Genomic DNA, 71228 nt, shown 5'->3' on the forward strand with positions numbered 1-71228 from the left:
ACAGAATTAACCATATATAATAACATATTAATTACATATATTAATAAATGACATATATTAAGAGCAGTATAATAACGATGGAGCGGGCGTGAACTAGATCCCCAAAGAAAAGCACGGCACATGCTGCTGTTGTGTTCAAGGGCCGTTGTGTTCAAGCTAGTTCCCTCTACCTGTTGCAGCTGCTAAATACTCAAGTAGTCTGCAGTCAAGCAACTAAATACTAATGAAGTAATGAACTAATTACTAAAGCAAGCAGGAAGCAAGGCAAGCAGCGGCACTGGCGCACTGCGGCAGCCGGTCGGGTCGGTGGCTCGGTGCCTTACTGGCTTACTGCCTCGGCGGACGGCGAGCCGGGACAAGCAGCGGCACTGCGACAGGCCGGCAACGGAGTGCAGGACTGCAGTCTGCAGGAGCAGCCGAGCAGGTCGGCTGGGCGGGCGAGCAGCGGAGCGCCGGTCGCCAGAGCGGGAATGTCGTCTACCGAGCAGCCGAGCAGAGCGCTGCGCCGCCGCCAGAGATGAGGAGCAGGCGAGCAGCCCGCTGCCAAGTGGTCAGCAGCCAGTGGATGCACCAATGCGGCCTGCGGGCTAGACACGTGAATTTGGCTTGTCAAATACGCGGGCCGTCATCGGGCCGACCCATTTATCGTGCCGGGCCGGGCCAAAGCACGCGGGCCGCTGTATCTGCCCATACCCGGCCCGCTAAACGGGTCGTGCCGGCCCAGGCCCGTAACCGACCGTGCCGGGCCGTGTTTGGACCGGGCTAAATTCGTGCCGTGCCACGGGCCAAACGGGCTGCCCGCACTGTTTGGACATCTATAGCTGCGCCCAGCGAGATCGACACGCCTGATTTGAGATGGGACGGAAAGCCAGCGAACCAAATTAAAACCAACGAACGCACCTGGAGGCGAGAGACGATGGACGGACGCGACGGCGGGCGACACAAAGAGGCCGGCACCAGCTAGGCAAGGCCTGCGCGTACAGGTGCAGCGACGTACGCAGGGCGAGCGCAGGCTTTGCGCGTACGTGCACGGGATGCCATGCCAGCGTCCAGACGTGAGACGTCCACTCTACAGTATATATTGGTGTGGCAGCTGTCGACCCACCACCACCACTGCTCCGCCGCCTCTCGAGTCGATCGCCGGCAGAGGGCTAAAATATCATACGGGGGGCTAGCTGTTCCCTGGGGACCCCTGCGCTGCGACCTGTTGTGATCGATCGTCAGCCACAAGCCGATCAGCTAGCTACGTGACGACTGACACCGGACCAGAGCGGGAGAGTACGTGTGCGGTGTCGACACGGCCTGCCGGCTGGGCGCTCACCCCCTCCTCATCATCTGCTGCGCGCCGATGCATGCTACAGCTACAAGAGATGCGCTGTGACTTGTCAAGCAAAGCAAGCGCATGCATGCACCGGCGCACCGCGCTGCCCGCCTAGAGGCCAGGCCACACGCCACAGGCAGGACTGCAGGACCACTCAGCACAGCAGCAAACAGCCAGAGCACACGCATGGCGATGGCGATGGCGCCGCGCGCGGCCTCTGCATGCATCATGCTACTCCACGGACTGCGCCTCGTGCGCTCGACTGTCCGATTCCCAGCTCGTGCATTGACCAATTCCCGTGATGGGCCGCGGGTAGGTTGGGCTTGGAATCTCGGGCCATCCCTTTCGAGTTTCGCCTTCGTTGGAAAGAAAAGCCCATGTCCGCCTTAGTTATAAAAAAAATAAAATTGTGGTTGGATTTGTCTGAATTTTATTTAAATCATGTTGCACAATTAAATGACAATATATTCACAAATAATTTGATGCCTAGAATCACATAAACTATACTTACGCAAATAAAAACCCGCAATTTGAGTGCAACGCAAAGCAATAGAAGGTTACAACCACACATACAATGATACAAGTACATATAAAATTTTATATAACACAATTCTTCGCACAAAGTATATATGTATGGACCATATATTCAATCGGAGTCATAGTATTCAGGCATGTTTGAACCTTCCGGGTATGAGATAATTTCATATTCACGACCCTATACGAAGTTATAAAATAACATTATCTAGATGATATGAATGGAAAACAAGTAGTCCATAATAAAGATTGCTTTGATGGTGTAAAATTATAAATTTGAACTATCCATGCATTTTTCATAAACTTATATGTCCATCACATAAATTTCACGCTAAATACATGTAGGTTGGTATGAAAATAGAAGCTTAAACTCTAAAAATATAATATGAAGTCCATACATGTCCATTATAAAAGTCTACACATTACACATAAATATGTATAGATCCACATAAAATAGAAACTCCAACACTCGACAAGTCCATATCTTGTAATTATATTGTTATGTTATGTATGAACTTGGATGTGTCTGTTTAGAGTTTGGATTCATATTCATATGAAGTTATATAAATTTGACGAGTAATTTATGTGAGGGATATATGTTATATGAAAATTACATGGACAATCCTTATTAATTTATGTATACTTGTGTATCTTAGATTTTACAATATCATATATATACAATACATCGAATTGTACTAAAACTTTAGTTTTTACATGGATAAATGATCATTTCAGCGAAAAAGCACCAAAATTCGTTTTATGATTTTTTTGAATAGTGAACCGAAATTTTCGATATTTACACCAAAAACCAATAATATATTCATATAAGTCCCAAAAAGAGAAAACACCAAAATTCGGCTCGCTCAATGCAACGAAGGCGACGAAACGCATGGATTGTGACATCCGTGGTGCGTATTTCACATTCCCGACCGAATTTCGGTGTTTCTTACTGAGAAACGTATTTTAGTTATAAAAAATAAAATTTTGGTTAGATTTGTCTGTATTTTGTTCAAATCATGTTGCACAATGAATGATAATATATTCAAAAATAATTTGATGTCTAAAATCACATAAACTATACTTACACATATAGAACCCCCCCCCCCAATTTGACTGCAACTCAAAGCAATAGAAGGTTACAATCATATCATACAATGTAGAGATAAAGTTTTCCATAACACAATTCTTCACACAAAGTATATATGTATGAACCATATATTCAATCGGAGTCATAGTATTCAAGCATGTTTGAACCTTCCGAATATGAGCTAATTTCATATTCACGACCATATACAAAGTTATAAAATAACATGAGCTAGATAATATGAATGGAAAACAAGTAGTCCATAATAAAGATTGCTTTGATCGTGTAAAAATACATATTTAAACTATTCATGCATTTTTCATGAACTTATATGTCCATCACATAAATTGCACACTAAATATATGTAGATCGGTATGAAAATAGAAGTTTAAACTCTAAAAAAATCATATGAAGTACATGCATGCCAATTATAAAAGTCTACACATTACACACAAATATGTATAGATCCACATGAAATAGAAGTTCAAACACTCGACAAGTCCATATCTTGTAATTGTATTGTTTGGTTCAGCTTTTTTCTGACCAGCTTTTCTGAGAATCTGACTGTGGGGAGAATCTGGCTGTGTAGAGAATTTAAGTATCATTAGGATTACGTGCGGAGGAATATAAAGATGTTCATAGGACTCATGATCTAGAAAGTGACGGATTCCTACTATTGCAACGACTCAACCGATTATGTGTTTATGTTGATTTTGAATGGTTTTTACCCAAACGAATTTTATAGAAGCTGACTGAAAAGCTGAGCGTTTGACAGTTCGCAGCAGCTTTTGGTGGCCAGAAGCTCCAAAAAGCTGAAACAAACAGGGGCTATGTCATGTATGAACTTGGACTTGTATTGTTTATAGTTTGGATTTATATTCATATGAAGTTATATATATTTGATGAGTAGTTTATGCGAGGGATATATGTTATATGAAAATTGCATGGACAATCCTTATTAATTTATGTATACTTGTGTATCTTAGATCGTGTAAAAATACATCGAAATTGTACTAAAAGTTTAATTTTTACATGGCCAAATGATCCTTTTAGTGAAAAAGCACCAAATTCGTTTTTATGAATTTTTGAAAAAAATTGAATAGTGAATCGAAATTTTCGATATTTACACGAAAACCAATTATATTCTCATATAAGGCCCAAAAGAAGAAAAACACCAAAAATCGCCCGATTTTCGGTCGAGATTTTTAACCTGCTCTAGCTCCCCTGCGCCTCATTGTGCATGGGAGGAGGAAGGAAGAAGATGAAGATAAAAAAGAGGAACAACATGAAAGAAAAAAAAAAGAAAACCAGCCCCCAGCACCTTTCAACGAATCCCGGATCCGCCAAAACAAACAATTTACACATTTTCTGCCTGCTGCTCATACTCACAGTCCAATGCCATGTTACCGTGTCGACTCGAAGCACCAAATGATCATATTCTGTATGTACCACACGTCCAGAACCATTAGCCATTGGCCCATTTCTCCTACTCTATATATACGCTTCTCCTTCAGCACAACACTTCAGCAAATCACTACACACACCTTGTCTCTAATCAGATATCAAAGAAGTAGCCATTAAGTTAACGATGGCTTCCGCCGACCTCGCAGAGGCCATCGAGCCCAGCAGGAAGAAGAAGAGCAACGTCAAGTATGCCTCCATCTGCGCCATCCTCGCCTCCATGGCCTCCGTCATCCTTGGCTACGGTACACAACCCATCCTTTCGTTGCTGTCGAAATGTTTCTCGTTTTACTCTTTCCAAGAGTTTGTAGGTGAAGTTTGTGTGTACCGTCAACCAACCAATCAATCTCTGTAGACATTGGGGTGATGAGCGGAGCGGCCATGTACATCAAGAAGGACCTGAAGATCACGGACGTGCAGCTGGAGATCCTGATAGGGATCCTCAGCCTCTACTCGCTCATCGGGTCCTTCGCGGGCGCGCGGACGTCCGACAGGATCGGCCGCCGCCTGACCGTCGTCTTCGCCGCCGTCATCTTCTTCGCGGGCGCGCTGCTCATGGGTTTCGCCGTCAACTACTCCATGCTCATGGTGGGCCGCTTCGTGGCCGGAGTTGGCGTGGGCTACGGGGGCATGATCGCGCCCGTGTACACGGCCGAGATCTCGCCGGCGGCGTCCCGCGGCTTCCTCACGTCCTTCCCGGAAGTGTTCATCAACGTCGGCATCCTGCTCGGCTACCTGTCGAACTTTGCGTTTGCGCGCCTCCCGCTCCGCCTCGGCTGGCGCGTCATGCTCGGCATCGGCGCGGCGCCGGCCGGCCTGCTCGCGCTCATGGTGCTCTGGATGCCCGAGTCGCCTCGGTGGCTTGTCATGAAGGGCCGCCTCGCCGACGCCAGGGCCGTGCTGGAGAAGACCTCGGCCTCGCCGGAGGAGGCCGCCGAGCGGCTGGCTGACATTAAGGTTGCCGCGGGGATTCCGAAGGGCCTCGACGGAGACGTGGTCGCCGTACCCAAGGAGCGAAGCGGCGGCGAGATGCAGGTGTGGAGGGAGCTCATCTTATCCCCAACACCGGCGATCCGACGCATACTGCTGTCGGCCGTCGGCCTGCACTTCTTCCAGCAGGCCTCTGGCAGCGATTCCGTCGTCCTGTACAGCCCGACCGTGTTCAAGAGCGCGGGAATCACCGACGACAACAAGCTCCTGGGCGTCACCTGCGCGGTGGGCGTCGCCAAGACGCTCTTCATCCTGGTGGCCACGTTCCTGCTGGACCGCGCCGGGCGTCGGCCTCTGCTGCTGACCAGCACGGGTGGAATGATTGTCTCGCTCGTCGGTCTCGGGACGGGCCTCACCGTCGTGGGGCACCACCCGGACGCCAAGATCCCGTCGGCCGTCGCGCTGTGCATCGCGTCCACCCTGGCCTACGTCGCCTTCTTCTCCATCGGCCTCGGCCCCGTCACGGGTGTGTACAACTCGGAGATATTCCCGCTGCAGGTGCGCGCGCTGGGATTCGCGGTCGGCGTGGCGTGCAACCGCGTTACCAGCGCCGTTATCTCCATGACCTTCCTGTCCCTGTCCAAGGGTATCACCATCGGCGGCAGCTTCTTCCTCTACTCGGGCATCGCCGCGGTCGGGTGGGTTTTCTTCTTCACGTGCCTTCCGGAGACCCGCGGTCGTACGCTGGAGGAGATGGGCAAGCTGTTCGGCATGCCAGACACGGACATGGCTGAAGCACACAACGCCGCTGCCAAGGAGAAGGCGGTGGAAATGCCGGCAGTGCTCGGCAATGATTGATGCAGCGTCTTACCAGAGCAGCGTGGCAAGATTGGCCTCTGTCCCTTGACTCTGAGGGGTCGCGGTACTGCAGGACAGTGACCGCGTGGTCCAACCAGAGACTCTTCTGCCGGACAGCTGTGCCTTATTGCTGTCGGCGTGGCGTGTGCTTCGCAAGTTGTGAAGCTGTTTGGCTTGTTCTACATACCAGATAGTGAACCCAAAATGCAAAGAAGTATCCAGTAGCAACTGGCAAGGGACACGTGGTTCCGTACTATTTTAAACAAATAGGAAAAATATATCACACTCTTGATTCATTTTTAGATCCCCCAAATTTACCTCGAAAGAAAATCGACACGTCTTGTACCGTGATCTCGTGGGAGGTTCTATGTCCCAATTGATATCATAAGATTATACTATGTTACAAACAAGCAATATACAATCTTCTTTGTTAACTTAATTTATGTTATAAAGCCTCTATCATTTTTTTATCCATCTATTTTATGCAATGTCAGTTCATTTAATATAGTAAAATGGTTATTGAGATTAGCCTCGCCTTAATAATATTTATGGCAGATAAGAGAGGGCCTCTTGTTTTTTAGCCTTAGGGCTGGTTTGGCAGTAACATGGGAAAAGTCCTAGGGGCTAATTTGGCAGCCCAAAACCCAGCCGGTTTCCCGGCCTTTCTACCTGAGAGAAAGTCCACACGGAGATTGTCCCTAGATTATCCATCTGGATCCTTTGGCAGTCCACTATCGTACAGAGATTCGTCCCATTTTCCGGTAGGAAACAACCCTGGCCTCCTAAGGCCAGACAATTCTCCCGACGATTCTCCCGTCCTCATCTCGTCTCTGTCATGCCGCAGCTAGCGCCATCCCCATGCACGCCTCCTCCGACACCATCCTCGCGACCTTCATCTTTGCGCGCCTCCTCTGATGTCGTCCCCGTGAGCTTCTTCGTCGTCGCTCCACCGTCTTCTCCGACGCCACTCCCTTCCCCTCGTTCTGCGACGCCACTCCCTTCCCCTCGGCAAGGTCAGTTCCTGTAGGTCTTGATCCCGCTCTGCATCCCACCTTGCTGCGCCCCTTCCCACCTGTGTACCTCTAGATCCCGCTCTCGATCCCTAGGTCACTCTAGATTAAGCTGTCTGTATGTTGTAAACGGGAGTCCTGCTAATTTCTCTCCCCCCATACGACCCTTATTGACAACGCCTATATTTATCTCCATCCAACCAATTGCTTTGCAGATTCATCCATCGAAGTTAGGGGATGCTACACATATGTTATTTGTGCATCCTGTTCTTATGCTTTATTGGATTGTTGTATTGCTCATCTTTTGCAAAACCGCGTTTATTGTTGGCAAGGTCTGAATTTGCTGGTTCATACATATAGTAACTTCTTTGGAATTGGACTAATCCAATCAAGTTTACGTAATTAGGTAATGTCTCAACTTGCTGGTTCATACAAACTGTTCTTTGGATTTTTTTGGCAAGGTCTGAACTAGCCTAGAGCGATCCGCAATCCTGATAGGTTAGCAGACTGGCCAATGTGACAAGAGCCATGATGTTTGTTTGATGAAATGATATGCTTGTAGTATCATTTTTTTTCAGTTACTACTAGTGCTTATAGTAACTTCTTTGGATCAACCAGCATGATGTTTAAGCACTGGATTGACGCTCGACGTTTCATTACCTTTCTTGAAAACGTAGCAGTTAATGTTAGCAGGATCCTAGATATATACTTAAAAAATATTATACTATCTCTTAAGCTTATATTGTTCACTAGGTGTGTGCCCGTGCGTTGCAACGGGAACGGGAGTACGCTGGGATAAGCACGATACATATCTGATCGGATCTTATATTTCTTTGTGGGTTTGGAGAAAGTTTGCTCGGAAGCCCATCTAGTTAGGTGTTCGTGCGTTGCAACGCAATACAAAATATTGGACAAAATGTCTGGTTATCTATGTGTTCAATAGTATATCCGAAAGAGAAGTATAAAAAAGCAGATAAGTGAGAGAGTGAAATAGAGACAGATGCAAGTGCACCGTACAAAAAAGCATACATGTGTACAATGGCCATGATACAAATAATAGCTTGCAAGTTTATAAAAAATAGAATACAACAGAATTGGACATTAGCATACACCGTTTTAATAGTTGCACATAAAAATACAATCTTCCAGCGAATTTAAGTTGAGTTGCTAGTGTTATATATATATATATATATATATATATATATATATATATATATATATATATATATATATATATATATATATATATATATATATATATATATAAGGAGCTAACGGAGGACTATATAGCACACACAAGCTGTCAGCTAGCGCCTCCAGCCCATCCATCGGACCAGATGAAGGTGGACCAGCCGCTCCCCGCTGCGGCCGCACACGGCCCCGCGGACGCCAATGTGAGCGGGTTTCCCCCCTTTTCCGCCGCTGGCGTGTGGCTCCGGCGTCCCGGAGCGGTCGCGCAGGCCTACCGGATCTCTCCGCTCCGGCCCCAGCGTCGTGCTTGGTGGTTCACTGGTTCCCTCGATTGACCGTCCGTAGATCTGCGGCGTGCGAGGCGAGGCTAGGTCTAGCTACGTGCCCCTGCTGCGCGATTTTCTCGTGGGAGAAGGAGTGTTGCTTACCGGGGAGGAGACGCATTGCCTTCCTGGTCCTTGCGTGCACGCTATGCAAACTTGTCGCCGCCCCATGCTTTCTCCATACCAGGTCGTGCGCGTGGAGCGAAATCGCGGCGGGGGTGGCGGGCGTGCGCGTGATCCGCGGGCGTGGAGCGGAATCGCGGTCGGGGGTGGCAGGCGTGCGCGTGGTCCGCGAACGGGAGGAAAATAGGGGCGGGGGCAGTCTACACTCTACTCTTAATAGTTAGTAGAGAAGTAGTATAGATTTTGCAGGTTACATGGTAGATGTATTAAGATCGAACACAATAATCAGTTCAAATAAAGCACAAATTATTGTAAAAGTTTGCAACATATTTGAACAACTATTCAATTTAAACAATATTATCTAATGAAGCGGGAGAACAGTGAAGAAAAGAAGGGATTAGATGAAGAATGAGCCAAAGGTGAATAAACTAACTGCAAAAAGTAACTGGTGCCGCCGTCCGTGGGGATCGAATGAACCCACGGCCACGTGGTTAAAAGCCACACGCTCTACCACTGAGCTAGGACGACATTACGTGTTTGATAAAAAAATATCTTCTTTTTATTTCTTTAAACGCCACAATTAACTGCGCATCAAAACTACGGGTTTTCCATTGAGCAATTTAAAACGGCTATCAAGCTCCAATTGTAAACATAGAACGCTCAACGAAGCAGTTTACATAGGCAAGGAAACTCAAAACCAGTAAACGAAAAGAACTTGTTCATATCTACAGACAAACAAACATAGAGAATGGTCTTGTAAATCTGGATACTACATTTTTGCCCCCGAGTGTAACAGAAAACTGAAGTGTCTAGGTGTTACACTTCCACTTGGATGTTGGCACACAGTTCAGGTAGTGGCACCAATGGCAGCCATCGTTCCCGTTCTTCCCTTTGAAAAGCATCACCATTGAAATCACAAACCTGTGGCCCAAGAGTTAGTTTGATCAGGTCTCAAAGAATCAATAGAATCGTTGGTTGTTGAAGACTCCCCTGAAAGTACGATCTATATGTCACCCTGATGTGGAAGCTGGTTTGCCAGGACGCCAGAAACTCTTTGTAGCCACAAGAAATTGATGTTTCACGATGACAGTTTCATAGTGTCTGGACTTCAGGATTGGGCGTATCTTCTTTATCATCTCTAACGTGTCTTTCAACACAAACCATCTTCCAGGTCTCAGTATTCTGTCGATTTCAACCACCACGTCGATGAGGTCACACCTGAATAAAAGATACAAATATCACCTCAAGTTTCTGATAGAATGGGCGCACAAACTTATAAAGGTGTGAGAATGCACCTGTTTGTAAGATTTCCAATGAGATTACTCATGTGGAGAAGATCATAGGTACGAGGGTAGGTGCTGAAAGATCTGCACCAGTCATGAGAGCTCCAATCAAACCTCTGTTGAAAATAAGTGGCAAGGTATCTGGTTGACCAATTGGCACAGCATTCATAACCCATAAAGGTTGATCAATGAGTGTTGCGGCAAACCTGGTTCAACAAAAGAAGCTTGATTAGCATTCCCATCATGAAATGAAGTCGCCAATTAGTTTAATACAAAGTGATTGTTAACCAGATTGGCATAAACAAAAATCAGTGAGGTCTTTGGTACAAGTGTAACAGTGAGTTTCTGGGGTCTCTGCCTTACTGACTTTGCAGTAAGCCAGAAAGTAATAGGATCAAAAATGGAGTAACCACTTAGGGCATTGCTGAAACAACTATAATTATATTCAAGGCTTCAGGCTATGATTCAGTATAAGTTATCCTAATTTCACTAAGAAAAAAAATCAGACTGAAAGGCAGCACCCTGCTTTATCAACATATGCTCGGCAGAGCTGCCAACCATTAAAAAAAGGAGACTGGAGTACAAAAAATCCATGTTAAATCATTCATTTATAACCCCTTGTGCCCCAGATGTATCAGAAACAATTGAAAGATATGGCGAGGTGCTCTACAAGCATTAATATTCATGTCATACAAATTGACTTTAACTATATAAGAGAAGAAGCATTAGAAATTTGCCTTAACTTACCCTCCAAACCCAGCATTCATGTCCATTACATTGCGAATGCTTGACCAATTAAATGGGAAGTCACTGAAATATACTTCTGAAAAATGAGCTGTTTCCAATACTTTGTATCAGCTTCAAACTTCTCTTTGTTAGAAGCAGAATCATCAGGTACACTAACATCAAGTCTTTCAGGCCATGGAACAGGCCAATTATATCCTTCATCTGAAGTGGTAATGGCAGTTGTGAAAAGACAACTATCAAGAGGAGCATACCTGCAAAAGAAAAAAAACAAGGGCAATGGTATACATGACATTAGATAGAAAGATTGAATAGCACACATCATGTTAACACTATTTATCAGTGAACCAGTAAAGTTATAATTAGAAATACGCATTTGGAGGTGACAAGACAAGTTTAATAAGTTGTGACCTACCAAGGAAAGTGTGATCCATCTCTCTCGGAGCATAGAGGGGGCTCATTGGTCTTTCTTTCAGCATAGCAAGAATTCGATACTGGCTTTTGATATATAACAACTCCAATTCCATTGACATCTTGAGACTTTACCACTGTTCTCCAGCAGATTGATTTAATCAGAGTAACCATTGCTGCACAAGCAGAAACGAACATTTCAATTAGCATGGAAAAATATTCACCAAATGACAAAATTCAGATAAAATCTCTAGGATGTTGAATATTCTCGATAGAATATATGACAACCCACGAACCATTCCAGTCATCTTGGTCTCTTTGCTCTTGACGGTAGACAGGGGTTGCAGACCAAATGAAATATCCTCCAGGCCTCAGTACTCTATTAAGCTCCAACAATGGTTTTCCACCTGCCATTCAAAGTGGAAGATTAATTAAACAAAAAAAAATCAAGGAAAATAAGGATGCACTTTTCAAAACAGGACACGACTCGAAATCAACAGGGAAGCCCAAGGAACCCATGGAACCTATCGAACGTGATGTGCGCCACATACTGCACGTCCATGGGCAACCCAATCTCCATCTCATAGCTGTCGTCTTCGCCTTCACCACTGCCCACCGGCCTGCACCCAAGCAACGAATTTCGCCTGAATATGTGAGTCGAGCACGGCGTCGAGGGCCGGAACGTGACGCGCGGCCTTCGGCTCGATGGGGCTTCTTTCGTGCATGAGCGGCAAGAGCGAGGCCGCTGCTTCTGATCCTGGGCATCGCGGCGAGGGGGGCGGACCTATGCGGGGTCGGTTGCAGTGTGTGGGGGGAAGGGGTGCAGTCGCGGACCTGTGGTGCGGGTGGCACGCGAACGCGTCGGGCTGGACGTCGAGTGGCGCCCCAGCTTCAGCGGCGCCTACAGCAAAACAGCCATTCACCAGCTCTGCGTCGGGCGTCGCTGCCTCATCTTCCAGCTTCTCCACGCCGACTACGTCCCCAACACGCTGGATGAGTTCCTCATCGACCCGGACTACACATTCGTCGGCGTGGGCTCGAGAACGACTACGACCTGGATGTGGCGAACGCGGAGGACCTGGCCGAACTCGCGGCGAAGGAGATGGGGCGCCCGGACCTCCGCAACGCGGGCCTGCAGGGCATCGCGAGAGCCGTCATGGACGCCCACGTCGAGAAGCCGCAGCGGGTGAGGACGGGCCCCTCGGACGCGTCATCCCTCTCCGACGAGCAGATCGAGTAGGGTTCGCGCAGGGGTGAGGTGTGGACGCCCTCCTCAGCTTCTTGCGCAGGCGGCGGCGGCGGGTTTCGCGAGGATTCTTGCGCAGGCGGCAGCGGCGGGGTTCGCGAGGGTTCTTGCGTAGGCGGTGGCGGGGTTCGCGAGGGCTGGCTTGCGGGCGTGAGATCGGTTCGGTAGTGGAGGTTTCGCGGCGTGCGGGCTTGAGGGCGTCCGAGATTCGCGGCGGATGCGGAGGACAGGCGGGCGTGCGGAGGTTTCGCGCGGGGCTGGCGTGCGGTAGGCGTTGGGTAGGGCGGGGGCAGTCTACAATGCCTTCTTAATAGTTGTAGAGATAAGTATCTGTTTTTTCTAATGAATAGATGTGCTCAGTTCACAGCAATACGATTGATCATGTACATAGTGCAGTATTTGTTTTTTCATAGTGTAGTATCGGTTTTCTGTATCGGTTTCCAAATGGCAGACATGGTATTTTCCTCCCAAGGATATTTGTCTCCCCCGAAAAAACTGCGTCAAGTGAATCAAAGGTAGGAATTTTCCTCCAACGGATATTTGACTATTGTTGCCAAACTAGTCCTTGGTAAGATATCCATCAATGAGATTTTAAATGTCACTTAATTTTCTGGAAGAATTTTTTCTCTTGGGTATATTTTCCCGTCACTCTTTGGGAACTAATGGGGAGAGCTCTTGAGGCTAGCATTACTGTCGCGGGAGCCGGTCGAAAGAATCACCTGGCCTCGGGAGGCCACGGAAAAAAGTTTCTCCTGAGCAAATATCAGCTGGATGATGAACTTCCAAACAATCGATGGACAAACCCAAAAAAATAACCCGTGTGAGCTTTTTTTCCAAAGAAAAGACCAGAAAACCAGTGGGGTTTTGAGCTGCCAAAGCAGCCCTTAGAACATCGGACGCGGACGCGAACGACCTCTTCTCCGTCGATGAATCCGTACGACGTCTCGTGAATGCTTCGCGCGATGGAACATCGGACGTTTGTGTAAGGGGCCGGTATGCATGCCCTGGGTTAGTATCACCTCGCCTAGCCAAGGGACCGTGTTGCACTTATAAGGGCGGGCCTCCCTCTTCTCTCAGCCTAGGTTTTGGGAGCGAGGTGCCCGTCTGAATAGGCTGCACGCGAGCGCATGAACGTCCGACGCTGGCGATGGTGGGCTTTGGCGGACTGACCCAGTGGGTGCGTTACAAATGATATCGGAGCCCACATTGCTGCTGCTGCCTGGGAGAGCTTTGGGCCTCTTTATGCATGCCCTGGGTTAGTACCACCTCGCCTAGCCAAGGGGGCCGTGTTGCACTTATAAGGGCGGGCCTCCCTCCTCTCTCAGCCTAGGTTTTGAGAGCGAGGTGCCCGTCTGAATAGGCTGCGCGCGAGCGCATGAACGTCCGACGCTGGCGATGGTGGGCTTTGGCGGACTGACCCAGTGGGTGCGTTACAGTTTGCTCATGTGCCTGTGCAGGGATGTCGTGGCGGAGCTCTATAAAATTAACGTTTCGGGGTTGCCCGTGCGTTGCGACGGTTTACAACAATACCCACGTAAACTATCTATCAAAAAAATTTCAAGATTTTTTATTGATTGTCTCCGCTCTCTGTATAATATATTTTTTGATTTGGCTAACTGATGTTATTGTTTACTCCATGTAAATATGTCTTGGTACAACACGGCCAATGAAGTGAGTGATTAGAAGAGAGTTCACGACGATTGACTGAATGAACAGAGATTATAAAATGACATAATTCCATCATACACAGACCAAATAAGAGAAAGTTTGTGAGATCAAGTTTATAAAATAAGTCTCACGAAGTCAAACTAATAAAAAAGATAGATCAAAATATGGAGTGATTGCTAAAGTCAGGCATCAATAAAAACTAAATGCGCTCCATATAAATTACGCTACTTCGTAGCAATTACTAACGTTTAAAACCAACAAATAACCTTTCATTTTGCTGTTAGTGTGACAAAACATTGCTGCTCCATCCAATTCAGCAACCTCAAACACCATGTAGTCCATTGCGCCAATGTGGTCTCAGAAACGACCTAATGCTTGCAAGAGCAAAGAACGTTGTGCCGTGCTTGGGCTGTAGCCTCGGCCCGTAGTGCTGGCCCGACCCAACACGATTATTTTTTTATTTTACAAAAAAACGTATATACCTATATACAATTTATATTCAATATTAAAAACATCTTAGCATAATGTTCTACTGGTTAGACAGTTTCACCCAGTGTCTCTCGCCCTTCTTCCATCAGGGCATGGGTTCGAACCCTACCTCCTGCATCGTTTTTTAACATTTTATGCTAATTTATTTAAATGGATCGATAGGCTAACGGGCTGGCCCGACACAGTTAGCAGGCCGTCATGACTTGCCTGTGCCATAGTCGTGGCCCGTGTCGGACGTCGTTACGCTGATTTAATTAAATGGATCGACGGGCTAACGGGCTGGCCCGACACAGTTAGCAGACCGACATGACGTGCCTGTGCCATAGTTGTGGCCCGCGTGCATCTAGCCCGTGTCGGGCGTCGTTACGTTGATTTAATTAAATGGATCGACGGACTAACGGGCTAACCTGACACAGTTAGCAGGCCGGCATGACGTGCCTGTGCCATAGTTGTGGCCCGCGTGCATCTAGCCCGTGTCGGGCGTCGTTTGACATCTATAGACGTGCAGCAGATTAATTTGAAATAGCTGTGAGGGGTTATTTGTAAAAAAATGACGCATGACGACCGTTGAAACTGATGCTTTAAGTATAGTATAGATAGTACTCCCTCCGTTTCGTTTTACAAGTTGTTTCCAATATCTTCGTACAGATTAAGGAATCTATGGATTGACGATTTTGCCCTCCCACAAGCCTCGGCTTAGGTCTTGGCATTTCGTCCAACCTTAGCGGGTAAACACCTGCTGCAAGGGCAAAAATGGTAGTTTACTTTTTATTTGAACTAGAACGACAACTATTATGACTCGTTTTGTTTTACACTAGCGGCGACAAATAAAACGAAACGAATGGAGTATTTACTTCAATTCAGTATCTAAAAATACAATAAATTTGATAAAAAGATATAAAAGTATCTAATTAGAGATGATTTAGTCTTTCCCTGCCTCTAGTAAACTTGATGAAAAGATATAAAAATACAATAGCTTGTTGTTCACTAGAAATAGAACCACTCTTACATACTGCTGGGTGCTGGCGCTGGGCCGAGACGGCGAGACGCAGGGGCCAGGGGCTAGCGGCGCTTCCTGCGCGGCTGCAGCAGGCAGCACGGCACGCGGCCAGGGGCTCCGGCACGCAGCAGGCAGCAGTGCAGCACGGCACGGGGCACGCCGCACGCGGCCACGCGCGGCTGACGCCTGGCAGCCAGAGGCGCAGAGCACAGGCTGACGGACGCACGGCAAGACGGAGTGACGGACACAGGATTGCAGGAAGCAAGCAAGACGGCACGGCAAAACGGTTCTGCTCTCGTTCCTGGCGGCTGCGGCTCGGACGGACGCTGGACGCAGGAAGTAGAACGGCAGAAGGCTGTTAGGGTTTTTTTAGCCAAAATATCTACTATATATATAAATTATTTTTGGGCTACGACTAGGTCCAATATCCGCCCCTCATAGGGTGGACCATTGGAGGTCCCGTGTAGGATTAGACTACCTTCAGCATACTCTTTATCTTACTCTCTATCTCACCCATTATTTTAAACTTGACTTTACAAACTCTTTAGCAGATTCTTTATCCCACTTTCTATTGTAGTCCCTATTTCAAACTCTACTCTATAAACAGTATGATCTATAATGCAAAATAGTAATTTGCACATTCCATGCATGAGTTTTTTTACGGGTGGGTCTTCGGTGGAGACAACCTAATTTAGGCAATATATGGGGCATAGCGAGCACATTATCCGTTTGAAAAAGAAAGCGAGACACACCTAGGCCTGGGAATGGGTCATAATCCGATCCTAACCCCACTTTAATCCTAGAATACTAAGGAGTAGATCCAGCCCTACTTGAATCCAAACTAATTTCGTGCAGCTCAATCCAAACTGATTTTAAAGCCTTTGCCACCCAACCCTGCCCCGATCCTTTCAAAATCCATGACAATATTACATTAGCAATCCAAGGGCCCCCACAAACATGCATGCACCACCACTAGCTTATTGAATTAGTATAATCCATGGACTCACACATACATGGCCACCCATTGCAGAACGCAAGTCTACCAAAAATACAGACCGAAACAGAACTGACATCTTCTGATTTCCCAATCATCCAGGTTGCCGCTCTTAGCTTCTGGTGACGAGCCGGAACAAGATTCGCTCTTCAGGTCCATCATGTAGAAATGTATGCTTGGATGTTGATATTTCACATCCATCTGTATCAAAATACACATCATAAGCATATATATTAGTCCCGGAACTGACAGCAAACATCAATACGAGACTTAGGTTGTCTGAAACCACTTCTCCACATATCCATACCTTCAATTTAGAGACGGTTTGCAGAAATAATGCAGTAATTAATGCAGTAATTAATGCAGTAAATAATTCAGAAATAATGCAGTAAATAATGTCAGAAACGGATCTCGTATCCTAGCTGGATAGCAGGCAACGGTTCAGTAGTTCCCAAACAACTGCTTTGCAGAAATAATGCAGTAATTGTTTCCATTAGAGGTTGCAACAGATGCTCTAAGTAAACCTTGAATGTGCACAGATGAAGGAGAAGGTAAGTCACTTTGTTATCACTGAATCATCGATCTTGCTACACTCAACAACAGGCTATTCTACTAAACATCTGCTCATTGGACCTAAATCTGAAAATGGTGAATCATGAAATTGAGTTTGTATTAAAGAAATGGTGGTGAGCTACCTACAATTACTAATCCAATTATTTATAAAATCTGAATTACTCCACTGTTGCAGTCTTGCTGCTCCAACAGTGAAAATGTTTCTAAAGAGATGAAACTTTGGTGATTAAGAAAATGAAAAAATATTGTTTTACCTACATCAAATTTCCCAATCATCTTCTTCATCATCTGAATCAAACATTCGCTTTCCTGTCATTGGTTCACCTACATGAATTAATGTAGATAATTCAAGTCATTGTCATGTAGTTCATTGTTGCCGATGTAAAGATAAGATAGAAGCAAAGTCTACTTTTATATGATAATTTACCTTCTTCTTCATCATTGAATCCAATCAACCAGTCTTTGGCACAGACTAAGGGTGTGTTTGGTTCAGCTGTGAGCTGTGGAAAAGCTGCTGTGAGCATCCTGCTGTGGAGAAGCAGAAAGTCGTTTGGTTCAAACTACTGTGAAACTGTAGATTTGTTGTAAATTGTCTGTAATGCCCTTGAGACCCTGATACACTGTTTGTATGCAAAAGACTTATAATAATGAGATATTTGTATTACTATGACATAAATAAATATTAAAAATATGATTAATTATACAATAGCATGAAATTGTTCATCGCAAAAGACTTGCCATCTAGATAACTATCTTATACCTCTCTTCCATTTACTATTGAAGTAGCTATCCTATCACGAATGGTGTTCATAGTAACTTCATTCTCTCCCTCTATCTCTTGATCACCATCGTGAGCATGCTCAACATTTGATCCTCTAAGCATGTAGTTCTCATCTGCATCACATCTTCGAAACTCCTTATCTTCCAATTGGCTATCACGAATGAAGTTATGCAATGCAAAACAAGCTATAATGATCTCAACTTGTCGCTGAAGTGGGAAACTCGGCATGGATTTCAAAATGCGCCATTTTTGCTTGAGGACACCAAATGCACGTTCAATCACATTGCGGAGGGAGGAATGCAAGAAGTTGAATAGCTCATGCTTCCCTTGGGGTGGACGCCCACGTCGATGACGAAATTCTGGAATATGGTATGTCGTCCCCTTAAAAGGTGCAAGGTACCCAATTCGATTTGGATAACCAGAGTCGACAAGATAGTATTTATCTGGGAAATAAAAAATATATTAACATTGTGGTTTTAGCACATATCAAGAATTAATAAGTACTAGTTACCTTTAGGAGGGACAGGAAACGAATCAAAGTTTGCTAAGGCGTGGTTGAGGATCCTTGTGTCATGTGCAGATCCCGCCCATCCAGCAACCACAAATGTGAATCTCATGTCAAAATCACATATTGCAAGTACATTTTGTGATGTATCTCCATGAAGATTAGTGTAGTTAACCGTCTCATCAGTCGGGACCACAACCTTAACGTGTGTTCCATCTATAGCACCGATAGCACCTTTGAAATGAGGCTAGAAACGATCTTCTTTCACCTTCTCATGTTCATTTCTAAATGTGGAATCTTTTGGTTTGATATTCTTTTTTGCTAACTTAAGTAAACACTTCAACACTTCCTTGAACTTCATGTGAATAGTCCATGTTGACCTTGTGAAACGATTTTCAGCTTGGGAAAATGATTGGGGCCCTCCAACAATCCATAAGAACATCGCCAATGCTTCAATGGATGTCACATTTCGAGATGATGTCAAACCATATGTGGACACTAATAAATCATGAAGTGCCATAAAAACATCCGGACTCATCCGAAACATCTTGTAGAACTTCCTTGGACGTCGAAAGCACTTCATCACCCAATCATAACCAGTTTCTGGATCTTCTTTTGATATATATTCATCTTTCTGCAAGTACCGCTCATTGTAGAGAGAACCTATGTTACCAAGAAGGGCAGCATGTTGAGATAGCTCATTCAATAAAAGAAGTGATTGATGTCCCTTTTTCCCTAATTCTCCCACACTTGCATCCATCTACACAAAAAAGGAGACAATTGGCACAACCATACAAGAAAAGTAAATTTATTTCAAGCATTCAACCATACAAGGGAAATGAGTCTCAAACATACAACCATACATAGGAAAATTGTCTCAAGCATTCAACCATACATAGGATCCTTGTCTCAAGCATACAACCATACATAGGAAAATTGTCTCAAACATACAACCATACAAGGGAAATGAGTCTCAAGCATAGAAAAATTTCACATGCTTTCACCATCTTACAAGGATACAAGGAAAAAGATGATCATGTGGTTGACTTCTTGTGCTCTCTTTCAATTAAATCAAACCTTCCTTCATTTGTTTCAAGAGCAAATAGTATCTCTCTAAATTCAGCCTTCATAATCAATGAAGTGGCTGTGTGCATCATAGCAGTTTTTTCTTGAATCCCACATGCTTTCACCATCTTCATAGCCTCTGCAATAGTTGGCACTAGGTTGGCTTGGAGAGGAGCTGATGATGCCTCAACACTTGTGCTTATTTTTTCATCTGCACTCTCAATCTTCATACAAGTGTTCTTGTACATCTGATAAAATGGACTCTTCTCTTCCTTCTCTTGAGCTGCTCCGGACATTTGTTTGCGCTTCTTCGGTTTCGGTTTGTTCCAAGCTTCATTGGTTTTCTCTGTGACCTCTAACACATCATCACTAGAGGAATCACATGAGGAAACATCTCCTGGACACATTGCAGTAGCACCCGTGACATGCACCTTGTCAAACAAGAAGTGCAAATCATCAAGGTGTTTTGGTCCATGTTTCCGAAACCTCACATGGTTGCACTTCGTACCCCTCTCAGGATTATTGCATTTCTGAAAAAATATGCAGCGTGTTAGGGGCAAACATATTATGAAGTCATCATGTATTCAGCTGAAAAAAGACATTACCTCAAGGTGTTCATCCCACCATGTGTTAGAGCAATCAACAGTTTGATTTGCCTCGTTCCACCCAAGTCCAGTGGCAACAATCTTCAATTCCATAAATTGTGTAAAATCTTTCTTCAGATTGTCTAATTTATTCTTCAATTGTGTCTTCGTGCATTTCTTTTTCGTTCTTGCAAAAAATTTATCCTCCACATTCTTCCAACCAATTCTAGTGAAAATACCTTGAGGCCTATTCCCAGCTAAAATTTCTTCCTTACAAACATCAATCAAGTGCTTCACAAGGTCATCACCCCAAATTGTCTTCTCAGCCATACTTTAGTAAATAAAAACACAATAAAACACAATAGATTATCAACAGAAGCAACCATTTGAGCTAGATTATCACCACAAGCAACCATTCAAGCTCAAGATTTGTGGAGGAGCATGTCACCTTCACTGTCCAGAGACGAGGATGAGCAGCAGGGGCGCCGGGAGTGGGGAAGACTGCCGGGGAAGGGGCGCAGGGGAGGGTTGCCCGGGGACGCGCGGGCCTGGATCCACGCCGGGGAGGGTTGCCGAGGGAGGGCCGCCGGGCTCGGATCCACGCCGAGGAGAGCGCCGCCGGGGGAGACGCGGCACCAGAGGACGAGCCACCGGGGGATGCTTCACAACTGAGGACGAACCGCCGGGGAGGAGCGCCGCCGGGCTCGGATCCACGCCGAGGAGGAGCGCCGCCGGGCTCTGATGCACGCCGGGGAGGAGCGCCGCTGGGGAGGAGCGCCGCCAGGGAGGTGCGCCGCCGGCTGCAACCCTAGCAGCTCGAGCAGGGAGCTCGTGGGGCGTGGTTGTCGTGTGTTGTTTGGGAAAAGAACGAACCGTTATCTTCATAACCAGTGGCAGTGGGTAATTTTCTCCAACTTGGTTTGCCCCCAACGCAGCAAAAGCAGCCCCCAACCTGCTGTAGAAAATGAACTAGCAAAAGAAGGCTGCTGTGGGAAAATCAACTGTAGATTGGACCCCTTTGGTTCAGCTTCTGCTTTTCCACAGCAGAAGCAGGTTGGAGAAGTCCAACCAAACGCTCCCTAAAGCTTCAAGTGTTTCAGGAGATACTGATGTCCTATTTTTTCCAAGAATTCTACCAGCTGCACTAAAGGCAGATTCTGAGGATACCGTACTCACAGGAATAGCCAAAAAATCTCTAGCCATCAAAGACAATATTGGATAGGCATCTATGTTTTTCTTCCACCATCCTAAAACATTGAAGTTTTCATCCGGCTTGACAAGGATCCTAGGGTCCTCCAAGTAAGTATCCATTTCTGTTCGCTCTGGACGGGCATCCATATTTTGATATGCAAATTGAGCAAATGCATGTTCCACCCTTCTTTTACCGCAGAGAGGTGAAGAAGTAAAAGTCTCACTTCTCATCTGATCCTCATGAGGAATAAAGGCAGGCAAACTAGGACTCCTCATGATTTTCTCATACTCTAGGTAATATTTCTTCAAGTACCTTTTGAGCTCCCTCATCTTCACATCAACATTATCACCAACTGTGTAGAAATAGAACTTGACAAATTCGGTCTTCATTGATGGATCTAGAACATCAGCTATGAGCAACACAATATTAGGATTTTCCCAATATTTTTGGAACTTAGCATACATAACATTTGCCATCTCATTAATGAGTTCATTTGAGTTCCAAGTCACATCAAGCAGCACACCTCGGATAACGAGCAACAACTTGAGAAAAAGATGAGCTGTGGGATGTCTATCGGCTGAGAATGCTTTGGTTGCATCACTAAACTCTTGTAGAAAACCATGAAGAGCTTCTGCCTTTGACCAATCTTCTTCAGTGGGACATTCATGATGTTGCTGTGTTGCATACCTATTAAGAGCAGCCTTATATTTTAGTGCTTCATTTAACATATCATAGGTTGCATTCCAACGATGTGGAACATCAAGAATCAGCCCTGATTTACTTTTAAGACCCAATGCTTGAACAATAGAATTGAAGATCTGCAAACAAGATGGTGTAGATGTCACGACCTTGATAATATCACTCACGCTCCCGATTGCATTTGGAACGACTTTCAGTCCAGCTTGAACCATGATATTGAGCACATGAGAAGAACATCTCACATGGAGGTGTTCACCACTAAAAAACATCTGACTACCCAATGCATCTCGCATATCTTTTATTGCTCTATTGTTTACACTAGCATTGTCCAATGTTAGAGTAAACAAATCCCCAACCAATCCCCACTCTAGCAAACAAGAGGTAATACCATCTTGCACAACATAAGATGTATGAGGGAAGGAAATTTTCTTGAATGCAATGATCTTTTTGTGCAAATCAAAGTCTTCACTAATGAAATGTGCTGTTACACCAAGATAGCCAAGGTTTTGGTTAGAGGACCAAAGATCAGCAGTCAAACTAACATGGGATTTCAACTTCGTAAATTGGTCCATCAATTGCAACTTCTCCTCTTCATACAACAAAATGCAATCTGAACGGACAGTCTGTCGACCGACTAATCGAAAAGATAGTTGGCAGTAATTTATCATTTCTTTCCAGGATGGATCTTCACACTTTCGAAATGAAATCTCTGCGCTAAGGAAGTACTTGGTTATTAGACCTCGAAAGACTACAGGGTCGAAAACATGAGCCTCATCAGGTTTTGTTTTTTGGGTCGCTAAGAACCTTTGTCTCTCTTCTTGTGAAATTGCATGGCAATACGTAGAAATGTGCCTATTCAGATGAGTTGTACCTTTACCCGCAACAGAAGATAAGTGGGCCTTACAGTATTTGCAGATCGCCTTCTCTTTCCCATCTACTAGCTCTGAATCAACATAATCCCAAACTTTAGCCCTTCTTTTTGTTGATCTGCTTGACTGATCAGTTGAAATAACATCATCCATTTCTGGAGCTGATGAAACCCTCTCCATGGCTAGACTGCAAGATCACCAAATAAAAATCGTTACACAAGTTATAAGTGAGGCACACGCCTAGGAATATGGCCTAAAAAATCACAACCAATTTACGTACGGGTAGGGTGCGTGAGATGATACCGAGCCTGCAGCAGGCAGAAACTACCGGTCATAACACATTCTTTTTCACTATTTATTATTGTTAATCGGGTGTAATGATGCCAGAGCCTGTGCTAGCTAGGAATCTGTGATACAGTAGTATACGATCGTGCCTGATAGAAGAGATAGATACTGCACCTCTGTGTAGGTGTTGTGCCGTGCAGTGGGCTAGTGATAGTGACATAGCCAGAATTTGGCATTAGCAATTGAATCGTGAAATACAAAACTTCCCATTAGCAAAGATGTTCCGTTTTCTTGGCAAAGATGGAGTTCGTTGGTGAGAGATGCTTATCCAAAACTTGCCATTAGCAATTGAATCGTGAAATACAAATCTCAACGGACCTGGGATTGAGCAAACTGGGAGGATCCGGGTGCAGCGGTAGCCAAGGTGCTCACGCCGACCAGTCCTAGGCTCCCAGCTGAATGCAGATCAGGAGAAGCCCCTGCGCGGAGCAAACTGGGAGGATCCGGGCGCGAGGCGGTCAGGAGAAAACTGCGCGGAATGCAGATCGCCGCAGGGGAGGTGTCGGTGGCGTGCGTCGCTTGCAGGATGAAGCGAGCGTCGCTTGCAGGATGAAGCGACACGGCGTGCTCCAGACGCCGGCGGGCCCCTCGGCGCTCACCGCCGCTATTCGGACGACCATGTTGAGAACTACGTTACCACGGATCACCAGATCCGCTCCCTTCCCTTCCGTCAGCAGTAGAGGCGCGAGAAGTTGTGGAAGACCCGTCTCCCTTCCCATTAGCACGACAGAGGAAACACAATAAACACAATTATGGGTTGGGCATCTGCCTCTTTCTCTTCTCTGTAATATGAAGGGGTGTACAGGTTCCTTATATAGAGATATGAGACCCCTCAGGGGCAAAGCCGGTATTTGCCCACATAACCCTAACTAGGGTTACTTAACACTCCCCCTTGGGCGAATACCGCGACCAACACATGCCTCGTTAAAACTCCGAAAAACCCAGTGGGAAAAATGTGGAGAAAGAGTGCATGGTGATACAAATTGCATTTGCACTTTGATGCCTCGTTAAAAACCTCATGTGAGAAACTTCAAGAAAACTCACCAAGGAAAAAAGAGTACAACAACTGTCATCGGGACAGATTTCGATCCTTTGGGATCTAGATTCTATCGAATCTTCTACAAGGGCTAACTTTAGAAATGTGCTCCCCCTGATCCTTGCAAAACCATATCAATAAGGCAAAACATCTTCTTCAAGAAGTATATGCACATAAAGACTTAGCAAGCAGATTGCATATCCTTGCAAGGACTAATTCAGGAACTTTACCTCTAGTCACTTCTAGGATATACGAGGTAAGTGCACGTATCAATATAAATAAGCCACTTTGATTGATGGTGTTTGATCGACTGGATCTATATATTTGATAGAAAGTTCCATAAAGGTTCACATATTGATCATCAAGTTGACGCCTTCAGGGCATAGAATATGACATTTATTGTCACACGATTGTGATCAATATAAGCATTCGCTCCCCCTGACGATGACATCTGTCAAAGTCATTATCCCTCATAACTCAAGCATATTCTTCAAGATATATGTCTTATTGTTCATCTGGAATCACGAGAATGGATGAGGTTGGGGTACTATCATTTTCTATCTTACACCACAATTTATACATAGTTGTGCAAAGCAAATAACATGTCCTTCAATAGGACTTAGGGGATAATATAGTTGCAATAATACATATTCTAAATATGACACATCGCTCCAGGCGTTCATCCATTGCAACATCTATGATGGTGTAACAAAAGTCCATCAAAGATCGTAATCCATCAGGGATTTTTCATCGATAAGATATATCGTTATAGTCTGTCATTCTGGCACAATGGGGATATTTAGCCAGTAACACCTAAACCTTATAGGTTTCTGCCATCGTGGCTTTAAAGGATACCGTAATTCCACATCTAGTGGAAATTACCATGAGTAAAACTCATGGAATGCACATGTGCTTATTCGGTGAACTTCAAGTCCTTTAGTACCTCATCTTATTCCTTTTCGGGTTTGTACGGGTCTTTATCCCTTTATAGGGATTATCAAACTTTGGTGTTCAATACAGACTTTGTTTCTTCTGGATAGGTTCCATCTGGGAACGATAGTCTCAACTACGAGATATTCTCCCTACATAGGAGAGTGATCATTCATCAGGAATGTATTATTCGGTATGAGATTTATATGTTGCATATTTATAATTCAAATATATGAGTCCTCCTAGGATCTCATGACGGATCTTCAGAATCCTATTAACTGCATATTTTAATTCATGCCATTTGCCAGATATATTACATAGCGGAACAGTGTTTATTCAACACATATGTGGGATGGGTCTCTCACAAGACCACTTGAACCATCGCATTCACCACACATTATTTCAATAGTGCCCATAAATGTCCGAACTTCAAGCTCGCGACTTTCATTTTGCGATTATTGGTTCAGCCTCGATTGCATTTATCAATGACCCGATAAGAGAGCTTAAAGCACTCATGCCTAGGACTTTGTTTTGGATCCATTTGCAATCTAGAGAGGCAATATAGGTGTCGACATATTTGTCTCCCACATTTAATAATGATCTCCGTTATTTCCCAAAACGAAAGATTCATTGTTCCGTATTCCCAGCACAATGATATTGCGCGCATTGCTAGGAATTTCATCATCAAGATGAACCTCTTCGTGAGGCAAATCACCAGTCGGGCAAGTTCATCGGAGGAGAGTTATTACAGACCACGTGAATCTGCAATCAGAACATATGCTTTGACTAAGGCCAATGGATCATATTCGCAGGCGTCCCCGAGAATAGATCAAATGCCAATAAGTCAAATGTGGATATGATATTAATCCCGGGTATATCCACATCTACATCAGGTAGAAGCATTCAAACCAATATGGTTACTCCTCAACGATTTCTGGCAAACTCCATATACACAGGAGTACACATCGAACGACAGGTTCAGTTTGGCTTTTGTGCGTTTAATAGAATATTGAGGCATTATACTATATGGGCATTCCTCCCCCTAATGCCGAGATGTTCTAAAAGCATACAGATAAAATCCCCAACCACAATCAGCCAGTTGTGGCCAATGTATGCTATGTGGTGATTTATTTGGGAAATCTTACGCACATTACATATAGGGGTTTTATGCAGTGAGCATTGGACTTAGATTAATGTAGTGGCATGAATACTACATGTTTGTCCTTCACATGAAGGGTTAGTCTCAACATCCAGCGAGACTCGCAACAACAAGTTGCTTCATGGTTACAATTCTGCAAACTTATTGTTATTACTACCAAATGCATAGTCAATCATTAAGATTTAGACTGATATGCACAACACTATTTTATCCATAAGGGTCCTTCAGGGGCTCATGCATACCATTCGTCGTTTGGAGCCAGTAGTTGACTTCAGATCAACAAGTAAAATGACCATCAAGGTCTAACGCTCACAAAGACATTCACTGGTTGCATTGTGCTTTTAAGCACATAGGAAAAATGTGTGTGTTTATATTGGTAGTGAAGTGCACGGCATCAGGCCAATGCTGCCAAGCAAAGATTTTTATATGCAGAGATGTATAGTCCAGCTCATTTTATTATTGCCCATGGTTTACCCAATTACTCATACCGTTCTGAAATTGGGTATCGGTTAATGCAACATTTTTAGGTATAATATTTTTGAGAGAGAACTTATAACAATAATTAATTATTTGTGGTGTTGCCAGCAAGACAAACATTTCTCCTCATATTATATACCAAATTGTTCTATAAAGCATTATTTCGATCTCTTCATTGTTCGGCAAAAAGAGAAGCTTTAGAATAGAACAGACAAGGCCAAGAGTTCATTTTTTTATCTAGGAAAAATCACCATATAACTAGCTTTTGATGAAGCAAATGATGATAACTGCTTGGCAAGAACGAAACAAGACTGGTATCCGCCCAGGATCCATCTTCAACAACAGATAGTACTGCTCTCATACGAAGAAATCATCAGGAGTAGAGAGGATACAACAGGTCTCAATAAGATCTTCATATTTCTATCACAAATTATTATCACTAGTAGTCTAGTGGTCAAGACATATGACTCTTCTGGCTCCGAGGACCAAGAATATGTTAATGTCTAATTTAGCTTCAAGCTCTGTTGTGATGTGGGATTTCATAGTTATTTGTCTACTCTTCTCACTTTTGGTAGATCGAAGGTAGATAATGGTAAGCATGCCAAAGGGTGGAATTCAGTGTAGTTCGGCTACATAAACCCCAGGTATGTGTCCATTCAGGACCGACCTTTACCATTTAGCTTACAGTGTATACCAAATTGTCAAAGGACTATCCCGAGTCAATTCTGTGACTATAAGTATTTACAATTCCGAGAGATGTATGCGACACAAGCATAGAGGTCCTAGATAGAACGAGTAAAGTGGTTCGACGGGAACACACTATGGTTTTCACACCAACATAGTGAAAAAATTCTCAGAATAACCTTTCGATGTACTCGCAACTTCGTGTTGCTAGGGTACTAGCCATTTATCTCAAAGTTCGCTTCATGTCGTTCAACGACAAAGAGAGCAACATGTCAACATCTGGTTGAGCAATGTATAACTGAGATTTATAGCCTTAAATCATTTGGTAAGGTCTTATTGCTTACTAATAAAATCCCAATTTGTGATGTCTTCTATGCCAAAAGGGCTTTCATGCATTATATTATATATCTTCGGTTTACTTCGGGTAAAACTTTATGCATGAGGAAAGATGAGAGAATTATCTTATCTGTGTTTCATTTATATTTCAATTTAATTTCCCAGATTTCCAAGCACTATATAGCTTGATATAGTTGTTATGGCCACTTGGCAATATAAATAAATATATGATGCCACACAACACAGTCAAATAAAATATAGAGCTAAACAAAATTGTTTACGAAGGTTGCACATAATGTGACTTTAGGGGCTTGAACAACCCACCACAATCCACGCGAGTACAAGCTCTAGCGTATCTGGCGTCAACGTGTGTGCGACCATCAGGGCTACGACAACACAACAAGCCTTCGTAATAAGTACAACAAGCAAAATTATTGCTAGGTAATTGGGGTACACGATAAATCCACGCAACGTGCGCAACAGGCGCAATCGTGGCTCGATGATCACGGCAGACAGACAGTGCCTACAGGGCATGCGAAAAATACGCGACTCCGCGATGGCGGTTCGACTCAACGGGAGCTGTCCGATTAAACGAGAGTGCTATATAGCAATCACATGACGCAGCCAAGTTCGTACGACATAAATACTGCGTCGTGTTGCCAGGGCGCAGCCAATGCCAAAGCTCAGCCGATTATTAATTTAGTCCGATCGGCATGTCTAGGTACCCACCATACAATTTAATCGCTCGATGTGAGTTCAAAAAGCTCAACGCAACACAGAAATTTAGAGCGATTTGAGTATGCACAGTATAGCCTTCACATATTTTAATAATTTCTGCCAATTATCTATTACGAGAAATAAAGCAGAAAAATAATACTACAATTAATGCATGAGTATAAGCAGATCAGATACATATATGCATTTTCTCATATCCAAGCATGCATTTTTCTACTAATTATTCGTGCCAAAGAATAATTAATTAAGATAAAGAATTTATTTAAATGTATGTTTGGTGGTAAGAAACACGATAATGAAGCAACAAACAAACGAGCATGCGAAACTTTATTAGCGCATCCGTTTGTGCATGCGTGAGGTGCCTTCACGTAAATAGCCCATCCATTTGTTCATGCGGCTTGCGGGGTGGCATGTGGCCGTTTGTGCATGTGGAGGTAGTCGTGGTGGGAGCGGACGTTGCGGGGCTGGTGCATGCGGTTCCAAGGAAACGTGAACAACCTTGCAAGGAAAACGTCAAAGCCTGCTATCCTGGAGGAGGTGCCGGCATGCACGGCTCCAGGCCTTTGATTTTCACAAGGCAGCGGTGTGGCTCCAGGCCTTCTCGTGAACTGCAGCGCGTCATCGTGATTCCTGGTTCGACAAACGGGAACGAAGCCTGTCGCGTAGGACAGTTCGGCAAGGCCAAGAGACCTGCCGGCTTGACGAAGAGTTGATGCAGATCTGATCCCGCAGCAACGTCGAAGTAGAGCGTGCTGATAACGTGTTGAGAACTACGTTACCACGGATCACCAGATCCGCTCCCTTCCCTTCCGTCAGCAGTAGAGGCGCGAGAAGTTGTGGAAGACCCGTCTCCCTTCCCATTAGCACGACAGAGGAAACACAATAAACACAATTATGGGTTGGGCATCTGCCTCTTTCTCTTCTCTGTAATATGAAGGGGTGTACAGGTTCCTTATATAGAGATATGAGACCCCTCAGGGGCAAAGCCGGTATTTGCCCACATAACCCTAACTAGGGTTACTTAACAGACCAAACCGTGGAGGAAGACGCTACAGCCTACAGGAACCACGGGTTGTGCCTTCTCACATGATCCATGGGCTGTGCCCTTCACATGATCCAGCACACGATTGAGCCAGGTTTGATGATTGGCCCTTTAATGAAATGGCTTGATCCAACTCTATCCTAATCAACAGGGAACCAAAAAAGATCCAAAATTATCAGCCCATGAATTTGGAGGCTCTTTATACCCATGAGTTTTTATGGCCCATTCCCAGGTCTAGACACACCGCAAAACTTATTTTGCTGTGAGGTATGTAGACGGTTATATATTTATGTAACAGCTGCGTTGTAGTCAAGTACATCTTGCAATCGAACTACCTATTGTGTTTGGAAGCGTGCTATTCCAACTGGTATGGGTACTAGAGGTAGGTTTATCAATGATCCTCTAGTGCATAACACCTTGCTCTAATTCATTTCGGAATCAATAGTTGCCCGTGTGCTTCGACACAGTGCTCTTAGGGGCCAGGCTGGCACTTGCGAGATTGCGTCGGTTGAATCCTTATCGAGCAATCGTGAGCGATGAGAAAAGAATAAATCCTCCTCTCTTATATGTAATACATATATTACGTATCCACTATAATGTTGAATGTGATTTGACATATTTTCAAAGAAAACAAAACACATCACTTAACTTTACTATGTAATTTCATTCCTTTTTATTATTCCGGGAATCAGAAAAGTATATATATGCACGCGTATGTATATCGTCATTGTGATATAAATGTTGTTTAGGTTTTTGTTGATCTCCATACATAGCTTTGGCCAGCAACATGATCAATCTGACATGTTTTTTTTAAGTTCTTATTTATTTGCTTTTTTTATTAACTAGGAGAGTGCCCGTGCGTTGCAACGGGAACGTATAAAACCACGATAAACTGTGGCAAATCGAGAAATTTTATATATAACAGTGTTCTCGATTTGTATATCAGTTATGCTTCCTGTGGAGCAAGGAAGCGAATGCAAGCCAGCGTTTTGTATTAGTGCATTCTGTTCAGTTCTTACTTCATCATCCCGTGTTGGCAAGCTCAACACTGGTATTGTTGTCTTGTCTCAAATGAAGTCCGGTTCCACAAGTTAACCGGAAATCTTCATGAGTGATAGCTGTGTCAGATTCTCTTCCGCGCATAGGGCAAGTAATACAAGTGATAGCTGTGTCAGTTTACCCCCATTTTCTTGGACATTACTTGTCTCAAATGAAGTCCATTGGAGGTTCACAATTTATGTTCCGTGGCATCGCACGGGCACCTACCTAGTCATATACTTATAGCGAGACGGACACCCCGCACAGTGGCAGTGCGTGAGCAAGCAAAGCAAGCAAGCGACTGGCAAGGAGCCCAGGCCCAGCGCCCCGCCACGCGCACCTTGCTTAACGCTGGAACCGAAACGGTTGCTGTCACTTTATGCGGCTAGCTGTACCTGTACCTGTACGTGCACCATATGGTGGCCGGGTGCCCGGGTCCTTGAGATCGCTGAATCTGGACCACATAGAGATTCCTACCGATTCCTTCGTAGTACACCGGAACTTATAATTAGACAAAGAAGAGTTAAGTTTAGATACAGTAAAATTTTATACTGAACTGTCTGGATAGATACTCTATTGAACAATCAGTCTAATCGTTGTTTCTTTTAGGTAGCGTTGAAGACATCGGTCTACAACTTATTACAACAGACAAGTGTCTTGCACATCCACAAGTTTCGGGAAAAAAGGCGCATATTAACGCCCCAGCATGCTGACACAATCATCGTCCATTTTTGCCACATGAACACATGGTACAACGGGGTTCCATTCAAAATTCATTCACAATTCAAAACACAGTAGAGCGAAGCAGAATGTTTTTTTCTAAATGAAAACAGCAAGATCAAATGCAGCTTGCTGTAAACATCAGAACGCCGACAAGACAAGGCGAACTGAGAATAGAAGGGTACCGCAGAGACAAGACAGGTGTTCAAAACATAGAGCTAACAACAGTCAATAATGTTTCAGTAGAGCCTTCCACAGCAATCCGAGGCGCCACAGTAGCAATGTTTAACCTTCTCCTCGCCATTTATGTAGACCTCCCCTATCTTATAGTTATAGTGGTAGGTCAGCTCCTGTAGTGGCGGGATATTCTCAACAGCAAAAAACATAACATGTGGCATCCTCATATCATCATGGTCCCAGAGAACATTTTGGGCATAGAGGTTTGGTGAACAACTATGGTTGATAAATCTTCCCACATTGCCACACTCAGATGCATCTATTGTGAAGCCTTCCATGGTCTCAGAAGATGAGGTAGCAGATCCTAGACCAACCACTGACTTCAGCCCCTCCCAAAGTTCTTTATCATGGTAGTTATGACCAATATCAAATAGATACTCATCATTCTCTCTCTTTTCAGCTTCTTCATCTTCCAATAGCTCACCGGTATACTCACATATGAAACTGCCTGATGATATAGAACTGAGGGATCTTACACCCCAACCTGTCTTGCCTGTCTTGAATATTTCTAGTGGAATTTTGACACCATGCTGACTCACCCTGTTGTGGCATGTTGGCGGGCACCTGCAAGTAGTGGTTAAAAATTGGTTAGCCTACTTGTATTTAAAGCTAGATTACTATCTTGGTTTTAAGATAACTGTCTGGTGTGCATCAATATGTTTGCTTGTTGACAAAGATCTCTATAACTTTCAGGAGAACAGGTAAACTCTGTGAAACCATTTTTCATATGCCAGACACCTGTTGTTGTTCTTAATGTTTCATAATGTGTCGCTATCATCTGGACCTAAAACCAACATATAAAACAACGATAAACTATATACAAATGTGTGTTATACTTTTATAGGTCAGTGCACGTGTGTTGCAACGGAGACATATAATATCTCGATAACTTATATATATTTCATATAATTTTTTTACTCCCTTCGCAACGCACGGGCACTCACCTATAAAAGTATAACACACATTTGTACATAGTTTATCGTTGTTTTATACGTTCCCGTTGCAACGCACGGGCACTCTCCTAGTAACTCGAGAAGAATGACACCGAAACTGTAGACGTCGCTCTTCTCGTTGAGTTGGCCTGTGTGGAAGTACTCTGGATCTAGATACCCAAATGTGCCCTGCACAGCAGTGACCAGATGTGTCTGGTCAATCGGTATAGACCTGGACGCGCCAAAGTCGGAGACTTTGGCCGTGTAGCTGTCACTCAAGAGCACGTTCATGGACTTGACGTCTCTATGAAGAATGGACACGGATGCTGCTGAGTGGAGATACGTAAGCGCGCCGGCGACCTCAGCTCCAATCCTCAGGCGTGCCTCCCAGGGCAGCTGCTGCAGCAAGGTTCGTCGTCGTCCGTCTTGCTCGCGGTCGCGGTGGTGCAAGAGATCGTACAGCGTGCCATTGGAGATGAACTCGTAGACGAGCAGAGGGACCTCGGACTCGAGGCAGCACCCATGGAGCTTCACCACGTTGCGATGGTTGATCTGTGAGAGTATGGCCACCTCGTTGATGAACTGCTCGATTTCGGTGCTCTCTACGAGTTTCGATTTCTTAATTGCCACCACGCGCTGATCAGCCAGTATCCCCTTGTAGACCGTGCCATGGCCGCCGTTGCCGATCATTCTTAATGGCTATGGTACTTCATATGGGAGAATGATAATCTGAAGAATATTAAAAAAAGTGTTTAAGTCAAGGATATGGAATGCTTTTTCTAAAAAGTACCACTGTAGAATGTAACTTTGTATTAGCAGCTAAATTGGACTCCTCCATTTTGATATCTTATCATGAATAGCATCATACAAGTTGTATTTCTCAATAAACTCGAATACTTCTGGCTTCAGGAGCTGAACCAAATGGGTTTAATTAGAAAGAATTTGACAATAAAAATGTATATTTTGATATGTGCCTACAAATACAACTTTAGGATGTACTTACTTCAGCATAAAGAGAAAGTGCCTTTTCGTATTGACCATTGATCACATACAATTCAGCTAATGACTACATGGCACATAAGGCAGATATCAACCAAAGAGGGAAAGAATATGAAGTGTAAATATATGTTTTACATTCATTAAATGATGTCCCTCCCCACCTCTTTCAATGAATCAGCCATCGATGAGGAGTTTAGCTGTGGCTCAATGGCAGATATGACCAGTGAGGCTGAGTATAATGTCGGTGGCTTTCCGCTAGCTAGCAGAACACGTGACATGGTCAACCCTCAACATATAATTCATCTGATTATCAGGCTATTACTATAATAAGGTTGATGTTGTCAACTGCAAAACCTCATAGATGACAAATGGATGAGATTGCTATAAAAAATTAAATATTGAAGGGGTTATATTAGGTTAAATTTAAAGTATTTTCATAATTCTGCATAACAATGTTAAATCTAACTAATTGCTGCAAACCAATGTTTCCCTTAACCAATAGCATTGGGTATAGGCTCGGACAGGTTTGGACATGTGGATTCTGACCCGATACAAAATGAAGCCGTAAGATTCATTAACATAACATATCCAATCAGGACCTCTGTTAATGACACATACTATTGGCATTCTTCCTTCAACAAATAGTCCATTCAAGAAATTGCTATACAAGTTACCTGTAAATAGCCAAGTCTCCGAAAAGCCCAGAACGCACGCGGTGACTTGCCAGCTGCCTCCTTGCAGACAGCAAGCTCCAAGCTCTCCTTCCCTTCAACATCTAGCAAGCCACAGAGTGTGTCCTGCGCCATATCCCAGAAATAAAGGGGAAAACACATTAGAATCCAGCACAAGCAGACCGACGAATACATTGGGCATATGAATATACATATTCCCACACATACCCCAGCCTCAGATTAGATGTAAGAGTAATCAGCAAAAGAAAAGGTGAATAGGAATATAGAAATAAAACAGAAATGACATGCCAACCTTGTTTTCACCTTCTTGCACACAGTCATGAGTTTCCTTATAATCTACATCCGAGAGGCATCAGACACTCCCTTTTCAATAGTGAAAGGGAATTAGGCTTACACCTAGTTCCTAAATAATTTTGGTGGTTGAATTGCCCAACACAAATCTTTGGACTAACTAGTTTGCCCAAGTGTATAGATTATACAGGTGTAAAAGGTTCACACTCAGCCAATAAAAAGACCAAGTGTTGGATTCAATAAAGGAGCAAAGGGGCAACCGAGGGCACCCCTGGTCTGGCGCACCGGACTGTCCGGTGTGCCACCGGACAGTGAACAGTACCTGTCCGGTGCACCAGGGGACTCAGACTCAAACTCTTCACTCTCGGGATTTCTCAGAAGCCGGCGCGCTATAATTCACCGGACTGTCCGGTGTGCACCGGACATGTCCGGTGCTCCAAGGAAGCGCGGTCTCCGGAACTCGCCAGCCTCGGGTTCGCGTGGCAGCCGCTCCGCTAAAATTCACCGGACTGTCCGGTGTGCACCGGACTGTCCGGTGTACCAGCGGAGCAACGGCTCTCTTCGGCGCCAACGGCTCCCTGCGGTGCATTTAATGCGCGCGCAACGCGCGCAGACGTCAGACATGCCCATACCGGTGCACCGGACATCAAACAGTACATGTCCGGTGTGCACCGGACACCCAGGCGGGCCCACAAGTCAGAAGCTCCAACGGCTAGAATCCAACGGCAGTGATGACGTGGCAGGGGCACCGGACTGTCCGGTGTGCACCGGACTGTCCGGTGCGCCATCGAGCAGACGCCTCCAGCCAACGGTCAAGTTTGGTGGTTGGGGCTATAAATACCCCAACCACCCCACCATTCATTGCATCCAAGTTTTCCACTTCTCAACCACTTACAAGAGCTAGGCATTCAATTCTAGACACACCCAAAGAGATCAAATCCTCTCCAATTCCACACAAACCCTAAGTGACTAGTGAGAGTGATTTGCCGTGTTCATTTGAGCTCTTGCGCTTGGATCGCATTCTTTCTTTCTCTTTTGCTCTTGTGATCAACACTCAATTGTAACCGAGGCAAGAGGCACCGATTGTGTGGTGGCCCTTGCGGGGAAGTTTTGTTCCCGGTTGATTGAGAAGAAGGAAAGCTCACTCGGTCCGAGGGACCGTTTGAGAGAGGGAAGGGTTGAAAGAGACCCGGCCTTTGTGGCCTCCTCAACGGGGAGTAGGTTTGCAAGAACCGAACCTCGGTAAAACAAATCCGCGTGTCACTCTCCTTATTTGCTTGCGATTTGCTTTTGCCCCCTCTCTCGCGGACTCGTTTATATTTCTAACGCTAACCCGGCTTGTAGTTGTGTTTATATTTGTAAATTTCAGTTTCGCCCTATTCACCCCCCCTCTAGGCGACTATCAATTGGTATCGGAGCCCGGTTCTTCATTAGAGCCTAACCGCTCGAAGTGATGTCGGGAGATCATGCCAAGAAGGAGATGGAGACCGGCGAAAAGCCCACTACAAGCTACGGGAGCACTTCATCGGAAGAGTCCCGCACCAAAAGGAGGGAGAAGAAGAAGAGCTCCTCCAACAAAGGGAAGGAGAAGAAATCTTCTTCTCACCACAAAGAGAAGAAGGAAAAATCTTCTTCCCACAAGCCACATCGGAAAGGCGACAAGCACAAGAGGTTGAGGAAGGTGGTCTACTACGAGACCGACACTTCATCAACTTCTTCCTCCGACTCCGATGCGCCCTCCGTCACTTCTAAGCGCCAAGAGCGAAAGAAGTATAGTAAGATCCCCCTACGCTACCCTCGCATTTCCAAACATACACCTTTACTTTCCGTCCCATTAGGCAAACCACCAACTTTTGATGGTGAAGATTACGCTAGGTGGAGCGATTTAATGCGATTTCATCTAACCTCGCTCCACAAAAGCATATGGGATGTTGTTGAGTTTGGCGCGCAGGTACCATCCGTAGGGGATGAGGACTATGATGAGGATGAGGTGGCCCAAATCGAGCACTTCAACTCTCAAGCAACAACAATACTCCTCGCCTCTCTAAGTAAAGAGGAGTATAACAAAGTACAAGGGTTGAAGAACGCCAAGGAGATTTGGGATGTACTCAAAACCGCGCACGAGGGAGATGAGCTCACCAAGATCACCAAGCGGGAAACGATCGAGGGGGAGCTCGGTCGGTTCCGGCTTCTCAAAGGGGAGGAGCCACAACATATGTACAACCGGCTCAAGACTTTGGTGAACCAAGTGCGCAACCTCGGGAGCAAGAAGTGGGATGACCACGAAGTGGTAAATGTTATTTTAAGATCTCTCATTTTTCTTAATCCCACTCAAGTTCAATTGATTCGTGGTAATCCTAGATATACTAAAATGACCCCCGAGGAAGTTATCGGGCATTTTGTAAGTTTTGAGTGCATGATAGAAGGCTCGAGGAAAATCAACGAGCTTGGCGACCCATCCGAAGCCCAACCCGTTGCATTCAAGGCAACGGAGGAGAAGAAGGAGGAGTCTACACCAAGTAGACAACCAATAGACGCCTCCAAGCTCGACAATGAGGAAATGGCGCTCGTCATCAAGAGCTTTCGCCAAATCCTCAAGCAAAGGAGGGGGAAGGACTACAAGTCCCGCTCCAAGAAGGTTTGCTACAAGTGTGGTAAGCCCGGTCATTTTATTGCTAAATGTCCTATATCTAGTGACAGTGACCGAAGCGACGACAAGAAGGGGAGAAGAAAGGAGAAGAAAAGGTACTACAAGAAGAAGGGCGGCGATGCCCATGTTTGTCGGGAATGGGATTCCGACGAAAGCTCAAGCGACTCCTCCGACGATGAGGACGCCGCCAACATCGCCGTCACCAAGGGACTCCTCTTCCCCAACGTCGGCCACAAGTGCCTCATGGCAAAGGACGGCAAAAAGAAGGTTAAATCTAAATCCTCCACTAAATATGAATCCTCTAGTGATGACAATGCTAGTGATGAGGAAGATAATTTGCGTTCCCTTTTTGCCAACCTTAACATAGCTCAAAAGGAAAAATTAAATGAATTGGTTAGTGCTATTCATGAAAAGGATGACCTTTTGGATTCCCAAGAGGATTATCTAATTAAAGAAAACAAGAAACATGTTAAGGTTAAAAAGGCTTATGCTCTAGAAGTAGAAAAATGTGAAAAATTATCTAGTGAGCTAAGCACTTGTCGTGAGATGATTGACAACCTTAGAAATGAAAATGCTATTTTAAATGCTAAGGTTGATTCACATGTTTGTAATGTTTCAATTCCCAATCTTAGAGATGATAACGTTGACTTGCTTGCTAAGATTGATGAATTAAATGCATCTCTTGCTAGCCTTAGATTAGAGAATGAAAATTTAATTGCTAAGGCTAAAAATTTTGATGTTTGCAATGCTACTATTTCCGACCTTAGAACTAAGAATGAAATGTTGCATGCTAAGGTTGTAGAACTTAAATCTTGCAAACCCTCTACATCTAATATTGAGCATGTTTCTATTTGCACTAGATGTAGAGATATTGATGTTAATGCTATTCTTGATCATATGACTTTAATTAAACAACAAAATGATCATATAGCAAAATTAGATGCTAAAATTGCCGAGCATAACTTAGAAAATGAAAAATTTAAATTTGCTAGAAGTATGCTCTATAATGGGAGACGCCCTGGCATCAAGGATGGCATTGGCTTCCAAAGGGGAGACAATGTCAAACTTAATGCCCCTCCTAAAAATTTGTCTAACTTTGTTAAGGGCAAAGCTCCCATGCCTCAGGATAACGAGGGTTACATTTTGTACCCTGCCGGTTATCCCGAGAGCAAAATTAGGAAAATTCATTCTAGGAAGTCTCACTCTGGCCCCAATCATGCTTTTATGTATAAGGGTGAGACATCTAGCTCTAGGCAACTAACCCGTGCCAAGTTGCCTAGAAAGAAAATTTCTAATGCATCAAATGAACATAGCATTTCATTTAAGACTTTTGATGCTTCTTATGTTTTGACTAACAAATCCGGCAAGGTCGTTGCCAAGTTTGTTGGGGGCAAGCACAAGGGTTCCAAGACTTGTGTTTGGGTACCCAAAGTTCTTGTATCTAATGCCAAAGGACCCAAAACAGTTTGGGTACCTAAAATCAAGAACTAAATTTGTTTTGTAGGTTTATGCATCCGGGGGCTCAAGTTGGATACTCGACAGCGGGTGCACAAACCACATGACAGGGGAGAAAAGGATGTTCTCCTCATATGAGAAAAACCAAGATCCCCAACGAGCTATCACATTCGGGGATGGAAATCAAGGTTTGGTCAAAGGATTGGGTAAAATTGCTATATCTCCTGACCATTCTATTTCCAATGTTTTTTCTTGTTGATTCCTTAGACTACAACTTGCTTTCTGTTTCCCAATTATGTCAAATGGGCTACAACTGTCTTTTTACTGATATAGGTGTCACTGTCTTTAGAAGAAGTGATGATTCAATAGCTTTTAAGGGAGTGTTAGAGGGTCAGCTATACTTGGTAGATTTTGATAGAGCTGAACTCGACACTTGCTTAATTGCTAAGACTAATATGGGTTGGCTCTGGCACCGCCGACTAGCCCATGTTGGGATGAAGAATCTTCATAAGCTTCTAAAGGGAGAGCACATTTTAGGATTAACAAATGTTCATTTTGAGAAAGACAGGATTTGTAGCGCATGCCAGGCGGGGAAGCAAGTTGGAGTCCATCATCCACACAAGAACATCATGACGACCGACAGGCCGCTTGAGCTACTCCACATGGATCTATTCGGCCCGATTGCTTACATAAGCATCGGCGGGAGTAAGTATTGTCTTGTTATTGTGGATGATTATTCTCGCTTCACTTGGGTATTCTTTTTACAGGAAAAATCTCAAACCCAAGAGACCTTAAAGGGATTCTTGAGACGGGCTCAAAATGAGTTCGGCCTAAGGATCAAGAAAATAAGAAGCGACAATGGGACGGAGTTCAAGAACTCTCAAATTGAAGGCTTCCTTGAGGAGGAGGGCATCAAGCATGAGTTCTCCTCTCCCTACACGCCACAACAAAATGGTGTAGTGGAGAGGAAGAATCGAACTCTATTGGACATGGCAAGAACCATGCTTGATGAGTACAAGACACCAGACCGGTTTTGGGCCGAAGCGGTCAACACCGCCTGCTACGCCATCAACCGGTTATATCTTCACCGAATCCTCAAGAAGACATCATATGAACTCCTAACCGGTAAAAAGCCCAACATTTCATATTTTAGAGTTTTTGGTAGCAAATGCTTCATTCTTATTAAAAGAGGTAGAAAATCTAAATTTGCTCCTAAAACTGTAGAAGGCTTTTTACTTGGTTATGACTCAAACACAAGGGCATATAGGGTCTTTAACAAGTCCACTGGACTAGTTGAAGTCTCTTGTGACGTTGTGTTTGATGAAACTAACGGCTCTCAAGTAGAGCAAATTGATCTTGATGAGATAGGTGAAGAACAGGCTCCATGCATAGCGCTTAGGAACATGTCCATTGGGGATGTGTGTCCTAAGGAATCCGAAGAGCCTCCAAGTACACAAGATCAACCATCCTCCCCCATGCAAGCATCTCCACCAACTCAAAATGAGGATGAGGCTCAAAATGATGAAGAGCAAAATCAAGAAGACGAGCCACCTCAAGATGATAGCAATGATCAAGGGGGAGATACAAATGATCAAGAAAAGGAGGATGAGGAAGAACCAAGACCGCCACACCCAAGAGTCCACCAAGCAATCCAACGAGATCACCCCATCGACACCATCCTCGGCGACATTCATAAGGGGGTAACTACTCGATCTCGGGTTGCTCATTTTTGTGAACATTACTCTTTTGTTTCCTCTATTGAGCCACACAGGGTAGAGGAAGCTCTCCAAGATTCGGATTGGGTGGTGGCGATGCAAGAGGAGCTCAACAATTTCACGAGGAATGAGGTCTGGCATTTAGTTCCACGTCCTAACCAAAATGTTGTAGGAACCAAATGGGTCTTCCGCAACAAGCAAGATGAGCATGGTGTGGTGACAAGGAACAAAGCTCGACTCGTGGCCAAAGGGTATTCACAAGTCGAAGGTTTGGATTTTGGTAAAACCTATGCACCCGTAGCTAGGCTTGAGTCAATTCGCATATTATTGGCCTATGCTACTTACCATGGCTTTAAGCTCTATCAAATGGACGTGAAAAGTGCCTTCCTCAATGGACCGATCAAGGAAGAGGTCTATGTTGAGCAACCTCCCGGCTTTGAAGACAAGTTTAGTAGGATCATGACACAGAAATTCGAGATGTCGATGATGGGGGAGTTGAAGTATTTTCTAGGATTCCAAGTCAAGCAACTCCAAGAGGGCACCTTCATCAGCCAAACGAAGTACACTCAAGACATTCTTGCTAAGTTTGGGATGAAGGATGCCAAGCCCATCAAGACACCCATGGGAACAAATGGGCATCTCGACCTCGACACGGGAGGTAAGTCCGTGGATCAAAAGGTATACCGGTCGATGATTGGTTCATTGCTTTATTTATGTGCATCTCGACCGGACATTATGCTTTCCGTTTGCATGTGTGCAAGATTCCAATCCGACCCTAAGGAATCCCACCTTACGGCCGTAAAACGAATCTTGAGATATTTGGCTTATACTCCTAAGTTTGGGCTTTGGTACCCTCGGGGATCCACTTTTGATTTGATTGGTTATTCGGATGCCGATTGGGCAGGGTGTAAGATCAATAGGAAGAGCACATCGGGGACTTGCCAGTTCTTGGGAAGATCCTTGGTGTCATGGGCTTCAAAGAAGCAAAATTCGGTCGCTCTTTCCACCGCCGAAGCCGAGTACATTGCCGCAGGTCATTGTTGCGCGCAATTGCTTTGGATGAGGCAAACCCTGCGGGACTACGGTTACAAATTAACCAAAGTCCCTTTGCTATGTGATAATGAGAGTGCAATCAAAATGGCCGACAATCCCGTCGAGCATAGCCGCACTAAGCACATAGCCATTCGGTATCATTTTCTTAGGGATCACCAACAAAAGGGGGATATCGAGATTTCTTACATTAACACTAAAGATCAATTAGCCGATATCTTTACCAAGCCACTTGATGAACAATCTTTTACCAGACTTAGGCATGAGCTCAATATTCTTGATTCTAGAAATTTCTTTTGCTAGCTTGCACACATAGCTCATTAGAATACCTTTGATCATATCTCTTTTATATGCTATGACTAATGTGTTTTCAAGTCTATTTCAAACCAAGTCATAGGTATATTGAAAGGGAATTGGAGTCTTCGGCGAAGAAAAAGGCTTCCACTCCGTAACTCATACTTCGCCATCACTCCGAGCAACTCTCTCTTCCTTGGGGGAGAAATGAGCATCAAGGAAAAGGACTTCATCCTTGAGGGAGAGAGTAAAAGCTCAAAAGCAAAAGAACCGGACCTCGTCTTTGGTATAATCTTAACTCATTTTCTTATGACCAAAGGGGAAGAAATTACTTCAAGGGCTCTAATGATTCCGTTTTTTGGCGATTCATGCCAAAAAGGGGGAGAAATGAGCCCAAAGCAAAAGGACCGCACCACCACCAATTTCAAAAACTTAGTGTTTTCAAAGAAGTATTTATCAATTGGTATCCTATTGTGTTCAAAAGGGGGAGAAAGTAGTATTTCAAAAATAGTATATCAAAACCCTCTTGAACACTAAGAGGTGGATCTCTTTTAGGGGGAGTTTTGTTTAGTCAAAGGAAAAGCATTTGAAATAGGGGGAGACAATTTCAAATCTTGAAAATACTTTGCAAACTCTTATTCATGTACCTTTGACTATTTGCTAAAGATCTTTGAAATGGATTTACAAAAAGAATTTGCAAAAACAAAAACATGTGGTGCAAACGTGGTCCAAAATGTTATATAAGAAAGAAACATTCCTTGCATATCTTGTAAGTAGTTATATTGGCTTAATTCCAAGCAACCTTTACACTTACATTATGCAAACTAGTTCAATTATGCACTTCTCTATTTGCTTTGGTTTGTGTTGGCATCAATCACCAAAAAGGGGGAGATTGAAAGGGAATTAGGCTTACACCTAGTTCCTAAATAATTTTGGTGGTTGAATTGCCCAACACAAATCTTTGGACTAACTAGTTTGCCCAAGTGTATAGATTATACAGGTGTAAAAGGTTCACACTCAGCCAATAAAAAGACCAAGTGTTGGATTCAATAAAGGAGCAAAGGGGCAACCGAGGGCACCCCTGGTCTGGCGCACCGGACTGTCCGGTGTGCCACCGGACAGTGAACAGTACCTGTCCGGTGCACCAGGGGACTCAGACTCAAACTCTTCACTCTCGGGATTTCTCAGAAGCCGGCGCGCTATAATTCACCGGACTGTCCGGTGTGCACCGGACATGTCCGGTGCTCCAAGGAAGCGCGGTCTCCGGAACTCGCCAGCCTCGGGTTCGCGTGGCAGCCGCTCCGCTAAAATTCACCGGACTGTCCGGTGTGCACCGGACTGTCCGGTGTACCAGCGGAGCAACGGCTCTCTTCGGCGCCAACGGCTCCCTGCGGTGCATTTAATGCGCGCGCAGCGCGCGCAGACGTCAGACATGCCCATACCGGTGCACCGGACATCAAACAGTACATGTCCGGTGTGCACCGGACACCCAGGCGGGCCCACAAGTCAGAAGCTCCAACGGCTAGAATCCAACGGCAGTGATGACGTGGCAGGGGCACCAGACTGTCCGGTGTGCACCGGACTGTCCGGTGCGCCATCGAGCAGACGCCTCCAGCCAACGGTCAAGTTTGGTGGTTGGGGCTATAAATACCCCAACCACCCCACCATTCATTGCATCCAAGTTTTCCACTTCTCAACCACTTACAAGAGCTAGGCATTCAATTCTAGACACACCCAAAGAGATCAAATCCTCTCCAATTCCACACAAACCCTAAGTGACTAGTGAGAGTGATTTGCCGTGTTCATTTGAGCTCTTGCGCTTGGATCGCATTCTTTCTTTCTCTTTTGCTCTTGTGATCAACACTCAATTGTAACCGAGGCAAGAGGCACCGATTGTGTGGTGGCCCTTGCGGGGAAGTTTTGTTCCCGGTTGATTGAGAAGAAGGAAAGCTCACTCGGTCCGAGGGACCGTTTGAGAGAGGGAAGGGTTGAAAGAGACCCGGCCTTTGTGGCCTCCTCAACGGGGAGTAGGTTTGCAAGAACCGAACCTCGGTAAAACAAATCCGCGTGTCACTCTCCTTATTTGCTTGCGATTTGCTTTTGCCCCCTCTCTCGCGGACTCGTTTATATTTCTAACGCTAACCCGGCTTGTAGTTGTGTTTATATTTGTAAATTTCAGTTTCGCCCTATTCACCCCCCCTCTAGGCGACTATCAAATAGTAGCTCGCTTTCAGTAAACACTCTAGGATGAGTGTAGTCAGGGATGACATATGGGTCAAATGAAATTGTTAAGAAAATACCTGGTTCACAAAGAAACTTAAGCTCGTCAATCCTTTTAATTGCGATTTCCTTTGCAACTGCAAAATGTTCAGATCTGAATGAGAAGAGTATAGAGTAATAAAATGTTTACATGATCTACTTAAATTCAACAGCTAGAGCATTATACCTGTCGTCAAGGTCTGGTACAAGCATTCCAAACCGATCAATGAACTCATCTTAATGTCCTCTTCGCCGGATAACCAGCACAGCTGATTTGAATTGCTTCCAGTACACCCTGTACCACAACCATGTGTAGATGTCAAACTGATTGAGATAAAGATCCAGTAAGGTATTGCAAACCGTAGCTGTTGAAGTAACACAGTAAAAAAATCACATACATACCCCACATCAGCGGGCAGATTGTTCCTAGTGTCAGAGCTGGGGCTCGCATCGCCTGGGTGTGCCAGTGACAGGGAGGCATCGGGTGATACCTGGTGGAGTGGAGTCTGGTTTTATTAAAAACCTTTAAGTCATATACAAGGTTCGAATGTGGTTCTGAGTAACAGATATCAATTATTACTGTAAGAAATGTTTGAACTTTGAAGGTCATATCAAATAATCTCCACTAAGGCACTAACCTATTCACATGACCTTGCCAAGATTGGGATCAGAGCTACCTCAATATCAGCTAAACTGGAATTTTCATCCAAGGTTGCTTTGAAGAAGTAAACTATGATAAAAATCTACAAAGGATATTTTATTTAAGAACAAAAAGGGAGCAAGTAAATGAAAAAAATAAATTACTCTAACGGTTACCTGACGAACAGGAACATCTCGCAAAAGGTTCCAATCTCATCCAATCCACATGGGATATGAATAACCGAACAAGCCCTTAAAGTGAGATAATAGTATAATAAACATATAAATTGAATATCCATATTCTTCTAAATCATCTTTTTCAATTGTTAAATTTATTCGTCTTGTTGTGAGTTGCCAGAAAAAAGAACAGATATAATGGATAAGTTCTACCACTATGTACTCACAAGAATTGCAAGTCACACAGTTTGATGATTACTTACATGCTCTGGGAATGAACCGAGCTTCCCCAAAAGTGACTGAATTAATAGGCCCTCCAGGAACAAATTCTAGCAAAATGTTTAGTGTGTCTTCCTCACGAACAGTCACAAGATATCTCTTTTCAGACCAAAGAGAGTAAATCAAACAACTTAGCAATTACCTAATGAGAGCAAAAAATTGCATCCACTCACAACAATGTTCCGGCGTGCCGAACCCCCTGCCTCGCCCCCACCTGTTTGATAGCTAGGATCTCGCCTGAGTCTAGGTTCATCCTGCGGTAGACCTGCCCAAACTCACCGGCCTCGATGAGCTAACACTTACGCCACCAAATCGATGGGTCTCCTCTCCGCCTCCGTCAATGGCCCCACCCCCTCTGCTGCCGCTGCCCGACTGAACAAGCCATGTTTGCTTTCATTATCTGTGTCATAATAATACTTAAATAAATGACATGGTTTTTGGTGCATCAACATGTAAAGCATGGGGTATTTAAGCTGTTGACCTTTTACAAGGGACTTCAAGTTCTTGCATTTGGATAAAGAAGCATGTCTCACAAGAAATCTCTTAAAACAAGCAATAACTAATAAAAACTATATTTCAAATTAATTATTAAACACATCAACAGACTTGATCGCTATACATCACAATGTCTCTAGCTGTCTGGTGTGTAACTTGGCTGACTACTCAAATTCAAAGAGTACATATTTGGTGTCTGATAGTGTAATGCATGTGGTATACATTGGCTACATTTCCTTTGTTGATTTACATCGTTGACAGTGCTATGGTAGGTACATGCAAAAGAATGAATGCACATTATTTGACTCATTTCCACATGGTGGTATACTGAATTTCTACCACCTCAAGTACCTTCCTTCAGTGGACAAGCAGAAAGAATCCAGACTGCCAAACCAAGTTTCACCCTTGGACCCTGGATAAATTGCATACCTTGGTGTTGTTTTTAACGCTCATCATTAGGACTGACAGAGGGTAAGTGCTAAATTCCTCTTCCACTTTCTTCCCAGCCTCCTATAAATAGTCAGAAAAGAGACTAAGTTAGCCATCGCTATGTATTGATAGAGGTTAGAAAAGTAACATGCATGTTGTGCATTCAATGATTCTACCAGATACATCAAGCAGTGGCTCTTCTGTGTACCTTCTGTGTACCATTTTTATGAATTTTCCTCAGACACAAGTTTGAGGCTTCTAGCATAGCCTTGATGAAGGACACCCTTGTGGCTTTGTCATCCTAAATGGCTACCTGTGGTCCATTCCACAAAGCTGGGGATGGTGAAGGAGCGTCAACCTCTTTGAACATCAGTCTAGAAGTAGGCATAGAGAATTCATCTGCAACAACAAAAAGTTTTGTTCTATTACTGTTATTCATAGAACAACAGTAACCATAAATTTTTATATGCAATTTATTGGTTTTATAAGCGTCTAATTCCTTGTTATATCTATAACAGCAACAACTGCAGGACATCTATTGTTGACTTCCACAGAACATACCAGCCCTACCAGACATAAATTAGGATTCCAAAGATCTATTTAACCATAGACTACTCTTCTCAAAAGAAAAGTATCATCAAATTAAATGAAGCAATCAACCAGTAGCAACAGGGCTAGCGAGATACCTGATTAAAAATTGCCTTTACTTCTGATATCTTCAACCTCATTGATATTACAGGTTCAACAAAATTGTCTGCAATTGAGACAACCACATATCCCACCAGTGGCCACGAGATTGCTGTACACATAGGAAGAGAAATTGGTAATGGGATCAGATTATGATGAATCAAAAGCTTGGCTATGGTCAAAACTAACACCTAATCCAACAAGTACTAACACCCGCAATATCAACATGATGACCCTAAAAAAAGCTAGACGTTGGCTTACCCCCTTGCGGTGGGACGGGCGCAGATATTAAAAAAATAAATCTAGCATTATTACAAAAATGAGAGATATCCTACCGAATTAAGCATCTCTAGTGTATATCATAAGCAGCATTACAATTTTAGCATCTTAATTAGCATTAGTAAAAAACTAACCTGGAGTCGTGATGTCCGTCCATTATTACAAAAATGAGAGATATCTTACCGAATTAAGCATCTCTAGTGTATATCATAAGCAACATTACAATTTTAGCATCTTAATTAGCAGTAGTAAAAAACTAACCTGGAGTCGTGATGTCCCTCCACATCTTCAGAACGTGCGGGGGTAAGGACCTCCTTATAAACGAGATTTGCATACTGAACATTGTTCTTCTATTTAAGTGAGATGCAGTTATCTATATCTAGTTAAGTTGGGTCCAAAGACCCAAGACTATTTACTAAACAATACATGAAACATAATAAAAAGAGACCGATAACATCTATTCAATGCTCATCTGCTTTCTTTGTTGTATCAACCAAATGACCACTAAACAATAGGAAGCTAAAAAAGGACCAAAATAGATAAATAAAAGGCAAAAATACATCTTCACCTAAAAACCAAAATAATTAAGTGCATTACAAGTTGTTAATTGCCATGTATTCATCAATCTCAGCTACGGCGTAAGGACCTCCTTATAAACGATATTCTTTGTGTATGTTGCGCCATTTATTGCTGAGTTCCTTTCAACCCCCTTCTTCTTCTTCTTCTCATCAGTGACTGGAATGGCAAGTATCTTCACTTTCGATCGAGCGGTGGCCCTTGATAGAGCAACATAAAGCTGGCCATGAGAGAACACTGGTTCTGGCAAGTACACACCAACATTAGGAATCGTCTGGCCCTGGGCCTTGTTAACCGTCATGGCAAAACTTAGTCTTATCGGAAACTGCTTCCTTTTAAACTGGAAAGGGAACATCTCATCATCAGAGGGGCACAGAGGTATACGAGGCAAGAAAATTCGCATTCCAGCATACTGGCCAAGGACAATTTCAGCATCAATACTATTTTTTTGGAAACCACGAACCACCAACCTCGTGCCGTTGCAAAGTCCATTAGCAGGGTCTATATTCCTAAGCAACATGATTGGGCATCCAACTTTGAGCTTTAGAACGTGCGGGGGTAGTCCATTAGGAGTCAGCGTGTTTAGAAACTCTGATGGGTAATAGTTATTAGGATCATCCACCGCGGTGTCAAAACTATGGTACATCATCTGCTCCCCTTGGAAACGATCGATCATCCTCATATTTATCATATCCACCCAGTCATTCCGTGTAGACAATATTGCTCTTGAAGTGATGTAGCTTGTGTTAGACATATTTTCATTTAGATTGGGGTAAATGTCATCTATCAGTCTATCAAGGTCGCGGTCATTACCAGTATATGGCACACACACCTCATCTGGAAGACGAATATCACCATCGTTGTTCGCTTCCTCAGTTCCACCACCGACGCGCAACAAATATTCTGCAAACCATGGGTCGCTCTGTGCCCTCATGTTTTGAACAAGCTTTAGGTGGCACATGGATTCCCAGAGGTAAGAACTCCGTAGAGAGGCAGCAACTATCTGAGCCCTTGACCCCTTGCGTACAACAGGGAGTACTTGTCTGAAATCACCCCCGAACACAACAGTCTTCCCACCAAAGGGCAGCCCAAGCCGTCCCATTATATCACGCATGCTATTGTCTAGCGCCTCAATTGCTTGTCTCTTAGTCATTGATGCCTCGTCCCAGATAATGAGCGATGCTTTTTGTAGCAACTTTGCTGTCCCGCTTTGTTTCGTGAAGCTACATACAACACCTTCATCAATAGTAAGTGGTATCTTGAAGCGCGAATGGGCAGTCCTCCCCCCAGGCAATATGGAAGCCGCAACACCAGATGTAGCTGTTGCAACTGCAATCTTGTCCTGACTGCGTAGTTCCGCAAGCAGTGCCTTATACAGATAGGTCTTTCCAGTCCCACCAGGCCCATCCACAAAGAACACTCCGTCGTTATTGGTGTCAACGACAGATAGGATCTTATCATAGGCAGACCTCTGCTCCTCGTTTAGGGTTTCTTTCATAGCAACGTCTTCTGTCGTCGGCTTGATACTTTCCTCCTCGTAAATCTCTCTATCAGTACCATGTGAATCGTCATATCTGTCAATGATAGTAGGGAGAGGGAATGTCTTTATGTCTTTACCCATTGACTGCAAAATGTTTCTAATGTCAATCAAGACCATCTGCTGCACATGGGTTTTGCTTTGAGTACTACGGTGGTAGTCCTCTGACATTGAGTCAAGGTGTCTCTGCCATAATTCTGCCACATCATTCGGCTCGCAGTATACCAGTATTGTTGCAAACAACCTTCGTAGTGCTGACGGCATTTGGTAAATAGCGGCTTCGTTGAGACACTCATCTATTGTGTCATCTGCTTCAAGCAGTCCCCTCCTTTGTGCTGCCTCACGAAAAGATGGTAGTGTGTCACCACCTACTGTCCTTAGATCCACATAGGAGGTAGCACCCGTCACATGGTTTAAGAGAAGTCGAAGATAAAAGCGCTCCCCCTCAGCTGGATGAGCAGAGACTATTCTACCAACCTGTCCACCCGTGTTTCGTTTCCTCCTTTGCCACACTTTGCCCTGCTGCAAAGTGTACCACTCAGGAAAATCACGGTAAAGGATGCCCCGAGCCTCCTCGTGTAGCCTATTTGCCTCAAAATATGCCGTAAGCATTGACCTATCGGCACCTGGACGTTGGACAACATGATTTACTTTAGCACGCTCGTGAAATGACACCATATGCATGTTTTCAAGATGGAGCTGCAGTTGCATCACTGGTGGAGAGTTTTGACTTAGATCAAAGCTGAATATCCTCCAAAGGGCTTCTGGAGGGGTCACCCACCTAGCATCTCTATACTGCTTGATCTCATCAACGTCACCATCAGCCTTGTTTGCATCTGTCACAGCCACAGACGCACGATCGTGGCCTTTGTATATGTATTTGAACAAGTATTTGACAGCCTTGATGCTCCCGCACGCCTCAACATTGATGTGACAGTTGAAGAGCCGGAGGAGGTAAGGGTTGTAAGGGACGACCCATCTGTTGTCCAATTCACAACCTCGAACTGTTTCCTTACGCCCATCATCACGACGCCTATAAATAGGATATGAATCCTTTCCGTGAGACGTTGCATTGCTAAAAGCTCTAGGATAATGGTTTTTGCATGAAGCACGACCCTTAGTGCATGGGCATTTAGGATTTAACAACCCACACGGTCCATGCATCATATGCTTGATAACCATCTTGTACAGCTGAGGGTACTTCTTCTTATCAGGGATCTCAGCGGAGATAAGGAGATCATACTGCTCAGGACATGTTAGCTTGTACTTTCTCTGCATGATGAGTAGAAAATGGGCATGGGGCAAACCTCGCTTCTGGAACTCCACGACATAGACATAAGCACGGATCTTTCCAAGAATATGTTGCTTAGTCAATCTCTTCTTCAATTCCTCTAGTTTCGCACGGAATATGCGAACAACAAGGTCTGGACGATCCTGTGGCGACTGCATAGGATGAAGCTCCCTTGTTATTTCATCCCAATTGGGGTTGCACGTCATAGTAAGGAATATATCTGGTTTCCCAAACTTCCGCACAAGGGCCATAGCATCCATATACCGGCGTCTCATGTCACGAGGACCGCCGATAAATGATGTAGACAACACAGTTCGCTTTCCAATTTTGTCTGCTCTGTTCTCGCCTTCATGCAAGCTATCTACCAAACCCTTGTATAGATCTGCCCTTAATCTGTCTTGGTTTCTACGTATGAAATCCAAACGAGAGCTCTCAACCTTGATGTAGCTGTCGACAGCGAACTGTTGGAAAAGACGCTTCCCATGAAGTATTGGATTGAATATACCTGGGCGAATTTGGAATCTGTAGCAGTAATAGTCACGTACAGACACACATAGATGGCTGGGTCGTTCTGCAAGATGCAAGTTGTAGTAATTAGTGTTGCTAAAAACATACTTAACAAAGGATTATATAAGACTCACAAAGAAACAACTAACCTGTATCGTCATCGTTTGCATCCCTTGTCCTGTGTTGGTCACGATACGCCTCTACTTCATCCATGGAAACATTGGACTTCGGAATATTTGCATGCCATCCAAGTTCACCTTTAGGGAAGAACAATGGGTATGATAGTGCATCATAGCATCCATGATATGAACGGATGCCGTGGCTTGACCTATCCTTCCCATGCAACATAACACTATTATTGAATTGACCTCGACGTTCACTTCCCTCAATCCAAACTGCAGCGACCTCCGAAGTGATGGGTGCATTATATAACTTCTGGTTCAATGTTTGGTCAAGGTTCAAGGCAATATGGTAGTCTTCAATGTTATCAACGTGCCCCATACTCCTAAGGTGCTCAGAGTATGGGTTTCCCTTAAGTATCTCAACTAACTGTTTAATAACTGCCTTGTCTTTATCAAGTTGCTCTTGACGACATTTACGATATCTATGCTCGAGGCTAGGATCATCATCGTAGAAGTAAAGCTCAAGGTGCTTCTGTTCCGCCCCAGCTTCCCTACCGAACGACCTTACGTTGTGGTACATCATGCCATGTGCACGGAACGTGTAGATACCACGATCCATATTAGTAGTCATATTGTCAAGGCAACAATACAGAGAAGTGAACGAGAAATGACCGTTAAAAAATCGAATGTTATCACGGAAGTGCCTCGCATCAGCATCTGCACACTCCCACAGCCTCCTAAACTGAGATGGTGTCTCGAATGGGGCTAGATCAATCTGTCCATTACGACAACAAAATCCAGGTGGTTCATATTGAAACTTCTTTGCCTTGCAGTAGTCACAGTCAGCAACAGTGTTCAACAAATATGTTTCTTCAGGTATGTTACTATACACCTTGTCGTACGGGTGAGGTACGTCAGGGATAACAGTAAAGGCATCTTGTGTTTCATCAATATCGATATCCTCACCAGATTCACCATCTAAATTTGTGTTCGAAGAACAATGGATAAGACTTACAGGTCTAGAAACTTTCAAAGTCTATATTAAAAACATTACGCAAGTACCTTGCCCAGCGAATAGGTATCCTTCGTCTTCGTCATCTTCAAAAAGTACAGCTTCATCATCATCCTCTGTAAAGAGCACATCTTCAACATCATCTATTGTTTCACATGAATTTAGCCACTAAGAATATTTAGGGAATTAATAGTGGAATGGGCTTGTAATTACCATTAGTGGTGACATTCGGGGCTGCCTGGTGTTGCATCCCAATGTCTGCTCCTTCAGTCATATTGTTACTCTCCGTGTGAGGGAATGGACACAGACCGGTACTTTCTATTGATGGAAAGTTGTGTTAAGTCAGTTTACCACTATAATTAATGTGTCAAATTAATTAAGGATGGATTAGTAATTACCATTGTTGTTGATCTCTGAAACAGTTTGATGATCAATTTCATTATCCCCATCATTCTCCATTACACAATCCCTAGTTGCAGTAGCGAAGTTTGTTCCAATGGCTAAATGAAATTTCTGATTTTGATGAGACACCAGGGTCTGTCTTTGGCCGGACGACACATGACGTTTATGTCTTTGTCGTCTAGGAGACTCTGTCTTACTGTCTTTCTCGACATCCTCAGTCTGTGATGGATTAGGAACGAAAGGTGTTGGGCTTAACTCAGGGATAGCCATGCCCTCGGAGCTACATAGAGACCCATGAGGCGCTTCAGCATCTGTTGAACTCCACACAAGCTCCGGGGTAAACTTCGGGTCCTCAATGCCGATTAAGTCCTGGAGTTTAATTTCCCGTTGTCTTCTTTTATAGTTTTTCCTTGCCATCTTATTACATGATTCCCTATTACGCAATGCCCTTTGTTCTTTTGTTTGAGATGCAAATCGAGTTCTTTCTCGTATTCTCTTACGTTCCCTTGGATCTAGAACTTCTGAACTTTGATTGGAATCATGTGGATGACTCGTCTGACCCAATGCGACTTTAAAGTTGAAAATAGCAAAGGTCTTAGGTGTACATATAGGTTGAATGATGAGAGCTCAACCAACTAATGGTGCACGTTATCTAGAGTGTTACAACATGATATAGTTAAATAACATAACAGATAAATGTAATTACCTAAAGTGTTATCACAATGTACAGTCGGATTTTTGATGCTTCTATCGCTTACAAACACCTGTGGACATTCATCTACACAATGTAAACATTGATTTAGTAGATAGTTGCAATAACAGTCATTATAACAGAATTTTAGTAGATATTTATATAAAAAATGATTATGAAACATAATAAATCTAACTACTTCTAAATAAAACATCATCTCAACCAGCACCTGACAAATGTGTGGAAAGTTTTTCACTGCCAAGTCTTCTATGCACCTCAAATGAGTTATTCTTATGCAACCGATAAGAATCATCATCAACGTCCTCAATTTCATTGTTTTGATGATTATTGTTGTCCTTGTTTGCAGGGATGTTGCAAACTACAAAGTAAACCCGAGAGAACATAAGAAAAGTATTACTTTAAAGATGAGTGACAGACGAGCATAGTTAATATACCTTCTGAATACTCATGGTGCATAACATTTCCCTTTTTTCGTGACTCACGACGCTTCTTCAATTCATTTTTCTTTTCAGCACTCATTGTAGCATATCGTACTCTTTCTCTTTCCCTCCTACGTTGTCTTGCATCATCACGTCCTCCTAACACGTCATATACATTTCCATTATTAAACTTTGTTGTTCATTAACATATCAGAGAAATTTAATTACCTGGAGTGGTATCACACGGTATAGTACAATCAATGATGCTTGCGTCGCTTATAGACACATCTGGACATTCATCTACATAAAGTAACCCGACAACACATAAGAAAAGCATTACTTTAAAGATTAGTGATGCACATGTATAACATACCTTTTGAGTGCTTATGGTGCTCAAGGTTTTCTTTTGTGCGTGACTCACGACGCTTCTTTAGTTCGTTTTTTTTCATCACTCATCGCTGCATATCGTGCTCTTTCTCTTTCCCTCTTACGTTGCATTGCATTAGCACGTCCTCCTGAACCATTGTTTTTTTCCATTTTAAAACCTTGTTGAGAGGTCACATAAGGCATTTTATTAGTAGGTATACCTTCAAGGGTGTTGTTAGATAGTTCTCTTAATGGAGGACGAACATCGTTATTTTTGAATGGATCCATCTACGTCTTTCAGTTAGACACCAAACCTGTGTAGAAAAATATTAGTTCTATTCAGACTTAGACCAGATAATAACAAGACACGACAAAAAAACTCCACTCAATTCGTGCGCTTAGCGTTGATTAAGGACAGACCGTCACCATCAATGCCATGGTGTGACGCCGCCTCCAAACATTATCCCCTGTTGTCCTCACCATGACATAAGTCGAGGAGAAGAGATCCCATGGGTTCTTAATCCCCTTCCCTCTTCCTTTCTTCCTTCTCATCCCACTGGTTTGAACCTCACCGGCCGAACAATATATCGTTGTATTTTATTAATATGACTGAATATAATGAGAAATAGGTAAATAAATAAATCACAGAACTTAGCATCAAACAAAGTCCCTTTGTCAATTTAAAGGTCTCAGAATTAGCAGCAAACAAATAGATTTTGCTACATCATAATGAAATTACAAGATTTTCTTATTAACGAGGAGTTTGTTGATTTCTTATGTAATTATAGATTTGCCATGTTAATTTGTTGTTTGCTACTTTCTTAGTCTATTTCTGTCGCCTTCATGATGTACCTGCATTTTTGCAATGCATTTTCTTTAACGTTCATGCCATCTTTGTTGTCACTATCCTTTATTCAAACAGAAGGAATGAACTGGCAAGAACTACTGCAAATGATTTCTTCCAAAAATTGCAAAGTGGAAATCTGGACATGTGAGATGTTCTCTCTCTTACACACACCATGGGCATGCATGGCGCACAAGGACACACACACTTGCACTCATGATGACTCTCTCACTCAAACACATAGGTCACCCAATAACACGTGCATTCATTAAGAGTGTGTATTAATTATTACGCTTTTTTGTACTGCATAGCGGTCTAGGTTTGATGGGTTCGACAGTGAGCAAATCAGGAAATAATAGCAGTAAAAATCTAGATGCTGTGGAAGGGGATGGTAAAAAGGGAAAACATGGAAAGGGTTCTGATGATTCATATTATGCTACTTCCAAGGCTCACCCAGTTAGTTCCGAGGTTCGTCGAATTCAAATTGACATTGAGCAAGCTCAAGCTCTCATCCGTAAACTTGATTCTAAGAAGGGTATTGAAAACAACGTTCTCTCAAGTAGTGACCATGAAAAGTCATACATGAATAAGTCACATGGTTCAGTGGGGCCAATTGTTATAATACAAGGATCATCTACTGTGAAGGGTCTTGAGGGTGCTGAGTTGCTGGACACTCTTGTTACTTATTTATGGCGTATCCATGGTGTGGATTATTATGGTATGTCTGAGACAAATGAACCTAAAGGCCTAAGGCATGTGAAAGCTGATGCAAGGACATATAATGGGGCTAGCTCAAATGGTGCTGAATGGGAGAATAAACTTGATTCATTCTAGCAAGACAGAATTCAAGGTCAGAATCCATTAGAAATGTTGAAAGGAAAGGAGAAGATTGATGGAGCTGCTACTAAAGTCTTGGATCCATATGTGAGGAAAATAGGGACGAGAAATATGGGTGGAAATATGGATGTGGAGCCAAGGGCTGCACGAAACTTTTCCATGCCGCTGAGGTTGTCCAGAAGCATCTTAAACTGAAGCATGCAAACTTGGTGGTTGATCTAACTTCAAAAGTGACAGAGGATATTTACTTTGAGAACTATATGAAGTATATGTTTCTGCAATCCCATTCGTTTAACTATTAAGTTAGCCAGGTTTAAAAATTGCAAGATAATTATGAGTTTTTTATCTCGAATGCTGTGACCCAAAGGCACCTGGTGGTACACCTATCATGCAACAACCTGCTCCAGTAAGCTCCATCACTAAGTTTGTGTTGACTTGCAAATTATATTGTCTAACTGTTTGTACTGATCAATGTATAGAGGGGAAATGGAAGACAAAGACCACCAATAGGGAGTCGGCTGAGGGATGAGCGTGGCAATCATAGGTTCGACAGGAATGTTGATTCACCAACACGTGATGGGTCTGGTGAAAATCCCGACGATCCTATTTATGATTTGTTTGGTGATCCAGCTATGCATGGTGGCTTCCCTCCAGATATCCCTGCTCCCCCGGTTCTAATGCCTGTGCCTGGTGTTGGGTAAGCCTGCAACTTCTGCTTGCTGATGGGTTCATCCATTTGCAGGTAACACCATTTCCTAAATTCTAGCATTCTACATTTGTAAATGCTTTTTTGTCTCTTTTTACATATGTGATGAAAAGTTTTAACTATAGAAAATTCATAATAGTATAGAACTTTGCATTATTTTATTTTTATCATCATGTGAACCTATGCTGATATTGCATTCTGTTTAGTTAAGAACATTACCTTTTGTGCTCACCATCCAACTAAAATAATTCCTCTACTGCTCTTTTCCCCCATTGAAAGACTATTATTTTATATTAGTATGTCATTCACCTTCATTTATCTAACATATGGTTTGTAGATTGAAAGCCAAGATATGCCTGGGCTTAGCGTCAAAACACACCCAAATATCAATAAGGATTTGTTTATCAGTCAGCAAATTTTGGGAGCAAAAGATCCAAACAGGCCCTTTCCGAGTGGTCAAAAGGAAACTCCTCTGGTGAAATGGAGAATCCAGGGGATAGATGAGTATGGAGTAAAACTCGTTATAAGTAATTGCAGCTGCAAATTTGTTCTCTAGGTGTTCTCCATTTGAACCTATGGTTTACCATAAATCATACAGTCCATAGAACTATAATGAAAAGAGATGCAATAGATGCTGAACATTAGAGTTGCAGTGAAAGAAGGTGCATATTTTCAGTGGTTACCTGAACACCACTGGACCTGACAGCACGTTGAGAGGCTTTGCAGTCGTCCTTGCTCTCTGTCACGCGCGTAGTCCTCGTCTTCCTTGGAGTCGTGGTAGGGATATCCTGACAAAGATAGCGCTTACTGAGCAAGACTGATGAACATAGGTGTTAGGAGGACATCGGAGGAGTTACCAGACCTACCGGCGTGTCGCGGTCGTCCACGCTCTCTGGGAAACTACTCCGGCTTTGGCACACACGCGTGCTCGTACACAGAGGAGAAAGCCTGACGCGTCGCACATGCTCACTAATTATCTTCATCGACTGTGTGCTGTCCCAGGCGAAGTGGAAGTCGTGCAACCGATTGTGTCGTGGGAGTGGTGCGTGGGAGTGGGCGGAATCCGCTGACCAGGGGAAATGTGGTCGTGGGAGAGCGGTTGCTCCGATTGTGAGTGGATCTGCGGCACGGGGTGGTTGGGTGGGGCAGTGAAGGCCGCCGAGCTGGGGAAGGAGCTGTGGAAGCCGCCAGCTAGGGAGAGAGGCGGTGGAGGCCACTGGCCGGGGGAGAAAGCCGTCGTCGACCGCCGGGCTGGGGAAGCGGTTGGGGAAGTCACCAGCTAGTCGAAGAGGCGGTGAAGGCCGCCGGCTGGGGGAGAAGGCCGCCATCGACCACCGGGCTGGGGAACGAGCTGGGGAACGAGCTGTGGTAGCCGCCAGCTAAGGGGAGAGGCGATGGAGGCCGCCGTCGGTGGAGGAGGACGCCTGGAGAACGAAGACTGAACGCCTGGAGAACGAAGACCGTGGCTCAGGGTAATCCGCCGCCGGCTAGGGGTAAATGTGGTTGGTGTTGTTTGCTGAACACCCTAAAACGACACAAAAGACATTTTTAGTTGAGGTTGTACGTAATTGAACACAAGCCACGTTGGCTAGAGGGTGGATGGTAGGCAGTGTGCTCGAGAGATACACGGTTCGATCCCTGAGGCACGGTTGGAATGTTTTTTTTGCTGCGGAACAGTAACAGAACGGTGAGGCAGAACGGGAGAGGGCAGAACGGGGTGGCAGCCTACCCCCTTACATTCTTCATAGTAGTAGAGAATCACCAGTCCGCAGGACGCGCCAATTCTCTAACTTGGATCATGAATGTTCTGATGATGTGTTAGCCTAGCCCAGTTAACAGCCCAGACAAAGACCCAGCCCGCAAGAAGAGAAATATACTAAGCAGAACTGCAGCCGCTACACGTATTTTTGGTGGGCGGATAAGCGGCGTGGCGGCGTCTGGCGCCAGATTGCGCGCGCGTGCTGCAGGGCCGACGCCAAGCGCCTTTAAAACTGCGCTAGATATAGGTGTACATGTGGGCCGGCCTGGTCCGGCACGGCACAAGCACATCTAGGCACGACCCACAAAGGCACGGCCCATAAAGACACAACCCCAATTGTGGGCCGTGCCGTGCCAGCACATGGGCCGAGCCAACGGCCTACGGCACGGCACACAATTACTAATGTGTGTCAGGCCGGCCCAAAAAGCCCAAAATGCCATAATGTGCCAGACCAGCCCACATATAAAATGCAACAATAATAATACGAAAACAGAGGTACTCAGGTACAGAACATATATGACCAAATAAAATTGAGCTGTTTTGTGGCTGCCTCATTAAAAACCTTTGGTCAGAAGGGAAAAAGAGTACAGACAGCTTAAAAATATTAATCAGTTCAATGTTTCGAGAGTTTAGTTGAGTAATACAGCCATACATACGAAATACAGATACAATGATATAATCCTACACGGCCACATGCACACTAGTCACAAGGCAACAACAACAGGTTGAGCATCTTGATTATCATCACCATCACCATCTAGATACTGATTCTCGAAGGCTTGTTGAAGCTCTGGATTCTCCAAGTTGTGTTGTTCTCGATCGTCGCCCATCTGCCAATCCTTCAAACATGTCAAGGTCTCCACCATCTCACTAGTTAGACAACGTCTCCTCTCCTCAAGCACCCTGCCAGTAAGACTAAAAACAGATTCGGAGCTAATAGTTGAAACAGGTACAGTTAGAACATCCTTAGCTAAAATGGAGAGAATAGGGTATGTATTCTTATGCTCACGCCACCAACTAAGAATATCAAAATCATCATCAAACACAGTAATTGGATCACTGTCAACATACATGGACAACTCAGAGACTGGACAGAAATTAGAAGCCGAAGAAGTATGGCCAACAGAAGTAGTAGTAGTTCCAGTGTTAGAAGATGAAGTACCATAAATCTTACCCCAAGCAGATTTCACTTTGCTAGTACTTACGGATTGAGTTGCCCTTTGCAACCTGGTGCCACCAAATTTGCTATCATACTTGGCAAAAACATTAGATAATTCAGTACGCACATTATTGTAATAATCAGAGTAATCAGTAAAAGTCACATTAGAAAGAAATTGAAGTGCACTGTTGAAACCCCTGAGTTTAGCTCTAGGGTCTAAGACAAAAGCAAATGAATACAGTATAGGAATGTTTTTCCAGTACTTAAGAAATTTAGATTTCATAGGCACAACAATATCTCTAAGCAATATATCATTCTCATAGTTGCTCAGATGAGAAGCAATCTCAATAATATGGTGCAACATAAGAGGAGAGGTTGGATAATAAATTCCGGATAGAGCAACAGTTGAATCATAAAACAACTCAAGAAAGGTTAGAATTTTCTCACCAATCTCCCAATGAGCTTGTGTAAGTAATGTTTGACCCATCACCTGCTGATAGTGTGTTTGGATAAAAACAGAGAATGTGGTCTTATATGGAATGACATGTTTTAGCATTAGATATGTAGAGTTCCATCTAACATCCATATCCAAACCAAATTTGCGAGGACGAACATCCATAGCAACACAATAAGATTTATATGCAGCGATGCGTTGGTTGGAAGCATTTAAAAATGATATTGCAGTTCTAAAATCTTCAACATAAGGTTTCAAACGCTTCAAACCAGATTTTACAATGAGATTAATTATGTGGCATGCACATCTCTGATGCAAGAATAGAGAACCAACATAACCAGAGAATCTTGGTGTAAGGATGTTCATAGCATTAGAATTAGCTGATGCATTATCTAGAGTAACAGAAAAAACCTTATCAATCAACTTAAACTCTTCAACAACAGTTGCAACCCGCTCTGCAATATTAGAGCCACTATGCGAAACATCAATAAGCCTCATTCCAATGACCCTTTTCTCTAACAACCAATCAACATTAACAAAATGGGCAACAACACTAATATAATCTTCCTTCGCATTACCAGACCATATATCAGATGTGAGTGCAACAGATGACACACTAGATTGCAATAGATCAATCAACACGGTACGACGTTGCTTGAAAAACTTAACAAGATCTCTAGTCGTTGTCTGTCTACACACAGAACGGAACCTAGGATTATGAGAGCGTCTAATGTAACGCTCAAAAGCAGGATGACCACCAAAACCCAAAGGAAGATCTAAAGTAGCAATCAAACGACACATTTCAGTACGAGCAGTAGCAGCATTATAATCCCATGAACGCACAGAACCATCACCATTAAACTGAAGTAAAGATTGTGGCCTACTTGCACGCTCAGCTTTAGATGCACAAGCAATACGATGTCGATGCAAATGACCTGTACCACCCTTAGCAGTTAACTGTGATTTGCAGTAGTGACATTTTGCTGCATACCTGACTTTCTTACCATTAACTTGTTTGTAGAGTTGCTCGAAGTCATTCCACACATCAGAGGTGGTTTTCCTACCTCGCTTGTTACCTGTGTCCGAGCTGCTGCCTACAACAGTTGGGCTTGCACTCGGCGTTGGCGTGAACGAAGAACTGCCACCGACGCCATCCTCAATGGAGGTCGGATGATTCGGAGTCGGATCTGCGGTAGACGCTGCTGTGGCTTGCCGTTGAGGTAGCGACAGGGTGGCCGTGGCTCGTGCACCGAGCTGGGGAAGTGGAGTCGGGGCGCCACCTCCATTTCCTTGCGCCATTGCCGACGTCGAGGAAGCTCGTGGGCTCGCTGCGCACACGGAAGAGCAGCGTGTGTTATTACCTGGAGGCGGCGCTCGCGGGATCGCTGCGCACAGGGAAGACAGGAAGCTCGCGGGCTCGCCGCGCGGGACAGGGGGGCGGCGCGAGAAGCCGAGAACGATGGAGAGGGAGAGGGATGCGCGACCGTGCAAATACCTGACCGTCTGGGACACGGAGGCGGCGCGACCGCGCGAAGACGAGGGAGGCCGGAGGCGGTGCGGCGAGCGGCGACGCGAAGACGAGGGTTTGCTGTGCGTTGAGCGAGCGGCGGTGGCCGGTGGGAAGAGTGGAAGACTGAGGGTTTGCTGTGCCTGTGCGGCGTGCGCTGCCAAGTAGACGGATAGGATGTCGTGTGCCCGTGTGGGTGGGGTGGGAAGTGGCCGTTGGATCGGACGGTCGACGGATAGGATCGCTAGGGACTAGGGTTTTTAAGTTTAGTGGGCTTTAGTGTGCCTTAGTTAAATGGGCTGTGTCAGGCCGGCCCGTGTGCTTGAGTTGAGGCCCAGGCACGGCCCATGCATTGTGCCAGGCCGGTCCGGGCCCGCAAATAGGTTGAGCCGTGCCGGGCCTGGGCCGTGCCTAAAATTGTGTGCTTTGTGCCGGCCTGTTAGGAACAGCCCAAATGTACACCTATAGCGCTAGACATAGCCAGAGTTTAACCGTTTTTGGCGGGAAACGGTTTGCAGCGTGCCGTGGATCTCATATGTTTCGGGTGAACGTATTTCTTGAAGAACAAGCAGAGTTTAACCGGTCTTTTTTTTTCACCGAAAAAAAACGAACCAAACTTTTAAAAACTGAACTAAAATTCCGGTGTTCGGTTTCGGTTTCGGCTTCAGTTTTGTCCTGAAACCAAGCCGAACTACCGAAAAACCAAACCGGACTTCATTTTATGTTCATCAACTATGAATATTGATGTGATATTATGTTTGAACTCAATAACTATGTAATGTTATGAACTGTAATGTACTTTTGTTGGACTGCGAGAACTAAAAGTATTTAATTATTAATATTATTGTAATATGCTGTTTTTCATTTGTTGCTTCCACGTACAGAACATAATAAATGTGGCTGACTAGATGTTCGATTTTCGGTTCAAATCAAAAACCGAACTACTCAATTTTTTTTCTACACCACATTGGTCGGTTCAGAGTTTTTGAAAACCGAAGTTTATAAATCGAAAAACCGAACCAAACTTTCGGTTTAAACCGAATGCCCACCCCCTACCGGTTACAACCCTCTCAAGTAATCTAGTGATTAGGTCCCTAAATATTGTTTTGGTGTCATTTTGGTTCAATTGGCTGTAAATAGGACCTGGTTAGCTAACATGACCTTGCCACCATTTTGTCCACGTGGCATGACTTTGCCACATGGCTGCCTCCTCGTTCTCGTCGTGCCTTGCTCTAATGATGTCGTGTCACGTAGACGGCACGTGGCAAGGCCACGTTAGTTAATCAGGCCCTGTTCACAGCCGATTAGACTAAAATGACACCGGAACAATGTTTAGTAACTTAATCGGCTATTCTAAGAGTTTAAGGACCGACTTGACACACCTAAACAAGTTTAGGGACCACCAACACAATTTACTCTTCAATTTATATAGTTATTGAACAAACATGTTTAAAGCTTTTAGTTGATTATTATATCATGTGAGGCTTAGTTTCTCCTTTTTCTTCCTTTTTTCTCCACAATCAAAAAAAGTTATTTGTAAACCATATGTTTCATAATTTGAATATTGTTATATACTTGTCATTAAACAATATGTACTAAGCATTTAATCCACTTTTCGCAAAAAAAAAGAGTTTGGTCTTGTTTGATAGAGTTTGGCTTCTACATTGACATCATAGCATGTGAAATTTATTATCTTCAGTTACGTAGAAACTACATTTGTCAGCTGACTGTAGCCTATAAAAAATTGTTTGTCTAATTTTCGCCAGTTGACTGTAACCGATGAAAATTAGCTTATTATTATCCATTAATTTGTAAGAACAAAGGCTGACAAAGTTTATCCTATGCCGTTGAAAAATAGCGAATTTCCATGGGTAGCACGTAATTTTCAACGGTCTTTGATCGGCGAAAACTATTCAGATTACTGTTGTGATAGTTTTAATGGCTGATGGTGCAACGAGACAGTTTTAAATGGTTAAAAAAAATATGTATCTACAATTGTCACAAATGTCACACTGAGGTTGAAAAGTTTATTTATAGGAATGGGTTATGGGTGACGTGGAATTATCGACGGATAAGTTCTGAAAAATCCTTAGCGACTAATCGTTCGTACGTCTGTAACTTCTCCTGTAACTATAGCTTGTATTACCATTACTATTTACATTATATTTCGTGAACCAAACAATACCTAATTCAAGCGCACACCGCGGCCCATGAACGCTGATAAATCTCATACTACACTCTAGTGGATATGATGCGAAAGAAATAACAGAAATTTTCGCAAGGAGAGCAGAACAACTCCTTGCCTTTTCTGAAGTGCCAAATTATTCAAGCTGGAGCAGAACATCTTGTCGGACAGGTTGGTACGCAGTTGAGCGGAGTAACCCACCTGCTTTTTTTTTAATCCATCTCCTTCCTTCTTCGACTGTCTGCTAACTGGAGATGTGGGTTTTTGCGCAAAGACCATTCAAGTATTGCACGCAAAGACGACGAGCGAAAGCCGAGCTGCCAGCAGAAAGTACCCCCATTGTTCAGCTCCCTGAACCACCTTCCTGATGAACAAAGCTGAAGTTGGTGAGACAGAGAGAGAGAGAGAGACGGTGCTGACGGAAGACGACGTCGACGCGTGCAGTGCAAAAGTGCACTACTCGGTTCGTTCCAGAGCTTCCGCCAGAAGAGCAAGGGGGAGTAGGTGGCCATGCTCGAGCCTTTCGTGATGTCGTGAGGGTCACTCTTCCTCTCGAACCAATCCGCATTCCTCCTGTTCAGAGACAGCTAGCGTCCAGGAAACTGATGGTATTGGTAGGCAGAACCCTCCACCAGACATGAAGGGCCAGGCGTCGTGACCTCGCCTTCACTCCAGTGTTGTGTAGCATAGCATGCATGCCCTTTGCTGATGATAGTGGCAAGCCTATGCCTACCCCAACTTGACAGGACAGCTCGTGACCGTTCCACTTGCACGGTGATCTGATCCCGCCGGCGCCACTCGATTTTTTTTTTGAACACCATGCTCGATCTCCTTTTATTCCCCGCCATCGTTATTGCTACCATCCGTCGCAAATCTTGCTCAGAAATGTGATTCTGGACCTAAATAAGATTATTATCCGACGTCCGTACGACCACTTCAAAAGAATCAATTGTTTAAATATTTGGTGACGATTGTACGTAAATCTGGTGGTAATAATAGGCAGGGGATATAGTTTAGTTTATTGCTTGTTCCCCATTCGATTCTGCAAACGCAAATGGAGGATTTACACTTGGTTGATAATCGAAATTTCAGAATATCAAGTACAACAAGGAGCGCAGGGGGGCTAGGTGGGGCACCCCCAACAATATATACTACTAATCCCTTATCAGCTCTTTAATATTAGTGTTAAGTAGCTCATTTATGAAGGTTTTCCTTCCTCCTCGATTGAAGAAGAAGTTATTAGGACATGTATGACCCACGTAAATGACTTATATATTAAGAGATTTCTAAGTAAGTGTAAAAAAATACAAGACATGTATCTCGATAGAGGAACGTCTCTAATATGGTTCTCTGTGTCTAGATACAGTTTCGCCCATACAACCCACATAAGACCTTTTATTCTATTATTTTCAATTTCATGTGGATTGAAGTATATTTGAATGGATTGTCATGAGTTTTTGACTTGCTATAGATTTAAACCGACTCAATAGCATCCAATCCATATAGATTAACGGTGAAACGAACAAACCATAAATGAGTTGTATCTTATGAAGTTCTAGTCAATAAGATATAAGGCTTAGTTATATTGGATTGTATGAATGAATTCCTTATGTGTATTTATTGCTTAGATAACCGCAGCATAGGAAGTTAGAGCCATTTGCTCCTAGTCTGGAGCAGCTTCCCTTTTCATGGAAAAGATCTGTCCCGGGTCTTGTCCACGGTTTTATACCGGATTGATGGAACTAGTTGCGAACCTGCTGAAAGAGGATCTTCAACATCATCTAAAATAAACATTCAATAATTTGTGCTCACGCCTTGTCTTCTTTTCAGTAATTTGTGCTATTTCAGTCATTTATCGTTTAATTTCAGTAATTATCAGCAACCACATTAATTGTTAGTTGCATCGACGTCACGAATCTTAGCGCAGGTGGCCATGACATTTTTTTCCCGGACGCATGGTTTACATTGTAGGCTTTCGAATTAATTATCCCTGGCTTTATGACATTATGGCGCTTTGTTACCTGTAGTTGGTTATGTGTATTAGACGGAGGCTGGAAGTTTGTACCAGGACATACGATACAAGCTTCCGTTATCTGGAAAAAAAGTTCCCCAGACTGACTTGTGCTGTTTGGATAAATATTTATGAAGCGGTGGTTTTTTTCCCCGTCCCAGTGTTACTGATGCAGAACGGAGTGCGGCAAGAGTAGTGTTTCAGGTCCAGAATTTGCTCCAGTGGAAACAAACGTATTGAAGCGACAGGGAGAGAAAAAAAAGAAAAGAAAAGAAAGGAATGCTGTATTATTGAAACTCTCAAGTATTAGTACAATACAATCTGTAACATTCTGTTACATGAGCTACTAGATGTTTAATGGGAAGGCATTCTGAAGCCTATCAACGTCACCTTTGCGTCATTTCTGATGCTACCCGGAGCATCCAATCGTCCGCTAGATCATCATCCTTGGCGATGAAACTTGCAAATTTGCAATCAATCAGACTGCCCGTGGGCCGTGGCGCGTGCTCATCAGTCAAGAGGAATCGGTTCTGTCGGTTGGCATGTCCAAAAAGCCATAACTAAAGAATAGGCCGTGTAATAATAATATAGCATAATTGCACACTGAGACTGAAATCTTGGAGCACATTGGAAGGCAGAGAGCGAATAGATTGGTAACTCTGATCTCGTCCCGATTTTCAACTGTTTCCCGAAAAGAAAGATCAAACTTGAGAGCGAGAGCTCTCTCTCTCTCTCTCTCTCTCTGTTTTTTTTTTTATCAGGATTCTCAGGAAGCAAGATTAAGTGGTGTAGTAATCGGACCATTAGCATATTATTAAAAATGCGGATTCCTGATCGCAAATGGAGCGAGAGGGGCTGGTGCAGGTTGCAAAGCAGGGCCGTGTCTAGCTTAGCTATCGGTACTGGCATCTCGGATTTGTGTCCTAATTTTCAACTGTTTCCGAAAGCAAGATGCCAGTGTGGCCGCCAGCCTGAGAAGCAGGACCAGGGTTGAAGGGGAATAGTGTTCTCTAGCGTTCACCACAAGCTCTGGTTGGTGTACGTACGCACAGCATGTATTCCTGACTGACCGGTTCAGATCACAGCATGCGATACTGTACTTCGCATGACATCGCATTGGCAACATTGGAAAAAAAAGAAAAAGAAAGAATGCAGCAATTTGAAACGGACATCTAACAACCGTGTTCAGAAGGCGACGCGAACGGCCAGCGGCGCTGAAGCTACGGCCTACGGGCACGGGCAGGCGGCCCCCAAGGTCTGGCACCTCTAACAAGCATTTGATTACAGAATAGAGAAGAATCTAGTTGTGTGTTAATGTTGTTTGTTTTGAATAATTTCTGGAAAGAAAAAAAAAAAGACATGGTGTGAAACACATCTAGCAACATATGGAATACGCGCCAACTTGTTTGCTCCAGAAAGCACAAAGCTGAGTAGAGCCGTTTCATATATGTTTTTCATGGGAGTGGCCACCCTTTGCGCAGTCCGATCGATCCAAGTCACTTGCCGCCATGACATGATGAAGAATTTATCGGGGTTTTTTTCCTGGAACAAACGGTTAATGAAGGACTAGTTTAGGAACCACATTTTCCTACGGGATTTTTATTTTCTCAAGAGAAATTAGTTCATTTTGCCTTGGAAAAATAAGAATCACTTGAGAAAACGTAGTTCCCAAACTAGTCCGAATTATTATTATTTTTCTAGAACAAACGGTGACCTTTTTTCATGAAGTAATTTTATTTTTTCAAAAGATTTTTATTTTTTCAAGAGACAAGGAATTAATTTTTCTTGAGAAAATATAAATCCCTTAGACCCCGTTTGTTTCGTTGAAATTGAACTCCATTTTAATAATTATGATTTAGACAAAACTAATTAAGTTCATAAATTTATATATGTAATATATTTGAATATTGTCCTAAATCATATAAGAGAGACAGTTATATATTACATTTATGTTATAGCGAAACAAGTAGAATAGTGTGTTATAAGTTATACATCGGAAAAATAGCATATAAATCTATAGAATCAATTTCCATCTCTCACCCCGTGAATTTGAGATAGGCTTATATGATAACTTTGGAAAGTGGTGAAATGTTAAATTCAAAAAAAAATAGTCTATTCTATGAGTAAGATTCCAATTCCTCGTAACGAAAGAAAAACAAACGGAACTTTAGAAAAATAAGTTATCAAACTAGCCCTAAAAATCCATTGAGTAATCCCAAAAGGAACATTGAGCATGGCATCTGGAAATTGGAACGCACAACACAACGTGGAAGCACATGGCACTTTTCTGCAGTTGCTACTGATTATTCTGGGTCCATTAGCCCTGCATTGTAGAACAGACACGCGCGACTCTGACACCACTAACTCCCGACATCGCACTATCCGCAAACGACGTCGAACGGGACAGGGAATGGTACTTCCAGATAGAAAACGAGCAGAAGAATCCCGGTTGGACGACGGCACCGAGTCACCGACCTCATAGGCCAATCTTATTCCTGCCCATCTGGTTACCATTTGCTCCAAAAAAAAAAAAATCTTGTCCGTCTATTCCAGTTGACCTCTGCCCGGGGACGAAGACGCTGTAGCCGCAGCCGCGCTTTACATCTTACTTGGCATGTACATTTCCACTTCCGCCACCTTCTCCTTGCCTGCTGTAGCGTCCTCTGCTTCAGCCATGTCGTCCGTGTCCGGCATGCCGAACAGCTTGCCCATCTCCTCCAGCGTCCGGCCGCGGGTCTCCGGAAGGCACGTGAAGAAGAAGACCCACGCGACGGCGGCGATGCCGGCGTAGAGGAAGAAGCTGCCGCCGATTGTGATGCCTTTCGAGAGGGACAGGAAGGTCATGGAGATGACGGCGCTGGTGACGCGGTTGCTGGCCACGCCCACGGCGAAGCCCAGCGCGCGCACCCGCAGCGGGAATATCTCCGAGGTGTACACGCCCGTGATGGGGCCGAGCCCGATGGAGAAGAAGGCGATGTAGGCCAGGGTGGACGCGATGCACAGGGCCACGGCCCACGCCACCTTGCCGTCCGGGTGGTGCCCCGCCACGGTCAGGCCCGCGCCGAGGCTGAGGAGCGACACGATCATCCCGCCCGTGCTGGCCAGCAGCAGCGGCCGCCGCCCCGCGCGGTCCAGCAGGAACGTGGCCACCAGGATGAAGAACGTCTTGGTCACGCCCACCGCGCAGGTCACGCCCAGCAGCTTGTTGTCGTCGGTGATCCCCGCGCTCTTGAACAGGCGGGCGCTGTACTGGACCACGGAGTCGCTGCCGGAGGCCTGCTGGAAGAAGTGGAGCCCGACGGCCGACAGCAGTATGCGCCGCACCGCCGGGGTCGGGGACAGGATGAGCTGCTTCCAGACCTGCGTCTCACTACTGCCGCCGTCTCGCCCCTTGTTGGGTACGGCGACCACGTCCCCGTCCAGGTCCCTGGGAATCCCCGCCGCGGCCTTGATGTCGGCCAGCCGCGCCGCGGCCTCCTCTGGCGTGGCCGAGGTCCTCTCCAGCACGACCCTGGCGTCCGCGAGGCGGCCCTTCAGGACCAGCCACCGAGGCGACTCGGGCATGCAGAACACCAGCAGCGCCAGCAGCGCGGACGGGACCGCGCCGATGGCGAGCATGACGCGCCAGCCGAGGTGGAGCGGGAGGCGCGCGAACGCGAAGTTGGACACGTAGCCGAGCAGGATGCCGATGTTGATGAACACCTCCGGAAAGGTCGTCAGGAAGCCCCGGGACGCCGCCGGCGAGATCTCGGCCGTGTACACGGGCGCGATCATGCCCCCGTAGCCCACGCCGACTCCGGCCACGAACCGGCCCGCCATGAGCATGCCGTAGTTCACGGCGAAGCCCATGAGCAGCGACCCCGCGAAGAAGATGACGGCGGCGAAGACCACGGTCAGGCGGCGCCCGATCCTGTCGGACGTGCGCGCGCCGGCGAAGGACCCGAAGAGCGAGTAGAGGCTCAGGATCCCTATCAGGATCTCCAGCTGCACGTCCGTGATCCTCAGGTCCTTCTTGATGTACATCGCCGCTCCACTCATCACCCCGATGTCTACAGGGTTGGTGAACAGAACATAAACTTCACCTACCAGTTACTCTTGCAAAGCAAAAGGCAAAACGTTTTGACAGCAACGGAAGAATGGCTACCATAGCCAAGGATGACGGAGGCCATGGAGGCGAGGATGGCACAGATGGAGGCGTACTTGACGTTGCCCTTTTTCCTCGGCTCGACGACCTTTGCCAGCTCGTCGGAAGCCATCGTTAACGGCTGTGCTTCTTTGATCTCCGATTAGAGATGATAAGGTGGTGTGCAGCGCTGTGCCTAACTCTTTGTGTTAAACGCGTGTATATATAGACAAAGAGCAATGATTGGAGATATATGAGCATGACCTCATCTCGCCAACGGTGACGTGACTTTTGGACCGCCAAGAATAGGCAGTTCAGCACTTGCACTTGAGCTCCACGCCTCGACCAATTTTATCTTTCTTGTGTTTCAGGGGGAAAAAACCCGGCAGAATTCATTACACATCCATGCATTCTTACCGGGTTTAAACCAACTTTGCAATGCAAAACACTGTTTTATATTATAGATGACATATTTATAGAGTAAAGTTTAAAATAGTTAGTAAAATATAGAGTGAGATAATTAGTCTGCTGTAAATAGTCTTTGGTGTGATGCTCTTAAATGAGACCGAATGGTTTAAATCATTTATTTTACACATATACACACACTAGTAACTTCTTGTTAAAAGCCGCTAGGAATTGGAGGCATGTCGGCGCCTCACGGGTGCCGCTGCTATCGGCTTGCTGACACGTGGCTGCGGACGCAGTTTTTTCTTCAATCCAACCGAAACGGAAGGAGCCATCCGCGTCGATCTCCGCCCCGGCCCCTCCCTCTCCGACCCACCAGGGCAGCTAGCGCCTCTAGGGCATCTCAGCGACTCAGCTCCTCCTCCCGCGTGGTGCCAGCCGCCACCTCGGCCTCGACGCCGGAAGCTTCCCCGCCACCCATGCCCCTTGTTGACCTCGTACCACGGCATCCCACTTTGTGCCCTCCTCCACGCGATGCCCATCGCCTTTCAGCTCCTCTACCAACCCACTCCCCTGCCCTCGCCGCTTGGGACCCACGCCGATGCGGCGGCGGCACACTGCGCCGAGGAGGAGCTATGTTGCCCTCTGCTCTCCTCCAATGTATCGCCCCTGCGCCACGCAATGTTTGGGATGGCCTCCTAACGGCGCACGCTGCTGCTCGGTGAAAGAGAATTAGGCTTACACCTAGTCCCTAATTAATTTTGATGGTTGAATTGCCCAACACAAATACTTGGACTAACTAGTTTGCTCTAGTGCATAAGTTATACAGGTGCTAAAGGTTCACACTTAGCCAATAAAAAGACAAAGTATTAGGTTCAACCAAAGAGCAAAGGGACAACCGAAGGCACCTCTGGTCTGGCGCACCGGACTGTCCGGTGTGCCACCGGACATGTCCGGTGCACCAGAGGACTCCGACTTCAAACTCGTCACCTTCGGGAAATTCCAGAGGCGACTCCGCTATAATTCACCGGACTGTCCGGTGTACACCGGACATGTCCGGTGCTCCAAGGAAGAGCGGCCTCCGGAACTCGCCAGCCTCGGGAATTCATTTCAGCTGCTCCGCTATAATTCACCGGACTGTCCGGTGTATACCGGACTGTCCGGTGTAACAGCGGGGCAACGGCTATTTCGGCGCCAACGGCTACCTGCGACGCATTAAATGCGCGCGCTGCGCGCGCAGAGGTCAGGCACGCCCATGCTGGCGCACCGGACAATCTACAGTGCATGTCCGGTGC

The 71228-nt window shown here is 44.6% G+C and overlaps 4 protein-coding genes, 3 long non-coding RNA genes, 1 other non-coding gene and 2 pseudogenes across 10 annotated transcripts; 3 read left to right on the forward strand and 7 right to left on the reverse strand.

Annotated features, from left to right (window-relative positions):
* Nucleotides 1-4126: 4126 nt before the first annotated feature.
* LOC100273244 (Putative polyol transporter 1) lies at nt 4127-6627 on the forward strand. Of its 2 annotated transcripts, XM_008669290.2 has the most exons (2): nt 4127-4645; nt 4756-6627. In XM_008669290.2, exons 1-2 carry the CDS (start codon nt 4528-4530, stop codon nt 6186-6188), a joined length of 1551 nt encoding a protein of 516 aa, XP_008667512.1. In that variant the 5' UTR covers nt 4127-4527; the 3' UTR covers nt 6189-6627. The 2 variants fall into 2 exon arrangements, with proteins under 2 accessions (XP_008667512.1, NP_001141158.1); NM_001147686.1 differs by having other exon boundaries at nt 4479-6625.
* Nucleotides 6628-9287: 2660 nt separating this feature from the next.
* On the reverse strand, nt 9288-9363 carry TRNAK-UUU (transfer RNA lysine (anticodon UUU)). The gene has a single exon. It is a non-coding gene; the product is annotated as a tRNA-Lys (tRNA).
* A 158-nt stretch (nt 9364-9521) lies between these two features.
* LOC103647778 (uncharacterized) lies at nt 9522-10321 on the reverse strand. Its single transcript, XR_002267714.2, has 2 exons — nt 10131-10321; nt 9522-10053 (listed from the first exon to the last, which is right to left on the reverse strand). It is a non-coding gene; the product is annotated as an uncharacterized lncRNA (long non-coding RNA).
* Nucleotides 10322-11790: 1469 nt separating this feature from the next.
* Nucleotides 11791-12513, forward strand: LOC103649275 (Werner Syndrome-like exonuclease; annotated as a pseudogene).
* A 4679-nt stretch (nt 12514-17192) lies between these two features.
* Nucleotides 17193-17851, reverse strand: LOC103647779 (uncharacterized). 2 transcript variants are annotated; one of them, XR_002267715.1, is made up of 3 exons: nt 17671-17851; nt 17502-17567; nt 17193-17309 (listed from the first exon to the last, which is right to left on the reverse strand). It is a non-coding gene; the product is annotated as an uncharacterized lncRNA (long non-coding RNA). The 2 variants fall into 2 exon arrangements; XR_002267716.1 differs by having other exon boundaries at nt 17498-17567.
* Nucleotides 17852-19395: 1544 nt separating this feature from the next.
* LOC100277678 (L10-interacting MYB domain-containing protein) lies at nt 19396-21032 on the reverse strand. The gene is made up of 3 exons (NM_001151181.2): nt 20627-21032; nt 20200-20509; nt 19396-20124 (listed from the first exon to the last, which is right to left on the reverse strand). Exons 2-3 carry the CDS (start codon nt 20506-20508, stop codon nt 19564-19566), a joined length of 870 nt encoding a protein of 289 aa, NP_001144653.2. The 5' UTR covers nt 20509; nt 20627-21032; the 3' UTR covers nt 19396-19563.
* Nucleotides 21033-33453: 12421 nt separating this feature from the next.
* LOC103647780 (uncharacterized) lies at nt 33454-33856 on the reverse strand. Its single transcript, XR_563028.1, has 3 exons — nt 33770-33856; nt 33613-33675; nt 33454-33521 (listed from the first exon to the last, which is right to left on the reverse strand). It is a non-coding gene; the product is annotated as an uncharacterized lncRNA (long non-coding RNA).
* A 19499-nt stretch (nt 33857-53355) lies between these two features.
* On the reverse strand, nt 53356-54231 carry LOC103649277 (uncharacterized). The gene is made up of 4 exons (XM_020549147.1): nt 54165-54231; nt 53806-53877; nt 53593-53736; nt 53356-53516 (listed from the first exon to the last, which is right to left on the reverse strand). The coding sequence occupies exons 1-4, from the start codon at nt 54229-54231 to the stop codon at nt 53356-53358; spliced, it is 444 nt and encodes a 147-aa protein (XP_020404736.1).
* A 555-nt stretch (nt 54232-54786) lies between these two features.
* On the forward strand, nt 54787-56325 carry LOC103649278 (serrate RNA effector molecule-like; annotated as a pseudogene).
* An 11271-nt stretch (nt 56326-67596) lies between these two features.
* Nucleotides 67597-69697, reverse strand: LOC103647781 (putative polyol transporter 1). Its single transcript, NM_001322985.1, has 2 exons — nt 69550-69697; nt 67597-69454 (listed from the first exon to the last, which is right to left on the reverse strand). Exons 1-2 carry the CDS (start codon nt 69659-69661, stop codon nt 68004-68006), a joined length of 1563 nt encoding a protein of 520 aa, NP_001309914.1. The 5' UTR covers nt 69662-69697; the 3' UTR covers nt 67597-68003.
* Between the last annotated feature and the right edge of the window lie 1531 nt (nt 69698-71228).

Source organism: Zea mays, chromosome 2 (assembly GCF_902167145.1).
Source record: "Zea mays cultivar B73 chromosome 2, Zm-B73-REFERENCE-NAM-5.0, whole genome shotgun sequence".
NCBI lineage: Eukaryota > Viridiplantae > Streptophyta > Magnoliopsida > Poales > Poaceae > Zea > Zea mays.

Coding starts and splice junctions, on each gene's coding strand:
- LOC100273244 (XM_008669290.2), top strand. CDS start 4,528: ATGGCTTCCGCCGACCTCGCAGAGGCCATCGAGCCCAGCAGGAAGAAG. Junction 4,646..4,755: donor CTCCGTCATCCTTGGCTACG/GTACACAACCCA, acceptor CAATCTCTGTAG/ACATTGGGGTGATGAGCGGA.
- LOC100277678 (NM_001151181.2), bottom strand. CDS start 20,508: ATGGCTGAGAAGACAATTTGGGGTGATGACCTTGTGAAGCACTTGATT. Junction 20,125..20,199: donor GGTGGGATGAACACCTTGAG/GTAATGTCTTTT, acceptor ATATTTTTTCAG/AAATGCAATAATCCTGAGAG.
- LOC103649277 (XM_020549147.1), bottom strand. CDS start 54,231: ATGGATCCATTCAAAAATAACGATGTTCGTCCTCCATTAAGAGAACTA. Junction 53,878..54,164: donor ATCTAACAACACCCTTGAAG/GTATACCTACTA, acceptor TACTTTATGTAG/ATGAATGTCCAGATGTGTCT. Junction 53,517..53,592: donor GCACCATGAGTATTCAGAAG/GTATATTAACTA, acceptor TTTACTTTGTAG/TTTGCAACATCCCTGCAAAC.
- LOC103647781 (NM_001322985.1), bottom strand. CDS start 69,661: ATGGCTTCCGACGAGCTGGCAAAGGTCGTCGAGCCGAGGAAAAAGGGC. Junction 69,455..69,549: donor CTCCGTCATCCTTGGCTATG/GTAGCCATTCTT, acceptor CCAACCCTGTAG/ACATCGGGGTGATGAGTGGA.